This window comes from Solea solea, chromosome 4 (genome assembly GCF_958295425.1).
Source record: "Solea solea chromosome 4, fSolSol10.1, whole genome shotgun sequence".
NCBI lineage: Eukaryota > Metazoa > Chordata > Actinopteri > Pleuronectiformes > Soleidae > Solea > Solea solea.
In genome coordinates this window covers 3,155,011-3,226,056 of record NC_081137.1, presented here as the reverse complement: position 1 = coordinate 3,226,056, position 71,046 = coordinate 3,155,011, and the positions used below count along the sequence as shown (strand labels likewise).

Below are 71,046 nucleotides of genomic sequence, written 5' to 3'. Positions count from 1 at the left end.
TTTATTATTTTCCTTATTTTGTGCACCCCCTCATCGCAGTTAATAGCTTTTTATCGCAGTTAAGAGTTCACTTGCAGTGGAATCAGTTTAATTTTTTTCTTCGTTCAAAGTCATCAAAGATCCCTTGTCTGTGAGAGAATCACATCCATCAACCCCCCCCAAAGCCAATCAAGCACAGTCGTCATAGTACACACCATTGATGCCTTTGAATCCATAGTATCTGTTGCCAGACATCAGAGCCAGCAATAATGCTGTTAAATGTTCATGTAAATTCTGTTATTTTCAATTTTATACCCCATTATCTTCAAGAAATGTATGTTTTTAAAGTGGTAATGGATGATAGGGCTACTTGTATAGGTATGCAGTTGTCAGCACGTTGAGCTAAACTGGAAACCACTTAATGGGCTATATAAATAAAATTGACTTGACGAACAAGCTGAAAGGGGGAGTATGGCCACCTAGTGTAGTGTAAGCAGACACACTTTTGCATCCTAAATAAAACATACTAAAAAACCTTCATGAATAATGTCACAGCCATATCTCTCGGCGTGTTTGTTGCTTATCTCATCACTGAAACTGGCACCAGTCTTCTCTTTTTTCCATTTGCTCTGGACATATGGTCTTCTATATTTAAAAGCGGTGGACTAAAGGACTGTAGGGTATGACTTTCTTGGCAATCTTCCAGCTACTACGGCCTATATCCTGTGTGTCAGTCAGTGTGTGTGTGTGCTCCCACTCAATTTGCACAACCTTGGCTCGGTGGGTTTTCATCTGAGCTGTGGGGCCCCACACTGCGCAGAGTCTCCCCAGAGCAACGATAACAACTCCAAATTCTTCCTGAAGTTATATTTCACGCTAATGAATTAATGCACCCGTCCCCATTTCAGCCTTAAAATGTGTGCTCCTCTGCCATGCCTAAACGAAGAATCAAATCAGTCGTGTCATTTGCGGCTGATTTGTCGAGGTCCCAGCTCACTTTCTATCGTTTTCCTCCAGCATGGGTGATGAGACAGCACAGCTGTGTTCCTGCCAGCGATTCTGATAACACCAAATTAAATGCCGTCTGAGAGAGTGGGCCTGATAATATGGAACCACAAACATCAAGCTGACGCAGATCAATAAATTAAACACTGTATAAATTCGCCATCCAACCCCATGTCATTGGCACATCACAAATGAAGAGCGCCCATCGACGACGAGTCTGGGAGAAATGTGGAATTTCTGTGATGTTCATAGAAATATCAATTTATTCCTTAAAATCATATAACAGCTATGGGGGCAAAGACATACATTTGAAACCCTAATAACAGTTCCCTTCGACTTGCTTTAAGTCAGATCTGAGTCAGATCTAAACGTGATGTGCGAAGAAACGATTGTTTTCCTTCTGTGGCTTTCCAATCATTTTTGAGAGGGTTAACATGCATAAAAACTCTGGAAACTTGGCATGAAGGCCACAAAAGAGGAAGTGCCCTTTAACTTGGCCGTACATTGACCGCTCTGCTTGAAACTTCATATGTGAGACCAGGGACCCGCCATGAGCATGTCTGCAAGCCATGACCTGCACACAGGAAGTAGGTCCTCCGAAAACATGAAGTCCCCTGTTACTCGCTTCATAAATGGGCAAACTCGTCCGAGCAAGTTTATCATGCCAACATAAAAAAAACTGTCAATTTGTACTAGGTTCTGCAGCTTCGAAAGGGTTTGACCAACCGATCACCTCATGTGCTTGTTGAAGGGTGTTCAGAGTTCAGAATGTTTATTGCAGGGGGAATGAAACTGTTTTTAAAGCGGCTACATGAAGGAATAATAACAGCACATTCGGTGTCTGTAGTGACAATTATGTTGTTCTGCTTTGAAAGATGTAGATGTTAGAATGGAGGAAAGCTCAGTGCATTGACAATCACTGGGGCATTGATTCATCTTTTATCTGTTCGAATAGCCAAGGCTCTAAGGATCAGAAGGTGCAGGTTTGGTTCTGGATGTACCGCCAGGCACCTGCAAGTATACATCTCACTTGTATTCCTGTGAGAGCGGCTGTATTCCTGACTCCAAAATAATGCGTGTGTGTGTGTGTGTGTGTTGAGCTGCCTTTTGCAAATCCGTCAGCAGCATGATCTTTTTTCTACCCAGCCAGAGCCAATCGATTCTCCACAGGCTGGTGGGCCGGGAACCACTGCCTTCAATGAGCTGGTGGGTGGATGGATTACTCCATTGTAGTGAGGTGCACGCAGCTAGAGATTTCACATTATGTTAAATTAAAACCTGTAATTACCAAAACAATGGTCTGAAAATTGTGCAACCCTATTTAATTTTAATGATTGATTTGATTTTTTTTTTTTTCATTTTAAGTCCGACAATAGAGCCACACAGTTGTAGCCAGACACCAGGTTTTGTTTGAGCCTCAACAATTTATCCACCAACATGCTGTCATTGGATGTAAACCTGAACCCTGTCTCAAACCTTTTGTTTTTAATAATGGAATGAAGGTGAGGAGGACTGCATCATACAATGAGCTTCTACAGAGAGAATAACAAGCGTATAACTATTTTATGTACAGCACAAGCTCAGGATAAGACTGCAGCCATAACACGTTGTGATGTAGCTGTACACTCACATACAGTAGGTTTCATGTACAGTCATACCTACCCATAAGGTAGGGTTGGAGATCCTGGTAAAGCTGATCGAGCAGGCTACATTTTGAATTCAAAAGTCAAAAGTCCAAACCCCTTTCTTCAGACTTCCCTTGGAAGCTACAACTCCAGAGCACAGGAACACACAATGAACAGGGCTTTACGAGCACTGCGCAGCATCAGTAACATTCGGTACTTTTCTGTAACTTTTTTGGATACTTGTTCAAAGGACATCATGACAAACATGATGCCGAAAAACATCACAAAGACTACCGGTCCAGTAGAAACAGGGCCACCATGGCATCATTTTGCAGCCTTTTTTGGGCTTTCAGTTGTTGCCACCATTTTTTTCATATAACAGCGTTGTTATAATAGCAGTGCTATTGTTCACTCTGGTCTTGGATCGCTCTGCATCAGCCTTTTTCTTGGCAGAAGCTTTCCCAAAAAGCGTCTTTCAATGCAACCAACATGGCATCTTTTCTGCCATAACATTGCTATATTATTATATGAATATATTAAAAAATGCTCCCACCCTACCTTTAAGGCCGTTTTATAAGGAGACGGATGAAGCCTTTCGTCCGTACTTTGCGTTCAGTAATTGTTAACTTGCGATGATGGTTTACATGGCACAGTACCACTGGAATTCAGTATAGACGCAATAGTCCAATCAGTCATGGAAACGGCTATCAGAGCGTGTTGGCTTATCCCTGCAGCCAGAAAACTGAGAGTGGCTGCTGTGGGGGACGCGGCATGTTTAATTTGAGGGGCTTTCCGGAGAAGTAAGTTGTCAAAAGTCTCATCGGCAAAGTCTTCGATAGTCGGCGTGGAAGTTTTGGATCTTGCTTTAATCTAGCTTTGATGGTTTTTATCCTGTATTGTTTTTTTCCTTTTTAGTCACACTGTGCTTTTGATCCACATAGTCAACATACCTTGACCTTGACCTTGAAGTGTTGCGTAAACGTCCATACCAACGCAAAAGACACACAGTACCATAACATTTTCTTTATAGAGCAGTTAGCATGACTGTAAAATTGCATTTGAGATTTCCCTGGTAATTAGTGAAAACTGTTAGATTTAGACGCGCACATGAGAAACATCTATTTGGAAACATGACTGTCTGAGTCTGATCAGTAATCTGCTCAAAAATCACCTTGATCTTTCAGTAATTTAGTGCCAGGCTACTTCCACTTGTTCACTGCTCCTTCCGTGAATCCTCATAAAGAGGAGCGTAATTCCCACAGTCAATAAACCTAAAGCCAGCCATCAGACACAATGCCCCTGACTATAATCTGAAGGGTTTTCTGATTTCATAATGTGTGATTTTTGTTGAAAATTAAACAAAACTGTTCCCTGACACAGTGATGTTTTAACTGAAGTAATGATTCTTTTTTTCTCTGCTCCGAAACACCAGAGAACAACACTCACACATATTTGTTTGCAATGACATTTTAATTATTGTGAGGTTTGCTGACTAGGTTTAGCAGCTTTGATTTGTCTTGATTAACATACTTATGTATATAAAAATAACATGTACTTAGACAAATACTCTGTTTATCATTATTTTTAAAAATGGCTAAAAGCTACAGCTTTTCATATTGAATGTTACAGCTGGAACACACAGCAACATCAAAAATGAAAGTGTGGACTCAAATACAGGAGTGGACCCAAGTGAAGTTTAAGTGCAAACAGTCTTTATTAGAGACAGCGGAGCAGTTAGTGCAAGTAGTGAAGACTCCTGTAGCCAGAAAACACAAAGCAAAATGACTGGGTAATAAAATAACACACAAAACCGTGTCATACATATATTGGCAAATGCTGTAGAGAACAGTGAAGTCTGGCAGGGAGCAAACTGAACCACAGACGGTGAGATAACGAGACACAGGTGAGAACAATTACCAGCAGGTGTGGGCAATCAGGGGGAAACACAGGGGCAGGAAGTGAAACTGAACAAACACTCAGGGATAAAAGGCAAAGAGGAGAGAAATACTCACTAAAATAACAAGAATGTCCATGTCCAGATGATCAGATCATGTCCTCTGAACATGATCTGATTCAATTGTGACAAGGGAAGCATTATATTGCTGTATACAGTGTGTTCTTAGCTGAGCTGGTTCTTATCCATGGATTTTAGAGCAAATGTTTGCATTTGCAGCTCACACTGTGATAATCATGAATATACAATATTCTCTGTTTTCCCGCTGCTCTTCTGCAACATGATGATACCTGCTGTTAATTCTGCTTGCTTTTCACATTGTGTTAACGCACAGTGCTGGACATTGTCTCACAGTATGGGACAATGGGGGGAGGGGGGTGTGAAGGGTTTTAGATTGTAGAGGCAAAAGGAGCAAGAGGGGGAGGTGCATGTTGTCCAGCAGACACTATGGTCCAAAAGACACAAGGATGGACTGATGAGAATTTTAATCTGACGTGAGATGAGGGTCGACAGTAGTTGACTATCCTGCCAGAATCTTCAAGTCAACCCTTTCCAAAAATACCTTTCATTAAGAATGCATGGACACTGTCAGCTGTCTGTGAACATCACACCAACTGACCATCAGCCAGCGAACAAGCGCAGAAAGATCAGAGGCAGGAGACCGGCATTTTCTCTGAGCAGTGTGGATGGTTGGTAATAACGCGAGGGGATAAGTAGAAGATTTTAACCTTCCAAAAATGTCTCTCAAGATTATTTTGATGGTGCATCAACTTAAACAGGGTGAATGTCACCTCTTTCGAAGCCTGAGCAGGTCTGCATCACCAGCATTGGCACTATAGAACCTTTGGTTTCGGGTCTGTGCCACCAAAACAAAGAACCTTGTAGTTTTTGGGGTTTTTTTGTCGTACAATCTTGTCGTTCTACATTACAGGCCATTATGTGCAAGCTAAGCGAGCTAAAACACACTCGTTCTTTTGTCTTTTCTTTATATAATTTATTTATATAAAAACAATGTCATCATATTTGTATACAATGCTGTAGCATAGGCTTACTTACTTTAACTTTACTCTCAAAATAAAATATCACAGTGTGGATATAACACCAGCAAACAAAAGAACACACAATGCCAAAACCTAACCCTACCCCTGCTCCCTTTCCAAGACACCTACCCTAACTGCTCCTTAGTAACCACCTTTACTCAAACCTTAACCACTGTCCATGAAAATCAGCGTTTTACTAAGACAAGGACAAATCTTTTGTCTCCAATAGGACAAAATGTCCCCAAGAACAGACAAAAAAATCAAATTTATTTACTTAGTAATTCAATATCTATATGTTTTTTTGTCCGTTCAGGATTCAAATATTTAAAAAGATCAACCTTGCAGATTGTGGAATCACAGACAGAGCAGGAAATTCAATCAACCTCTTTTTTAAACTCTCATTTTCAAATGTGAGGTAAACGGCGACACGGCCTTCGTCGATGTAAAATTATAACGACTACTTCCTGTCAGGAGCTCTCCTCTTTATCTGCCCTTTTGCCAAGAGCTCTCCTCTTTATCTACTCTCTTTCTCTCTCTCTCTTTGTCCTTGGTTCTTCATATTTCTTCTTCTCTCCTCGGCTTGTTCTGCCTGTCTCTTGGTCTCTCAGTAACCTTGTGAGTTTGCTTTAATATTCATGGTGATCAAACCTGAGGGGAATTCAGCTTGTCTCTCTAATTTATGTGAGATAGGCTTCATTATTCACCCGCTGATTTAATATGCATCATAGGATCGGTGAGCGAATGTATGAGAGAGGAAATCTAAGAAAGCTGCTCTCAGAAACGCTACGCTCTGTGGAGTTTAAACTTCTGAGGGGCTGACTGATGGTTTTGGCCCCAGGAAAACGACTTTATACTCCTCTTTTGTCATTTTCCTGCCCCGCGTTCCCTCTTTCTCTCTGTCACTCTCACTATCTCACATGTAGAGACGGATTGCCGTTATCTTTTTGAAACATTTAATGTCCAGAGACGATGAATCACTCTGACTATGATGGTGAGTTACCTGCATGTATACCAGCAGAGGCATGCACAAGCGTGATCCAAAAGAAATAACAGAAATAAACAGACAAGTTATTCCAAATTCTGTGAGAGAATAAAAACCTCCATCAATGTAAACATCTTAACCTTTCCTGCTTGTTTAGTCACAGTTATGATTCATTTTGTCATAATCAAGTCATAATCTTTGCGCAGGTGTGTTTATATAGTTGGTGAAAATTAAAAATATAAAATACATGATGGGAATTCTCAGTGAGTGAGTGAGTGAGTGCTCTTCCTCTCTGCTCTTATTTTGCTGGTGTCCCTGACTCCAGAGCCCCAAGATCCAGATTTGACGCCACAGCTCTATTACTATTTGTTTTGCAGTTAGCTGTCGGCAGCTGGACTTGCTTGAGTTAAGTTTGAAGACGTTTCATCTTTCATCCGAGAGGCTTCTTCAGTTCTGTCCAGAAGCCTCAAGTGAATTTTACTGAGAAGATCTGTGTAAAGAACTTCAAACTGTGTAGGGTTGAAATCAACAAATGTGACATTTGGACCCAAAGGTTGGTTTGAATCGGACATCATTTAGGGTTAAATCGCAGACAATCCTCAGAGAGGACGTCATTGCTGTTTTTCCCTCCCTGTTTAAGGCGACGAAAGAAGCACCTTTGAATTTGCACTTTGCAGATAACGTGGCTGAAATATTCTATTCAACCAAATGCCAAACACATAAGGAAAGCCATTCATCACATCAAACCCTCTCTTTTCATTTAGTATAGATTTCTTTAGCGTCCGGTCCACATTCATGCACTCTCTCCCCTCTGACACTTTTCCTTTGTGTTGTCGTCCCCTTTTCACCACTCCATGCTAAAAGAAGACATTTGTATTCCGCACTCAGGTTTTTCCGGGCTGCGCTTATCTCTTCACATGCCCTTTGGAAAGTCTCTGATTCTGCATGAAAAGGCTTCCAAAGGCAACCTCGGTCACGCCGCGTGACATGTTAGCAGAGTTCGGAGCGCGGGTTAACGAGACAGCTGTTTGGCGGCACATCCATCAGCTTCTGATGAGAGACGGAGCCTCTGACGCGGCATCAAACAAAGTATGATGTTCCCCTGTGTGTACAGAGATAAAGAGGGAGTTAATGGAACACTGGGTCTTGCTTTCAAACATGTCAGAGCATGTAGCTCTAATTTTCTGACACTGTCAGACAGATGTGAGGAGATCGTTCAAGACACTCAGGAACTGAGGTTATCCGCTGAAGGAATACAGACACATTCACAGCTCGTGTGTCAATAAAGGGATTGTGTGATTAATGTTGAATCACTGCTGCTGCTGCACTCTTCTTCTTCTTCTTCTTCTTCTTCTTCTTCTTCTTCTTCTGCGTAGATTTAAACACGGTTAACTTGGCGCTATACTCCATCACTGTCACCACAGGAGAAAGCACTCAAAGAGCACAGACCTCCACCAAGGCTGCTCAGCTTCCCACTGCCGATACCAGGCAGTAGGGGGCGTGTGTGTGTTGTGGGGACCTAAATCTGTTTTCATAGCAACATTGTGGAGACTTGTCTTCAATATGGGGACACTGAGCAAGTCCCCATAAGTTATTACAATTTAAGGGGAAGGCATGTTGTATGGTTAGGGTTAAGGTTAGAGTAAGTCTCCAGGAAATGAATGCAAGCCAATGTGATGTCCTCTGCAGTGAGGACCAAAACACTTATAATACATATAAAATTGGGACATTTTGGGATAGTGTGGATTTTGTCTGGTCCTTGTTTGGAGGTTAAGACCTGGTTTTACTCTAGCGGTTAGGGTGAGGCATTTAGTAAGGATGGTAAAGAAAATGAGAAAAAATCAAGCTCCTGAAGTAACACCAGTATCACCAACGTTAAAATACGAGCAAAGTCAGACTTTTCACCGGAGGCAGATTTATTCCTAATAAGATCATCATCTTCCTCTTCCTCACATATACTTCACATACTGGTGTAGTGAAATTAGATTAAGATGGAGCGAGAGATAAGGTGACTCTAATTATTATTATTGAATTATTTCTTTCATTTTCTACACAGTTAAAATTCAGCTCCACGCTGGTCACGTACCCTGGTATATACAGTAGAACAGTGTTTCTGATGTTCCTAGTTTCCAAGTACCACCACCTCGAGTAACACTGGTGGTGCATGTCCCACAGTTTAAGAACCATGGGGCTAGCATATATACAGTATTTATATATATATATATATATATATATATATATATATTATATAGTATCTAGGTTCTGGCACGTCTCTTCTTCATCTCCTCCTGGATAATGTTTTCTCAGAAATGTTTCAGAGTATCACTGTCCACTGAAGCATGGATCATCTTTGAGCAGCTTCTCTGCTCCGCCACTTGTCGCCGTCTCCGTTTTTCTGCCTCCGTCCAATCGTCCTTTCACTCTTCACTCTTCACTCTTCACTCTTCACTCTAGGAATGTTTGGTCTCCACTTTCCCACAGTGTGTCGTCTTAATGACGACACCTCAAGACGAGACATGCACACATGTTGTTAGCTACTAGATTACTGATTATAGTTACTACTCTCTCTCTCTCTCTCTGTGATTATATAGAGCCGATCAATAATAAATCATAATAATCTGAATTATGAGCATTGTGTGTCTGGAAGAAGCGTTTTAAAATCCGTGCAGTGACGAGCAGTGGAAATGAGACTTTAGATTGGCTCCAGCTCCCTCCTCAGCCCTCAGAGGATAAGTGGTTTACATAATGGATGAATATAGGCAGAGGGGTCGAACCTGCGGCCCGCAGGCCACATGTGGCTCCCCAATCAATTTCATGCGGCCATCCACTTTATATCATGTTTTAATGAAAACATGGCCCACGACCACCTCTTCTATGCCGAGGTGCAGCTGCCTGCGAGGACAGAATACAGACAGACTTCTTCTTCTTTCAGCTTTTCTCCCTTTAGGGATCACCTCAGCTTGTCTTCTCTCTTGTGTCCTCTCCTTTGAGACAAACTGTCCTCATGTCCTCCTTCACAACATCCATGAACCTTTCCTGTGGTCTTCTTCTTTTCCTCCTGCCCAGCAGCTCCATCTTTATTATTTGTTAGCAATATTTTTATGGTAATAAAAGTATTTATATATATATATATCATATTATTAAATGCATTACATTAAATTATATACATAACCTTGTAAGGGTCAACCGTTATCTGCTGACTACTGGGGGCCAATTATGGATATCAGCATTTTATTTTAACAATACTTAAGTTTTATAAAACTTTTTTTTGTTTTTTTTGTTTAATGTTTAAAGTTCTACTGGTAATCAGTTTAGTTTAGTTAGTTACATGTAAGTTAACAGTATTGAGTTTGCAAAATCAACCCCTGCAACCTTTAGTATTTAATTACAGGTCTACATGTTGTAATTTCTCCCATTTTTATCACTTGTGCTATTTATAGATTAATTTTGCATCATAAATGTTTTTTTTTATTTATTCCATATCAAAAGACACACTTTTGCTTTGAAATTCTGTGAAATATCACCATATTTTTTTCTCTTAAACCAGACTGGACACTCATCGGCCCCCCGGTTTATTGAAATCCATGAATAAAAGTGATCTCCTGTGCAGTTAAGTTTCTTTGTGCTGTGCTCTCCATCGCAGCTTGTCAACCAAGAGAGGAGACACGAGGAGCTGAAGAGCTGAGAGTTTAATCAGACGAAAGGTTTGGAAACGATGCCAGAAAATGTTGTTTCATGTGGAGGAGAGGTGTCACTCACTCCTGTCTCATGTGCAAACAGATTAATCACTGTCTGCCTCTTTATAATGCTAGACCGGGGACAGAGGACAGGTAATATATGGAGATAAATGAAGCTTCAGAGACCTTTCATTAGACGGAAGTGGATATTTTGTTCTTTATATGTTATAATGAGATTATACAACGTCATGTATAAAAAAGATGATTTCTACAAGCAAGGGAAACGGGGTCGTTGGTTGTTATGTTTTTTTTCCAGAGAAAGAGAAAAATACAATTTACAGAGGCAGCACAGAAACCCTCGCTTCAACAAACAAGTGTTCATTTTATGAAGAGAGTTCTTTTGCCACTTTTTTTTTTGATGGAGCTGGAAGGACGAGTAAGAACAAACCTGTGTGACCCTGACTGTGTGACAAAGCATCAAAGAAACCTGCGCGAGGAAAGGTTAGAAGAAAAACGAAAACAGCACCTGTGCCTGACTTTACCTCAAAACTCTGACAGCCGCCGACGTCCTTCTTCGCTTGTGCTCAGGAGCTGCGTGGCTCTCAGCAGCAAGTGGCATTTGGAAGGAAAATGTTGGTGAATAACACAATATAAAAAGGTTCTTTGCACAATAATGCAAAGTGTCTTTAGAGACTGTTTATATGAGGTGTTTTTAATTAAGGCATTGAGAGCTCCTCTCGCTTCTGTCATTACTTAAAACCTTGGAGCTGCTGTGATAACTGGAATTTCTGCATCATGTCGGAATCAATCTACACAAGGATATCAACAAAAAAACCTCGTTCACATCTTCAAAAAATCAAAATGTGATTGGGAACTTTGAACTGTGGAGGGCAGCATTGCACCTTCCAGTGTAGAGTCTGCCGAAACTTACTGGAGAAAGAAGAAGAAGAGGAGGAGGAAGAAGATGTCAGACATGACATGGGGGGAAAAAAACTGTAATTTGTGGCCAAGAAGTAGGTAAGTAGCTATTAATTATATTAATGTCATTCCCATGAATTATCTTGAGAGCTGCGTAAGCAAAAAGGGTCGTAAGAGAGCTGAAGCTGCACGACGGACAGAGATTATAGTGTGATTGACTTTTATTTTAGGTTGGGAATGAGTCATTGCAAGGAATCATCATTACCAAAGTTACCCAGGTGGAAAGATATTCACTGATTTGAACTTCCAAGATCAGTAACATTTAAACTAAACATAGTTGAAACACATGCGAGACATAATATTTTAAATCACAGTGATGTAGACCGCAAGCTACGACCTCATTTTTCTCTTTGTTTTTACTTAAGCGTCACAGTTTCAAGCGAGGGTGCGCTCCATTTGCTTACCCAGTTCTCCACGTTGTTGAGAAACCCACATACTTATTTTGTGTAAAATATGACAGTTAGACAGTTTTTTTTCTGCCATGTCATGTCTGGAGCTCTGTCGCATCGCAACAATGTCGCTCTGCTTTGTGTATTATCTCAATCTAAATGATCTACTGTCATTGGTGGATTATGTTCTTGTTTGTATGTTTTTCTTTTTCCTCTCATACATCCAGTGAAAATGCCCAGTTTTAGTGGGAATGTGTTTATTCAGCATTGATATTGTTGATATCAAAGACAGTGGGAAACACTGTAACACTGTAATACCCTAATCTCATATTATTACTGTGCATGTGTTGCCATTTATAGCTGTTGTTCAATTAATGTTTCCTGGAATTGGTCTCCTCTTGTGCTCCTGTATCTTGTCTGTGACAAACAACGAGAAATTTGAAGAAAGGAAGCAAACACGGAAGAGAATGTGCACATAGTGAATGTGCCGGATGATCAAAACACATTATAGAACATTTTCTAGCAAATGCACTGTCTGTCTGTCTCATCGTCTCTGCATCACTTTGGTCCCTTTTGTTCTCAGACATTTACATGAAACACCGACACCGCGTCAGCTCCAGTCTTAACACAATGTTTGGACGTGTTAAACTGTAATTGTGTGCGCGAGTGCACTCCGAGGTCCCGGTTCAGACTCGACCCGCTCCGCACATTAATGCCCTGAACCATTGTTTTCGGAAGGATTGATGGTAGGCACGATCAGTCCTTCAGGTCTAATAAATACTTTTAAAAAATGAGCCGGTAATAAATCCAAGGGCCTCCATTGGATTTGGGCACGCGGCCATTTTTACCCACACGCAGTAATCCATCACTGCTTAGGGGCCACAGGAGTCACATAACAGGCTTCTCATCTTCTCCCCCGACCTCCACACACTGACTTTACTCAGCACTGTGAGAGAATATCACAACACTTCATTAGGCGTCTTTAGGCATAAATCAAGAGCTTTACAGAGTTAATGTATTTATTTTGCAATTTAGCTAAATTTAGAACAAAGAAGCTTTCATGGACAGAAGAGGACACGGGGGAGAGGACATCTTTATATTTTTTTTAAGTTGGGAAAGTGGCAACTGTAAAGTTTCCTTTAATGTATACCGTGCTTCAGATTGTTACATTATATTCCATATTAGAACATTGTGTGTTGTTGCAAACAAGTATCCACTCACAACAGTGTGATGCTATTTTCAAAACTGAAATGGGTTAAATTCCCCGCTATTACGATGGAAGTGTGCACAGTATAATTGCATGAGAAATACGACACTCTGGGGTTTTTCGTGGGAAAAATGACAATGGGACAATGGGAGTGTGTTATACTGTATCTGTAACAATGAGGAGAGGAGTATTTACCTGGAATATTAAATATAATATAAAACCAGAAACTGGCTGCTGCTGCTGCTGCTACTGGATACTGGTTAGCGCTCTTGCCTTTGCAACAAGAAGACCCAGGTTCCCAAAGGCCTTTCTGCATGGAGTTTGCATGTTCTCCCCATGTGTGCGTGGGTTCTCTCCGGGTTCTCCGGTTTCCTCCCACACTCCAGTTTGTCTCGATGTGTCTCTGTGTTGGACTGCCGATCTGTCCAGGGTGTGACCCATCCTATCGCCCTATGTCAGCTGAGACTGGCACCAGCACCTCTCGTGAAGAAGATAGATTCTTAGGATTCTTTAGGGGTTTCACACATGCACGGCTCTGGGTAGAAGTTAACAAACCAAATTTTGAACAGGGCGCCACGTTCACACTGAGACTTAATCAGTTCAGAACCTGATGAAATAATAATACAAATGAAATTGGCAGCAGAAATGAAGAACATGCGGGCGTTTATGGAGAAGATTTGGTGGCAAATTGGGCATCACCTGAATCCCAGCTTGCAGAAGCTCAATGTGATCCACCAACAGACGTGAAAATGTCCCAAAAAGACGTCAACATTTTAGCAAACTCTGTGCCATATGTGACGACACAAAAGCAAAACGATCGAACCAAAAAGAAAAGCCGAACAACCACAGGGTTGAAGGAGGCTTTAACGAAACATGCTTCAAATCCAGCAAATCCGACGAAAGAGAAGACAGGATATAAGAAGTGCTGCAGCACATGTGCTCGTGCATCTTGATGACTTGATGATTTGTGCTCTTGCTGCCTCTGATTCCCTCTTGTCCATCACGGACACAGATTGAGGATCACGTGGAGAACCTGGGGGTCAGCTTTGCCTGAAGCCTGCGAAGCTTTTCTTCTTGTGTTGTTTCCTGAAATTAACACCAAATAGATTTCTCAGAGCAGAGTGTGCGGGTAACTCCATCATGTTTAGCCACAGGAACAAGAATCCTATTTTATTTCGTTTTATTTTTTTCTCGACTGCCCTCTCTAACTCAGCTGCATTGAGAGTTAAAGTGCAGCCCGGAGACAATCGAAAGCTAATTTAACTTTCTTCATACCTTACACGCAGAACTTGTAACTCGTTCTTTGTGTCTGTTGCCTGATTAAAGCAGGGAGGGAGGGTTTGTTTGTGCATTTTGAGCTGTGGACGCTGACAGCTCCTCTGAGTTATTGCTTTCAGCTCGGCAAAACATTTCGGGTCCAATTATTAAGCATTCAGTTTCAGAAATGGCAGAGAACCTGCTCTCAGGGTCACTTACTGAACATATTTGATCATTATTAACGGGATTCACATACGAGTCGTTTTGTCTCCTTGTTTCACAGCTGAAATGTTTGACTTGAGGACGTTTATTTCTGTCTCATTTGGTGAACGATTAGACACTTAATTCTTCTTCTTCTTCTTCTTCTTCCTCCTCCAGTAGCAGTCGATGAAGGTTTGCCAGCAGGGGGGAATATTGACGCAGTTTAAAAGATGAATATTTACAGATACTTTCCCATAAAAACACAAGACAGAAGGCCACACATTTTACTGTGCGTTGGTCTGAAATCATCATGTATCAGCCAGTGAACAATGTGAGATGCAGTTTTGCTTGTTTGACTATGATTTGGCTAATCTTCCTAACCAGCTATCTGCACATGAATGCAGATTTATTCAATATCTGATATCAGTGTGTTCCATCTCTTGCTCTCCACATGGACCGTTTACATCCACATTTAGGTCAATATTTGCGTGTTACCACGCGAGATACCATCACAACATTTACCCTAATGCAAATATGAGACCTTAAGAATCCACTGGGTATAGTTTGTGTTGAATAAGAATAATGGATGGCTTAAACTTAACACAATTCCTGCATGTAAGCACGTGTCTGTGTTTCTGATCAGAATGTGACGAGGATCCATAGATGTGCACTCGTCCACACATCAGTCATACGTGTGTTGGTTTTGGTTGGTTGGTTGATTTCCAGGACAGGACAACAGGACAACATGGCTGACTCAGCAGTAGCAGCTGATGAAAGCAGAGCGTCCTGGGAATTGGGATTACAGTTATTTTATGTGATGCCTCAGCACTTAAACCTCCTGTACCTGGTTGTGGCTCCACTGATAGCACACTTCCTCTGCAGCTTTTTAAGCAATGGCTCAAGGTTTTCTTTTTTGTTCTAAAGTGCAAGAAGACGACGGACTGAGTCTCAGAAACACAAGGTTTTAGCATCGAAAATATGTTGTTTGAGTCACTGGTGAGAAATGTTGCTTTCATGATGGCGGGAGGCAAAGATGAATCTCTCTGACAGACAGGGTTTGCACACACAGGGAGGCTTTTCACTTAGTTCCTTGTGTTTGTTTTTCCCGAAAGTGAAGGAGTTATTATTCTTATTTTTCCGTCAAATTAATCATGTTTTTGAGGCCTTTCCCATGCCCCAAAACTCACAGAATAGCAAGCGCATCAGACCTGGTGAAAATTTACTTCTGAGAGTGGTTCGGGGAAATGTGCATCGAAAATTGGATGTGGGAGGGTCAAATAAGTGCGCCGCCCACTGTTGTCCAAATTCAGGTTAATTGTATATGCACAACAATTGGTACACATGTGTAGGAGGTTGGGATGAAGAAAAAATAACATTACGACCATGATCCAAACCCAACAGGAAGGCCGCCATCTTGTGTTTGTTTTGTTTTGCTTCCCTGCAGTATTTATTGTTGGCTAATGACTATATTTTCCAACAAATGAGATAAAAAGTGTTTTCGAAACAAACTACCGAGCCGAACTGTAAAGGCACAGTGTGTTTTTTGAGGATGTACTTAAAAGTAATAGGATGTACAGCACTTGTCCTCGTTACTGTATTATCGACGTGATTGCTGACCACAGTTTGCTGACTCATGGATGAGATGAAAGAGAGAGGAAATCCCGTTTCGTGGAACCTTCGGTGTTTTTGTTTTGATTCTTTCTTCCCTCACAGAGAAGCTTCCTCACATAATTATGCAAACATTTTCATCTGCTCTCTTTCAGTTCTGCTGTGTTGTTTCTTGGATTGCCGCAGTGCCTCGCCATGCACAGACGTGGGAATTACCCACATGGCACTGCTCGAGGCAGATAATGCAACACAAATACAATCAGACACTCGCCAATTGGCGGCAGTTAGCATCCGTGCATGCTAATTACAAATTTGCGATAAGCGGGGATTGACGAGGAAGAGGGTAGACATTCAATTGATGGCGATGCATTGATCCCTGGTAGTGAAAGAGATGGAGAAAGTGATGCTCCTGGAAACTACTGGATTATTTTAATGCCAATATGCAGCTCATCCTCCACTTTGATGAGCATGTATGAGTGAGTGCAGTGGTGGGATTATGCAAATTGAGAGGGGGGGAATTGAAGAAGCCAGCGGTTTCCCTGGCAGTCGACTTCAAAGCGGCCGGGAGCGGAGATGGAATTAGTTCTCTGCTTAATCCCACTGGAGGAGGACGGGAGGAGGAGCTGCACTTTATTAATGCACCAGCAAAATCAGAGACGGCGAGGCAGAGGAAGGAGTGGTGGGTTAAAGAAATACAAGAAAAAAAGGAGTAAAGGACGGTTATAGAATGAGAAAAGGGAGGGGAGGTAAAGGGCAACGGGAAGCAGACTGGAGGAGAGAATGTGAAGGTGGTGGTGAGGATGAGCAACACAACGAGGAAAAGTGGATCAAAGAGAATTTTTATGACTGACTCAGAAAACTGTGATTTCCCAAACATGGATCTTTTTTCTTTTCTTTTTTCCTGCCAAATCACTGCACCTGATGTTCACTCTAACAGCAAGAGCACGTCAGGACGACAACACGAGCTCAAGGGCAAATCAATACACACACACACACACACACACCGCAGATGTTAGCCGGTTATTATCAGTGGCTGCGTTTACATGGACACAAATAATCAGAATAAAAGCCTGATCGGAATAAAAATGCTTCGTATAAACGCGACAATCCACATTCCCTGCTCCGAAATGACACATTCAGAAAGTTTTTGCAGGTCAAGTTATGTAAACGTGACATATTTCCACGTGGAAATGGCTGGAAATGGACAAAAACATGGCAGGAGAGGAACCAAATCTGGTCTGGTAGCAACACAGTTTTCATATTAGAGACTTAAAAAGAGCTCCAGATCACAGGGCAGTAAATTAAATGTGCCCTCGAACGCAGAGAGCAGAGTGAACCGCTGAGCCTGAAGCTTCATTACAGAGAACAGAGGAAACAAAAGTAGTGTTTGAAGAACATGGTGCAGATCTGCTTTTGGGGGGAAAAAGGGAAAATTAATAAACAGAAATGAAAGTCACAGAGAGGAAGGAAAATAAATCAGTGGTTTCTTTACAATATTTCGTCTTCATCGACGACTATTTAACAGCAGCAGCAATCCAGCGAGGGTTGGACTTGCCCTTGGTCACCAATTCTGTTTACGGACAGAACTTTTAGACGCAGCCATGGCTGTTGAGGGAGTCTGGTTTGGTAGGCTCAGGATTGGGTCTCTGCTTTTGCGGATGATGTGGTTCTGTTCGCTTCATTAGGCCGTGATCTTCCAACAACTGCGAAGCGGCTGGGATGAGAATCGGCTCCTCCAAATGCGAAACCATGGTCCTAAGTCGGAAAAGGGTGGCGTGCCCTCGCTGGATCAGGAGGGAGATCCTTCCGCTAAGTGGAGGAGTTTAAGTATCTCGGGGTCTTCTTCACGAGTGAGGGAAGAACAGAACTAGAGATCGACAGGCGGGAATGGTGTGGCGTCAGCAGTAATGTGGACTGCAGGGTGTCTGGGCTCTCCCTTAGAGATTGGGTGAGAAGCCCGGTCATCCATGAGGAGATCGGAGTAGAGCTCCTCCGCATTGAGAGGAGCCAGATGGGTTGGCCCTGGGCATCTGGTTAGGATGCCTCCTGGACGCCACCCTGGTGAGGTGTTCCAGGCACGTCCCACTGGGAGGAGGCCCATGGGAAGACCAGGACTCACTGGAGAGACTCAGTCTGGGAACGTCTCGGAAGAGCTGGATGAACTGGCCGGGGAGAGGGAAGTCTGGGCTACTCAGCTCATGCTGCTACCCCTGCGAGCCGACCTTGGATAAACAGTAGAAAATGGATGGATGAATCAGCAGCAGCAGCACAACATGGAGCAGAATAATTCAGCGTGACTTTTATTAACAATGGTGTCATTAAAGATTATTGTTATGATTGTCCACCATCTCCACATCTACGACTTTATTACGCCTCATTGAAGTGGCGTGTCACAAATTAATGCGGTTGTGACCTTTGTCATACTGTCTATGTGATGATCTGTAAATTATCGCCGCCGATCACGATAACTGCAGCTGGACAGAAACATCTTCCCCTTTTTTCCTTTTCCATGTTGCTCCAAGTGACGTTTTCCGACAAGGATCTTAAGCACAGCTGTTCAGATCGATCGATCAGTGTAACGCGGGAAAGATTTTTTATTTTTTTTTGGTACCTTCTGGCTAGATCACCCTGAAACTCAACAGTGTAGATGGAGATTCATGGTCTTTGGTGACAAATCAGGACAAAATGTCCCTGAACTAAACAGATTTAGAGGAAACCATGATTTATCTTCCAGAACCAGACCAAAAGTTCCACATGTTTACAACAAAATGTAGTTTAAATCCCATATTTATTAACTTGCTGCTCAGGGACAATGCAAAAATAATTTTTAACATACCACAGTACTAGGAAACTGTTGTTTTACATAGAGTATTTCAGCCAAGGCTAGTTTATAATCCCTGTCCCTTGTTCCATTTTTCCAAAAATGGATTTTTATGTAATTGTTTTATGATTCTAAATGATGTCATTTATAACAGAAAATATAGTTCATAATAAATATACATATAGTGAAGGTGTAACACAGTCAAGGAAATACATACATACAGTTATAAAGTCTAAAAAATGGAACAATAATCTAAAATGATAATATCTGCAGTACATTATATGCATATTAATATTAACATGAGTGTGTACTGTAGGTGCTTGTGCATATTTACTTGTATTCTGACTGATTCCGTCCAGCTAAGTGAATTCATCTGTTATTTTATTGATAAAACCTTTAAGCATTTTGAAAATGTATTAAACTTGATTTATTTTACAGTCTTTTGGTGAAAGGTTATACAATTTTGCGTCAAATATTCAGACGAAAGCAGGAATTGGAGAATCTGCAGTCTTTTTGATTGAAATATATATATATATATATACACAGTATACATATATATATATATATAGTATATCACTTTTTATTTATAAGCCTGTATAGGAATTGTAAACATTGTGGAGCACATGCACCAGAAAAGCTGACAGAGAAATTAAGAGCAGGTGTTGACCTGAGTGGATGAGTGATGAGAGACAGGTGTGCAGCTCTGTCCAAAGTATTTAAGCCAACAGATTGGAGACAAAGCAAGAGCCGTGTGGGACAAAATGCCAACATGCTCTTGAGTTAACGCACATTTCTCCTGATAATGTTTGTTTTGGGGACCTTTTTTGTTTCTAGTTTTATCAAGCTTGTACATAAAATTCACCTTTTTTCTGTTTCACTCTCCCACACCAAATTCCATAGAGAAAATCAGCAACTTTAAATCAAGCGACACAAAAGTTGTTGATTCACTTCTGCCTCCACCAGCATGTTTTAATCTATCGTTGTGTGACTTTGGTGTTTGTGCTCCTTCACTGGTATTTACCCGAGTGACACAATCTTACTGAATAAGGCGTCAGGAGACCAGCAGCTCCTGTGTCCCTGTGAGCTAAAAACACTGACTTTCTCTGTGGACTTTTGTGCAGAGAGAGAGAAAGCAACATAAATGTCAGTTTCCAGGCAGAAAGCTCCGTCTAAGAGTGAGATAACTACATTGAACACACTCTTAAATATACCATAGACTGAAGCAAGTGTAGAATTTATGAGGTGACGTCTCAAACTGGCTCACAGTGCAGTCTGCGGGAGCTGACAGCAGTTTTAATCTGTCATTGTGTTTATGACCAGGAAAGTACAAATTAATTTAGTCTATAAATTCAGCGTCGTAAAAAAAAACTATTCATAAAAAGAAAGGGGAGCAGGATTCACAGCTGCTGTAATTAACTCAGACAATAACCCAATTATCAAAAAATTAACTGGTGAGTGTTAATTTGCCGTCAGCCGACTGAATTTACTCGTCGGTTCGCTGTTTTGACACTGATTGCCACTTGTGCAGATGTCGCCGATGGTTTCATTGTGCAGCATGAGAATCGAATCAGTGACTTCTGCAAGGTTGTCGTCAATGCCCGGTGTGAACTTTGAACTTATCAGAGCCCTAGAATCAGATAAGCTCACATGTATCTGCTGTGTTGATAAAACTATAGCTTGGACTCACAGATGAGCCCATGTATTGAAATACAGTATAAATCATCCCGCTGTGCCACTGACTCTTTGATATACACACGGTGTGATTCATGAATTTGCTGCTGCTCCATAAGCCTGGAAAACATGGTATCTGCATAGGAGCCCCGGAGTGTTTGGAACGGCTGCAGCCGCCTGTGCTTAATCAATATGACAATGTTGATGAATTTAACATAATTAGAGCCGCATATATAAATATATATGTGTATGAAATCTGTGGTGTATTTCTTTTTTTGTGCCTGTGTCTTGGAGTGACATTGATTGTCCTGGAAAACATGAAAAATCAATTTCCTGTTCAAAATGAGGCTCTTCATGGAAAACAGGGCACTTCTCTGTATTCTGAAGAGAGACAGTGAGAACGTGAGTGGGTGAGAGGGTGACAGGGTGAGGTTACCAATACACATGTATGTGTACATGTCACTTTAGATATTGACAGGAAACAGCACAGTCAATGCAAACAGTGTGTGTTAAAGTGTTGATGAGTGCAATGAGTGCACTCTTGTATTTTCTGGCTGCAGGTGAAGCAGCAGAAAGGAGGAGGAGGAGGAGGAGGAGGAGGAGGAGGATGCTGTGAAGATGGGAAATGAAATTACACTGCCCACTAGCGCCTTCATGTGGTCGCTTTGATGCACTGTTCCACTGGTCCTGGAACAGTGCAGACACTGCAGTTAAATGTCTCATATAATCTCCCCAAGGTGAAACTTGACAGTGGAACATTGTGTCACAGCAGAGACTTTTATCTTTTGGCTCAAGCTTATGTTTTTGTCTTCAAACAGTCAAAATAAAAAAAAGACAGAGCTGAGTGACAAAGAGGGATCAGAAAATGATGTCATCATTCTTTCACTCTCACACAGACACACACAGTATAACACGTGGTTACACTCTAGCACCTAATTCCATAGAGAGTCTGTGTTTTTAGCTTCCACTGCTGCCTTGTACGGTGACTTTATGTCACTAAGGTAAATCCTGTACAAGGATTTCAAATGCCAAAGTCACAAAATGACACATTTTGAACGTTGTGATGGAGGCAGCAGTGGATCAACAAACTCCTGTGTGCTGGGACGTAAAATTGCTTTCATTTTCTTCATAGACTGTGGTGCAGGGGAGTGAGCAGTTTACAATGCAACGCAGACTTCACCGAGAAAAGCCTGTTCTCATGACAAGATCAAGCAGAAGATCTATTCTTAGGATACTGTAGACTTATGACGGTGTACATTTAGGCTAAATCAGTTTTACTTGTGTCCACACTGGCCTCCGTGTTCCAAACTGGCTACAATCAGCTCGGAGTGATGGTGGCTCAGTGTCTCATACTGTGCTGTGAACTCATTTATGCTTCCTTTTCTTTGTAACTTTCTCCATAAAAGTGTCACTTTTATAAAACATAGACTGACATTGATTCACTGGTAAAAAAAAAAATATATATATATGTTTGATGCACTTACATTTTCATTTACATTTGCACTCACTGACCACTTTATTAGGTACAAATGACATATTACATCGTGGTGTAGAAGGCCAGGTGGATTGTAAAGGTTTTTTCTTGCATGTTAATTAATGCATGAATCAATCATCATTCCATCAGGTCCAACATTAACACTGAACAGAAATGACAGCTTGACTAAAGAAGCAGCATCTTTTTTTTCATGGAATACCAACACAGCACACGATCAACAATCCCCGCAGACCTCGTCTGTCTGTTTGTGTGTGTGTGTGTGTGTGTGTGTGTGTGTGTTTCAGGCAGCAGGAGAGAGAGGAAGCAGCTCAGGCTGGAGATAATGTAACATACGCTGTACATTACAATGTCTCCATTAATCTTTGCAAACACAGAGCAGCAGAGGTGGTGCAGCGAATATGTTCAGGGCTGTTTGCTTTCTTCGTGTTGTCAATTACAGGACGATATGAGACGGTGATGTGTTTGCTGCTGGGAGCTGGAGACTTCAGTCGTTTACTTCAAAGCTTTTAATGTTCATTTCTTCATTTTTACCTCAATAAAATTAAAAATACATGTATCGGCAACTCTGAGTCCTTTCTCTGGTGACAATCAACGTACTGGACCTTTTGGAAAAAGTAAAATACAATGGCACAATACAATAAAATGAAATAAACAAAGTCAACCATTGTGTTTACTGACATTTAGTTTTTATTGTGGTCTCAAAAAGTACAGCACAGACAAATGAAGCACACAGTTACAATATCCAAGAGAGTATTTTTTGTTTTTAGGCTTTACTAAAGAACACAGAACGTCACAGCAGTGACAGAAACATCCTCATGCACATCGCGGTCTTGTAGGCAGCTTTAAAGCAGAATATACAGCAGCGGCAGCATCATGTATCTATAACTTCATCTACAGTATCATGACGACACACACTGGCCCTCAAACTCCAGTGCCACAAACTACTGATTTACTAAAAGAAACTGCATCTTTCTTTCTTTGTTTTTAAATAGTGCAAAGCTGACCATAGCCAAGCAAAAGATGTAATCAAAATATGAATCGAGTACTGACAGTCACTGATGTAAACAGCTGCATAATACTAAAGACTAAAAAAAGCACTGACATTCACCTCCGTGAGACAAAGATATTTAATACTCTTAAACACAATCAGCAGTGCAAGCATGGCAGTAATATCTGAAATAAATAAAGTGTACAGTTTCAGTTTTGTGATGAGAGCATTTGTCGGCGCTGTGAGAAAACACAAGACAAACGCCTGTGGGCGTCACAGAGGAGTGGTCACGTGTTTGTGAAAGACGAACATGGGTTCCTTTTTTGTTCATTTGTGATCGGGTGAAAATCAAAAGTGGCTCAGAGCTGAGAAACAATCAAACGGATGTTTGTCATCTTTGGAACGCAGGTAATGTGACTCTGATTTGAATGAGAAGAGTGAAGAACCCACTAACTCTCGCTAACATCTGGCTTTTTTTCGCCGATAAAGACATTAAAAGACATAACTCGTCTTGAGTCGTGTTTGAGAATTAGCAGTACTGGCTTTATTTATCAAACAGCAGCTTCTCTGTTCATTTAGGTTGATATTCCTTGGCTAATCCACTTAACTGTGGTGTACCTCAGGGCTTTATTGTGGGCCCACTCCTTTTCTCATTATACATGCTTTCCTTTAAAGTTATTTTAATTGGAGGACTAACCAAGACGTTTGAGAACATCATAATCTTTTAGGTCTGGGAAACCAGAATCACCATTTCAACAAATCAATTAATCGAGTAATTAATCATAACAAATAATCAATTATGAAAATAATGAGCATTAGAAGTACAGCCTTTCAATGGTTCAGGCTTTATTTATCAAACAGCAGCATCTAAGTTCTCATTTAGGTTGATATTCTTTGGCTATTCCACTTAACTGTGGTGTACCTCAGGGCTCCACCTTGGGCCCACTCCTTATCTCAATATACATGCTTCAGTTGGGGTCTTTTTTTAAACTATTTTGATAATTGATTCATCAGCTTCCTATGAATACTATCTGGTTCCTTAGCTCTACATAACAAAAAGACTTATTTTAGTTTGACTCAAGATGTTCTCAAACTCAAGACGTTTGAGAACATCATCATTTCTCGATTTGAAAAACGATAATCCCCATTTTTCAACATTTTCTAACATTCGATGTTGACCAAACAACAAATCAATTAATCAAGAAATTACTCACCAGAAATAATTGATTATGAAAATAATTGTTAGTTGCAGCCCTGATCTCCTTCACACTGTTTGACAGATCCCAGCTCTGAGTTAGCGAGCACTTAGGCGCGCGTGGTGCAAATACATCAACACAATTCCAGAAATGTGCAGTGGCGTGAATGTAAATTATTGCTTTGGCTGATACAACAGTGGACACAGTGTCACATTCAATGAATTAAAGTAGAAGCAAACAATCGTGGATGTGAAAAACATTCGTAAAAGAACATACTTTATGTGCGCGGGGCTCAAAAAAGGCAAACGCTGTCGTAATCCCGTAAAAAAAAAGGTTCATATTATAGTATTTTTTAAATACTTCTACCGCGTGTAAACATGTGCATAAGAAATAATGTCAAAATATTAGAAGAAGAAGAGAAGAAACTCTTTTAGTGTCCAATGTTGGAAACAATGTTGCCAAATGCTACAGCACAAAGTATTTATTTAAAGTATTTATGAACAGCTTTTCTTTTTTTTCTCTTTTTTTACAGGTTTACAAGAAACAAAATGCTGCTCTAATTTTAAACTCTCCACATTCCATGATTTGGCAAAAGGTAGAAATCTTAGGTGTAAATGTCGGTATAATAAGTAAGTACCTAAAATACAATCTATAATACTCGCCGCCATATACAAAGTTAAGAGATGAACTGACTCTGATGTTTGATTGCTCTTGATTGAATCAGCGCGACTTAATATGATCTAAATCTTCTTCTAAACTCATATATATATATATATATTTATAGCTCTTCACTTTGAATTAAAAACTTGTTTTTGACACATATCAACCTCTTATAGCCTGTGGTCAATATTTTGGGGCTCCAAACTGAGCTGTTTTCCCCAAATACAGTTTTATTTTTTCACAACTGTCAACAACAGGTTTTTGGCCAAGTGTGTTGGGGAAACTTTTTACCGGGTACTAAGATTATTTTTGTAATGTAAAAAGTAAACAATTAAAGTACTCAAGTTATTTAGTTGCTTATTTTTAAGTAATCTGTTGCTTTTATTTTGCTGCGATTTATTCCTGCACATTTTTTGCAACAGGAAAAGTAAAATCAGCCAAGTCGGTTGCACAGAATTCTGCAGTTCAGCCGTCAAGAGCGTTTACTTTTGCGGAAAGTTGTACCTTTTCTTTAAAAAAGCACAAGAATATCACAGTAAAATGAAAGTTGAGCTCAGGTAAAATGAACCTGTCACTGCAACAAAGAGATGAAGTTATTTGAAAATGAACTTTCCCCAACACTGTTGGCTGACAGTTATAAACAAGTATCTGCAGCCGCTGACTCAGTCGAGCGAACCAGACGGAAACAACTTTTACTTCCTCTAGATAACCAAGTTGAATAAAGAGATCGTCTTCTTGGAGCTCCACCAGGACGATAACCGATACAAGGACACTAGGAAACAAGCCTGCTCAAATACGATTGGTCAAACGAGCCCCAGAATCTTGTCCATTGCCTAAAGATTCTCCATATTCACACAAATCAGTTAATAGAGGTTAACGACCAGCTTTAACTGCCAGAATACAATACTGAGCTGATGAGCGATTGGATTTGGAAAACTCAAGTTTGGTTTGTTAAATAAATGACTAAACTGAGGTGTAACGGCTGTGATACAATCAATCATGAACCATTAAAGCAACGTGAAACAGGAAATTAGTGTGTGTGTGTGTGTGTGTGTGTGTGTGAGATGTGGTGACGTGGTGGCGCAGTGGTGCGGTGGCGCGGCCTCCTCATGCAGAGCTACAATCGCTATGGTCATCTCTGATGCTGGTGGTCTAACAGTGCAGTGAAGGCGTAGAGGCAGTGTGTGTGCGTGCGTGTGTGCGTGTGTGTGTGTGTGTGTGAGCTGTTGGCAGTGACGCGACATGACGTGTTAGCTGGGACGAGGTGGGCGGAGCAGAGGAAAGAGAGACGCCCCCCCCCAGATGTGTCCAGCTGTTTTAGGAACCATCTCTGTTTGAGTGTAAAGGGTTTTGGGACTGGCGGACACCTGGGGGATAACTGGGCTCTGTGGGGACATGTGGGGTTCAGTGTGGGGGGGGGGGGTCTGGACTGTGTGTGTGTGTGTGTGTGTGTGTGTGTGTGTGTGTTTAGAGGTTAACCAGGTGGAGGTCAGAGGCGGAGAAGTGGGGACACAGAGCCATGTCCGGGTTCTTCAGCTGCCGCAGGATCCTCCTGTGGAACTTGGAGCGGACCCGGTTGAACTCCATGATGTCGCTGGGATCCTCCTCGATCCAGAACCGGTGGAACTCCTGCATCAGGTAACCTGACGAGGACAAGAGGGAAATAAAAGGTTTACTTTTGTAACTCTTTACATTACGGTACATTAACTATACAGCAATCATTTTGCTATATATATGAGTATTATTATATGAGTAAATTGCATTAGGAATCTTATTCCTCATGCAAATCCCAGCTTGGTAATAAAAGTGCAGTAATATGAAGATGATAATATATTATACATAATAATATTTCAGTAGTATCATGTTATTTCCAGAGTAATATCCAGGTAAAAGCTTGGTAATAACCATACTGTACTTTTATGTTAAGTCTTACATTACTATTATTTTATATTAATGTATCAAACAACAGCAGACAGATAATGGTAATGCCCTTTCTTTTCAAATCTTATTTGTTACAAAGCACTAGTAGAAATAAGATAAATACATTATTTATGTTATTTAATATTATATTTTTATTTTACTTTATTTATTTATTTTCATTTCAATGTGAATATGTTTGAGTTTATATTGCTATGACAATGAACTGGAAATATTTTTTCATTGTGTTCATTTTTTCATTCATCTATGTTTCCACTGTGTTCTGCTGCCCCCAAGTGGACAAAATATCAGTAACTGTTGGCTTGAGACCGGCTGTAGTATTATTATTGTATGTAATATGCAGTTAAAGTCAAACTGCTGCTGCTTATTTGCACAAATTACACAATTACACAACATTTTCTGAACCAAATTGTGGAAACTTGTTACCTTTTATGCAGCTCCACACACACTTATACATACATATATGTATTCTATATTATATATATAATGATATGAGACGGTGGGTCAGACTCACAGAAGGTTTGCTGGAAGTGCAGCAGACTGGGCGTCTCTGGAGCCACGTTGTACAGGTGAGTCTTCAGAGCTCCACTCACCAGCAGAGCGTGAGTCAGGTCTGTGATGTTGATGCCCACGATGGCAAAGGAATAACTGTAAGAGCGCGATGAACAAGGGTCAATAAAGATTCATATTCATTTTTACATGTTTGTTTGATTATTTTACAAGAACAAAGTGTTTTATAGCAGCTTTTAAAAACCTCATGAGGATCATAGTTAAAGATGACAAGGTCAGTGTTTATGACAGAAAAATGTCCTAAAGAGGAAACACACACACACACACACACACTTACCCGATAGCTTTGTCAAGGTTCTTCTGTTCCCACTCAGCCTTGTCAATCTCACTATGAAGGACAAACACACTGCGTCACTTTCAGCAAAATCACATTTTAGAAACTTTGTGCAAGAAACATCATCTAAAAAAATGACAAAGCTATGAATGGAGCAAAAAATAAACAAATAAATAAATAAACAAAGCATGTGAATAAAAGAATACCTCTGCTTTGGATGTGAGCTCCTGTACAGTGCATGAAAAAGACGGGGGGTGGGTGGAGACAGTCATGGACAAAGAAAAGAAAAGAAGAAGAAGGAGAAGTAGAATCTTCATTTGTGAAATGAGACAGCTCATGATGTCATGCCAGTGAATAACCAGCGGGGGGCAGCAGCGGTGCTCGATACAAAAATGATTCAGTGAAATAAAAGAAGCTGTGCAGAGAAATCAGCAGAATATGACAAATGCAGAGTCATGGATGTTAAAAGGACATTCTCAGTTTCGACAAGACATTTTCAAAGTTGTATTAGGTGTTTTAGGCCACTAGGGGGCAGCAGAACAATCTGGAAAAAGAACTTTCTTTATTTGATGAAATAAAACATTTATAATTGTTAGCAAACAGTTGCCTATTTACATACAATAGCCAGGACATCATTTTATTAATAATTATTATTTCAGCTCTGTTTTCGTGTCCAACACTGAAAATAATAAGAACAGAGATTGGTTGAGGTCAGCTGACGTGAGCTCACTAGTTCACTTGTTTATCAGTACAACTGTGTTTTTTGTGCGTTTGTGTGTCTTTATGAATACATGATGAGTGTTGGACACAAAAATAGTGAAAAAATAAATCATAATACACACTGTGCTTTCTATCTTTTCTATCTAATGTTCTTTATATGCAGAGCTGTCATTAAATGTCTATTACTGACCTCTTTTGACCAAATTGACAAAGACTGTTGAGTAAAAACAGCTTTTCATGTTAAAAATGTAAGTGTAATATCAGAGGCATCAGTTTTTTGTGGGAATGAAACATAAATTCTTGAATTTTATGGGTTTAAATTAAGGATTGAGCCGATACCATACTAATTATTCAGTCACTGGATTGGATATGGAAAAAAAATCCTATAATACATCATGACTGTAAAAATGGAAATAAAGCAGCTACCTTTCAGTCCAGTGTTTTAACACATAAATAAATTATATTTTTAAATTATATTTACACTTTATTTATACTTTAAGCGATTCAAGGCTCGCCAAACTCTTACTTGCCACTGAGTGATCATAATTTGTTATGAAAGAGTTTGACGTACTTGTGCTTTGGCTGCAGCGAGTCGTTGAGCATCTGCAGAGCAGTCGCTTTGTCGTGTTCTGCAAAATACCTGCAAGGAAAACAAGAGGTTTTCATTTAAAAGAAGCAAAAACGCAGTATGTCAGATGTTCACTGCTGTAAAACAACAAAGAGGAAGAAAAAGAAGACAAAGTAGGCGATGTAGGAGACGATGCCACAAAGTTTGACATTTATCTTTAAGATTACGACTTAAAGATAACATTCTTATCATTACACAGTGAAGCACGGTGATGTGTGTGTTTGTTCTTACAGCAGGTTGTGCAGACCCAGCAGGCCCATGCCTCTGAAATCAGTCTTTGGATCGTTGCCTTGGAAACCGATCTCACACCACTGTTTGGAGATGCGGCCGGTGAGAGGCGTGTCGGCGCGCAGCTCCTTCCACAGCTGCAACGAAAGAGGGGAACGTTTATTCATACAATAATACAAATCTTTGTTTTTATTAGCACTATTTTTATTAGAACAAATGCATGACAAAGAATAAAATGTATTCATAAATGTATTTATGAAATCTTTCCTTTAATAAATATGCTTTAAAAGTTGATTTCCAACAATTAAGATGTTTGTATATCAAGTCACACTTAAATTTAGCTTAAACATGTTTAAATGTACTCAAACATTATCATTATTATTATTACTGATTGTTTGTTTATCTTTATGTCTTTAATGCTGATGAAGGTTGTCTACCTTCATCAGCATGTCCTCGTGCTCGGGGTTTTCACAGTCGTATGGTTCTCTGCGCAGCTTCTCCACCTCCATCACCAGATTCCTGTAGCCGACGATCTGCAGCAGACTGGCCTGCAGGGAAATACTCAGCCTACACACACACACAGACAGACAGACAGGAACACAGAGACACGCAGACAGACAGACAAAGAAATGTTCAACACAATCCTTGTCACTGGTTTTTGAATAGAGTCACATGACTTGCTGTACAGACTGTAAAAGCCCTTCCAGGCAAACTGTGTTTGTGACGTTGGGTTTTACAAATAAAATTGACGTGGCGAGGGACAAATGAACAAATAAACATGCTCAATTTGTATATGGAGATTATTTCTGTGGTCTAGAGCAGAGGTTGTGAAGACGGAACTTTCTGTGTCAGCTTCTGCTCCTCTCTCTGGTGTGGGGTCCCTCAGGGCTCAGTTCAAGACCCTCTTCTCTTCCTTTCTCTCTATCTGTTCCCACTTGGCTCTAAAGTCAGAACAAGGGCCTTTCTGTGTGGAGTTTGCATGTTCTCCCCGTGTTCTCCCCGTCCAAAAACATGCAGATTCGGGGATTAGGAGAATTGGACTCTCTAAATGGACGGTAGGTGTGAGATTGAGAGTGAATGTGAATGGTTGTTTGTCTCTGTGTGTCCCTGTGATGGACTGGTGACCTGTCCAGGGTGTGAGTCTGCCCTTCACCCTGTGTTAGCTGAAATTGGCGCCAGCGACCCTCATGTGGTAGAAGATGAGTGAGTGGATTAGATTACAGCTATTGCAAGTGTCCAATTTCTGTCCCTAGTTACACCTTAATAATTTTAAATTGCGTTTACCTGAAATTATGATGCACAATGACAAAAGAAGAAGCTATTATTATTTTGTAAAAATGTGTTAATTCATCTATAAAAGTAATTATGTCTCTTATCATTTCTTATCCAAACAACGTCAAAGTGGACACTGCACAGTCATGTGATTAAGAGTCAAACAGACGTTCCCTGTAATTATAGACAGATTCTCACACTAACGCAGATTTAAAGGAGTGTTCGTGTGATGCAGCAAAGGCAGCAGTGTCGGCACTTTGACGTGTTAAAATCACACTAATGTGACGAGTGATGTGTGAAGCAGCAGCAGCAGCGTCGTTGTCTCACTGTGGGTTTGTGTCCGGGTTGATCTTCTTCAAGGACATGATGTCTTCAATGGTCTTCTCCACTTTGTCAGGATGGACGCTGAGGGCCGACTGAAGCAGCTGCACCCAGAAAGACCACAGAAGAAGAAGAAGAAGAAGGAAGAACAGAGGCTCACCCATTCATTTATGAATACTCAGCACATGAATATTTGTCTTTCTGTTGTTGCTTCTGTTGTTAAGGTGCATTGTTACGTTTTTTTAATGTGAAAACTAATGACAGACAAACTAAAAAATACAAAGCTGTCCTTTCTATATAAAACAATTTTAATTACATAAAATTCTATACTATTTTTTAGTTTTTGCACACTATATAAATGAAAAATATGTTTCAAGCTGCCATTTTTAAATCAAGATGTTTATATATATATATATATATATATATAGACTTCTTCACTGCACTGGCTTAAATTATGCTTTTATTATAACAACATACTGATATAAGACATAATACAGTAAATCAGAAAGTCTTACCCCATTCTTAGAGTATTTCAGAGACGATTCTGGAAAGAAAAAAGTAACATTTAAAAGATATTTTTGCTTCAAGGCACAAGAATAAAAGTCTAAATCGTAAATAAATGAATTATAATGTAGGTGAAGATGAATTGAATGTGATGTTGAAACATGTCTGCTGGAATAATCTATCAGTATCTATCTAAAACAGGCAGGCAGAACGAGGGCCCACCTATCTTGAGGGTCCTGCGGGCTCCGTGCTTGTTGTTGTAGCAGATTCTCTGCAGCTCACATCGTCCCGTGAACTTCCTGGCGACAAACTTCAGTCCTCGCCACAGGAACTTACAGTAGAGGAAGACGAAGAACTGGCTCACCGCTCTGAGGAGGAAGAGGAGGAGATCAGAGCAAGGAAGAAAGTTTGGGCAGATTTACTCATAGAGACGGATCATTATTTCTGAACTGCTACAGTCTGGAATAGCATGAGGCTGTATACAGTATTTACACTTTAATATTTATTAATCTGCATTGTCCTTAAAGTAAATGACTCTTTTGGTGTTAATTCAACAATAAAATAGTTGCTTTTATCATAGTTTTAGTCTATTTAACCATTTTAATGCTACTGTTCTATCATGGATTTGGTCCAAATTTGAGTTAAATCGACTTTTACTTTCAGATTGAAAAATGTTAATGAAGTGGTTTCATTATCTCTCATTCACATGAGAAGAGAGGAGTGAGGGAAATAAAAAAGAAAACGAAGATTTGACCTTGATGAAAGAGAGAATGAGGAGAAGAAGGAGGAGGGAAGAAAGTGAGGCTTCACCTCTTTTCTGTCTGTGCGGCAGATGATGATCAACGTGTGCTATTTTTACAGGTGACTCTGGGAATGACAATGAAGATGTGTGTGTGTGTGTGTGTGTGTGTGTGTGTGTGTGTGTGTGTGTGTGCGTGCGTGTGTGTGTGAGTGTGTGTCTGGGGAAATGAAAAGTGACCCATTAAGAAACTGTGGATTTCAGAGTGTGGACTGAAAAGGTTCACAGGCTGAATAAGAAGAAGAAGAAGAAGAAAAGCCAGAGAAATTAGAAAAACTGCGTTGTTTCCTTCCAGATAAACACACACTTTGAAGGACAAATTGAAGACTTTGAGGATTAGTGGGGATGCAGAGATCAGGTCCAATGCTGTCCTCAGGTCCTCAAGTTCTGCAACAGCATGTGACACTGTAACAACAGCTGACTGTGGACTGGCTCTTTATACTTTTGTAATTGTATCCTTCAGTCGACCTCATTCATAAGTCTATGGTTTCATTTTCATGTCACATATATTCATAGGATTCATTATTCTAGGCTTGTTGTTTGCACTGTTGATATTGTTGTTATTTAAATAAACCTATTTTATTGTAAAGCACGTTAGCATATATATATGTATATATATATATACTTATATATATATATAAATAAACTTTACTTAACTTACTTAGTGTAACATCCTGAGTCGTCTTGTGTTCTGTTTCCTGTTTTATTTTGAAACTATTACCATTGCCTCTCGTTTCCTCCTCTGTGATTAACTGATGTGTTTAAACTCAGATTGTTGTTAAGCTTTTGAGTCCACAGTCAGTGTTTGTTCAGCCTGATACTTCCTCCTATTTGTATTTGTAAAACTACTCTGATACTGCTGCACCCGATACCACGTTATGTTTTTTCTTCAAGTGAGCAGAGCAGGAGAGCGGCAAAAAGCAGATGTGTTGCAGTGTCAGCAGTTTAGAAAAATGGAAATACTTTTAGATCAGCAACAAAAAAACACAACAACAAAAGTAGAGCAAGCTGCAACCTGTGCTCTGCTGGACTGTGAAGCTTAAAAATAAAGAACCAACACGATGCACAACAAAGGATTTGCCACTAAATATTAAATATTAGGTATTACTCATTTAAAGCTGATTAAAGTCTGTTCCTATACTTTTGCTCACCTAAAAATTCCAGAGTTCCATTCCATAGAAGGCTATTTTCGATATGATGGGCTTAGCCTGACGTCACTTGCTCGACTACAGTCGGTCCAAAACGCCGCTGCTCAGATTGTAACTGGTACAATTTTACAATTTTACAATTTAAGTTGCACTTCACTGGCTCCCGGTTTGTTTCTGGATGAGTGTTGAATCCGCCATTTTGAGCCAGAGACAAAAAGACGGCGTCCACGCAGTGTAAATATCTGCTGTTAAGGACTTTTTTTCAGAATAACCACTTCTATGTCGACCACTATGTTGAAAAGTAAACCGCCTTTAGTCAAATACGACCGATGCATCAAACTGTAAACTTCTCTTCCCACCCTGGCTCCTCTAATCTGACTCCATCTCACTGTATGAAAGGCTTGAAGATTTAAGGGAGATTATTTCCCTGAATGCTTCAATATTAGTGGAATTATTAAAGGTTTTATCATTGAATTCCCTTCTTTCTTTCTTTCTTTTCTGTGGAGTGGAGCTCTAGCAGAGATAAAACCCTGCTGATGCCGGAGGATTACTGTGAAGCACCATCTTCCTTCTCAATAAAGAGAAGAAAAAACACTGGTACAGTCATGAAGAATTAATTCCTTCCCCCTATGAGCGTGTGGATGAGAGCGGCATGTTAAACAGGTCAAATCATCTCACTGTCATTTTCTTAACCTTCAAAGAAGTGACGGGCCCGCGGACGGTAAAATGTACGGCGGGCAAACAGTCGCAGGTTCAATTCCCTGCAAGAATGGAGACACTGAAACTGTCACCATGTGTTTTGGGCTTTTTTGGTTAGTTTAGTTTTAGTCATTTACTTTAAGATTTGCAGAAGGAAAGACAAGATTCTCATATTTAAAGTAATTCAGGGAAAATGCAAAATACATCATATACCATCCCACAGAGTCCTATATGGAAAAACTCCAATCGATTAATAAAATTTGACAGAAAGTCCTTAATTTTTCACAAATTCAAACGGTTCAAAGGGTTCATAAGAAGGACCGAGTCCATTTTAGAACTTTTATAGCCTTACATTTTTATAATTTTAATCATCTTTGGGATACATTGTATTAATTTAGTAATCTTTGGGGTCAATTTTACTAATTTAGGTCAACTTTGGGGTCAATTTGACTAATTTAGGTAATCTATGGGGTTTATTTTACTAATCTTAGTAATGTTTGGGGTCAATTCTACTCATTTTGGTAATCTCTGGGGTCAATTTTACCAATTTTAGTCATCTTTTTATTCTTCTTTCTTTCCTATGTCCCTGTTGTCTGACACCCAGTGCCTGATCTGCCGTTTGTCTGTAAGTTTTCTGAATCTGAATCTGAAAATGAAACTTTGTCAACCATTTCCCCTTTTTTCCAACAAGAAGAAATCAGGTTACATATTGTGAGATGAATTCGCCTGTGAGGTTCTGGGTTTTTTTTTAAATTCTCTTTAAATGCAGACAGAGTCAGCAGTGGAGTATTAATAGAAACACAGCAGGTGATCTTTGCTGTGGTTCACACACATGTGTTTCATCATGATGAAGATGAGGCCTCTGTAACAACAGAACTACTTTTTACTCCACAACAAACAAAACAGCTCAGCTCTATATCGACTGTGAACAAAAGCCTCCTCACGGCAGTGTGTTTGCTGTTAACATCTCATTACATGTGGATCGATGGTGAAAACACAGTGAGGCAGAATTCACTCACAATTCATTCCTTCACATATGGGGAATAAAAGGATGAACATGTAAATGTCAGAGTGAGTGTGTGTTGTGTTTTTTTTACCTGAGGAAATGCTTCATGTTGTCAGATCTCGTTCTGCTGATGGAGGAAAGGCCTGGAGACACAGAAGAACATGGGGGGGACAAATCTGGTGAATGAGGCCAGGGGAACGCGCTCTGCCCGCGGGGACGCGGATCCGGAGCTGTCCGCGGTGCTGGAGGATTAAGGCGCGCGTAATCTGCGCGTTCACCGCGTTTTACTGCAGGTTTTTTCCCCCTGAATTAAACACGAAAAAACGAGGCGAACACGCACAACGAAGGGTATTTTAAATGCACATATAAATCATTATTTAACCTTGCAGAGAAGCAGGAGCCAGTGAAAGCAGCCGATACTTCGCACCAAACGTATGCGCAGAATCCGACGCCACAGACGACAAAATCCATGCATCAAAAGCGAAAATATGATAAATATCGTTGTCTCTTACCGGCGTGTAATAATAACAGGTGAATTAAAGCAGAGGCTGTGTCGGAGTGCAGTGTTTTTCTCTTCCTCTTCTTCACTCCTCGGCTAAACAACCTGCCTCTCCTGCTTTTCCTCCATCATGATGACACTCTGCCAGGCAGGGCCGGACCTACACATTCTGGGTTCCCCCTGTAGAAATCGCAGTTATGGTTCCTCCCCCACAAAACCTCTGTGTCAAAAGCCCTGTATTTTTGTTATTGTTAAGAAAGCCAGTAAAATATTTGGATGATCTGTTTTTACTCTTTGTATTGTTTTCTGTTGCATTTTATTGCCAGTTATGGAAATTAATCTGATTGAGATAATTTAAAATCGAGTTTGGTTGTCCTGTGACATTTATTGTTTTTATTATGTTTCTTTAACTGTTTATTATTAATTTTTATTATTATTATACTTGCAAATGTAATCTTGTAAAGCAAATGTTTAAATAAATACATTAAAATAAGAATTTTCTTTCTTCTTTGAAGGACATAAGCCAAACATTTTCCTCGGACCTCATATAAAGAGTAAACACTTGGCTAAAAGAAACTCACATTTCCCAGGTGACACCAACTGTGGTTTGTATGGACATGAATGAATCTATTGTATATGCACATTATACATTATATACAACCAAACGAACAAACACAGAAAATATATTCAAAAAATGAATTTATTAGTAAAAAAAAAGGAAGAAATGTTCGTAAAAACATCAGTTGACATGTTTTAGTTGGAAAGGGAAAGAAATCAATTTGATAAATTAACAATTTATACTGTGGAAAACTGTAAAAGCACAACAACAGGAAATAAAAGTCAAGTAGGATTGTAACGGAACAGCTGAAGGGTTTGTGGTTTAAAAACCAAAAAACCAAAACATAAATTAGTAATAAAAAAAGTGTAACTGATCAGTTTCAGGGCAGTAAACAATCGTAATTTCTACTTCAGTAACAAATGATGTATTTATGTATAGGATGTAACAAAAATAAGGATTTAAAAACAGAACATGATGTCTATACGTGATGATTTTCTGGGAGCAGTATGAGTTTTTTTAAATCATTTAACAGCATGTTGTGCAGTGAGGAATGAACAGTGGCACTTCCGGGCTTTGGTTTCATTTTTAAAATCATTAAAGCGTTAAAACTAAATCTAATGACGAAATGTACAAAATAACAACAACATAAAAAGTAACAATCTCTTCGCTTCAAAAGGAGAAGCTGATTTTGTGCTTAAAAAAACAAAGTCCAGTCACTTTGTGTCATAGAGCCGCGACAGCCGTGAGCGTCTCGGTCCTCGGAGAGTCTCTGTCCGCGGCGAGCAGGTAATCTGCGGGGCTGGGATCGGGCCGATCAGCCGAGGGATCGGCTGGGTCGTCGTCGGGCAGAACGGTGTACGTGGGAACGGCGTTGAACATGATGAACCCCACGGTGATGACGACAAACGAGATGATGTACAAGGCGGAGAACTGTGGAGCAGACATGAGAGAGTGAGAGTGAGCAGAGAGCAGCGAGCTGCTGATAAGTATCATAAACTGTGAATGATACCGGACCATAAAAGCCTCAGTATCCTCTTAAAAGTGACTTCACCAGAGGAAAAGCAAAACAAGCAGTGGAGATAAGTTTAACAGCTGAAAGTGGAGCGGTGAACCTTGTTCAGCGTCACTCACCTTGAAGTGGAAGAAGTAAAGGCCACAGAAGAGGCTGAAGAGGTCAGCGGTGAGCAGAGAGAGGTTGACTGCAGTAGCGCTGGTCAACTTCACAACCACGGGCATGAAGCTGTAGAGGGCGTACATGCACAGGGCGTAGACGGCGAACAGCATGGCTGCAGAACGTTTAAAAAAAAAGAAAAAAGAAACATGTCAGGATCATGGACACTGGAATAACAGAGTAACTTCACCTCTCTTCTGTTCTGTCAACTTACAAATATGGAGGTCCCACTTTATCGCTGAAACTGCAGGGATTTCCAGCACAGCACTGCAATTTTAAGATACGAAAAGTTACGATTATTTCAGGAAAAACTTCAGTAAAAAGGAAAGAAAATGTTTTTTATTCATAGAGCACAGGTCTAGTCTTGGTGATCTGTTGTCGGTTTATTCATTTACAAGCACATTTATCTGTAATATCAGCAAACAAACAGCAAATAAGCAGCTCACAATATGACCCAGCTAAAATGCTGTCGCTGATCTTTATTTACATTTACATTTACATTTTCTGTGCTCGGTGAAGCATGCGACATACGGGATCAGATTTTGACCATCATCACACATCATTTAACTCCAACAAGACTTGCTATTGTTTTAGCACAAGCTGCCTGTTACAGTCAACTGTGATGAGATGCACTAATGTAAATAACAAAATGGTGGTCAACTTTTTTTTCCCAAAAGACATTGAATCAGTATCAACTGCAGTGGATTTGTAGATTTTCTTTAAAATAAATCTTACAAATCACACAGAAACAGAACTTTACCTATACCGTCTTTTTCTTTGTTGTTTTTAAAAAGTTCTACATGAACATGAGTGTTTCAAGTAATGTAAACGGAACTCATTTTCCCTGTGACCTGGAGGAATGACAAATTAGAAGTGAGATGACCACAATAACTCACAGCTGCACGCCACTGATGAGCGTCCCAAAGAGTCCCATCATGCCCAGGAACTCCACCCGACTCAGGTTCTTCACCGTGTACTCCTGACACGTGTTGGATACAGCGTAGAGGGCGGCGCTGAGGAGGACCAAACCGTCTCCCAGCACAACATAACTGGCTGCACACACACAGGAGGACAGTAAAAAATTTAAAAAAAGGGTTATTTCATAGGTTTTACACACTGTAAATGTAAGCAGAGAAGGTATTTTAGTTTTATAGCAGTCTGGTGTTTTTCCTGAAAAGTTACACCAATGTTTTCATGGGTTATTTCATCATCTGCTACACCACAAGTCACTTCAAACTGACTCAATTCTACATTAAGTTTCAATACTTACTGGACCCCTGGTTTCTTTCGGCCACAATGTCGGCTCCTACCATGGCCCCCACACCCAACAAACACACCGCCACGGCTATAAAGTGGACCAGCCTGTAGCGAGTCTTCAGGAAGAACCAGGAGAGCAGCATCAGCACTGGGATCACGAAACAGTCCAGCAGCTGAAAACACACAGACACACAGTGACAGACACAGGATTGAACACCAGCTTCTTTAGAAGACTCATTGGGTTTGTTGTTTTGGACGTGGCATGAGGAACTGACACAACGTCATCATACTACATTTCACTTCCCCGCAAGTCCATAGAGAAAATTAGTAATTTTACATCACAGCCAACAGCAGTTGTTGATCCACAGCTGCACAAATACTTTATTTTGTCAGTTTAAAGTGTCAAACTTACTAAGCAAGGCAACAGTAGAAGACCAACTCCTGTGTCCTGTGAGCTAAAATTGCTCATTTTTTTACATGGACTTTGGTGCAGGAGATTTAAAAAAACGACTTTTTTTTTTTGTCTGACAGTGAACTAAAGCCAAAAATATATTGTTTTGATAGCATGACACATATTCTACTGGGTGATTCTTCTGTTAAGTTGCTGAAATCTGTTTTTTTATTTTCTCTACATTTAAAGCCATATTTTCAGTGATCCAAAAATAGCTGATTGTGTTTGGTTCTGTATATTTCTGTGACATCCTGATAGAATATTGGATTCTTTTTTTTTTTTAAATAATGCAATGATATTGATTTCATATTGTGTAAATAATGTTTAACAAAGTCCAGCAGTTTATCAGTTGAGTCTTACCTGGATACTTGTCAGGGTGGTATACTGGTAAGCACGCACAACTGCATAGTTGGCCTCCACATCTGCCAAACCCATCACCAAATACTTCCACCACTTTGTCTTCAAAATCTGTACGATGTTTCTTTCACCTGCAGAAATGTAAGAGTACGCAGAGGAATGGAAGAGAAACATTTTTATCTTGGTCTTAAGAATTCAGATTTTGGCACAAACTGCTTCTGAACAACCATTTTAAGACATCCATGACCTTTTTAGGTGAGAAAAAAAGACAAATTCATCAGCTTTTAACTGACAGATTTTCTGTGTTTTAACTACTTAGTAGTTTCAATACATAATCTACTTGAAATGTAAATTGCACACAGATCTTATTGAGATTCCTTTTCTGACTGTTGTGTTTCAAATGGACAGATTTTTGCAGTCCTATTTGTTTGTTATCCTGACCTTTGCGCGCAATGAGGATGGTGGTGTAGACGAGCAGCAGCAGGGCATAGTTGAGGAAACTCTGCAGCATTGGCGTCTCCACCTTGGCGGTAGCCAGGTACTGAGAGCTCACTGCCGTCCCACAGATGAGCAGAGACAACACCTGGCCCATGAGAACTGTCTTCAGCAGATGCCTGCACAGACCGCGGGAAAGAAGACGTGAGTATAGATAACTTTAACAGAAAAATACAGGGAATAAAAATGACGGTTGATGCAACTTTGTGGAGGCTGATACCTACATACATCTTTAATTTGACTTGAAATTGTGATTCATTTATCGGAATTGTCTCTTACACTATGTATTATGACTGCATTTCACATATTGGTTACACACTGATTGACTAATAAACGTTTATTTGATCTAATATTATATTAAATAGCTATCCATAAAAAGAAAACACAAAAGGTTTACCATCATTATTTCAATGTTTTGGACACTGATCAACATTTTTCAACCCTTTCTGACATTTTGTGGAACAAACAAGTCCTCGATTCATTGAGAAAAAATAATTAGCAGTCTAATTCATAATGAAAATAATCTTTAGTTACAGCCCTAGTTGGAACAGACAGACGATTCACTCACCATGTGAAAACATCCCTCAGGTTGTAATTGTACAAACCACATGCGACCCTCCATTTCCCACACAGTCTCTCCTCTGCCTGACCCTCCATTTCTTTGTGATCCTAACCCTGGAGGGAAAGAAAAGAAAAATCAAAACCCTGGAGGAAATGAATCAAGTATGACAACATTTGACAATCCCTGTCTTTATGAGATTACAGAAATTACAGATACCAAATCCCCAAAGGAATGTCATGTGCTTTGATTGAGATCATATGATTCTCACTAAAATTGTGGTCACCAGTGAGCCTGAATCTGCTACTGTCCTCATAATATGACCACAAAATCCACAATTATACACAAAAAAAAATCCACAATTTCCCTCTAAAACACTGGCATTTATTTACATTAACGACGTTGGCTCTTACAGAATAAACATGTTCACGTTTGAAAGCAAAACAGATGATGCCGATTATATTTGTAGCCCCGCATGACTTACATCATTACTTAAAATAAGTCAAAACATCAATAGATAATGAGCAAAGGCCGTCCAAATATTAAATTCTCACTTTTTCTAAAGCAGTTTGGCGAGTTTACTCTTTTGACAGGGCTTCCTTAAACTGGAACTAGCAAAATAAGAGCGTAATATCAATAAAAGCTGTAGAGAAGGACATTAAAAAACAAAGTATGTGTACATACGTTTTTGTCTTCAGTCATGGCAGATGTGGGTAAACTCTCCAGATGCGATTTAATATCATAGTTGTTCAAATGTCACTGAATAAACATCCACGCGTTGCAGTCTCACACTGAATGACTCAACCTAGCATGGTGCTGTGCAGCTCCGCCCCCTGAGCCACAATTGGTTGAAATTAAAAGCACATTGACGTCAGTCAAACTTGGTCTGCTGCCAATAAGCATAAAAAGGGAATTTCTTCATATTCCATTCATTTTAATGAGAAATACAGCACGATTTCGTCCACTGCATTGGTGTACTTTAAAGAAAACTATTTTTTTGAAAAATATACAAGGAAAAAAGCAGAAAACCCTCATATTTATCAAACTGGAGCCAGATTCACTTTTATTATTAGTCTCTGTTGTAAACTGATGTTGTATAGTTTTAAACTACTTTCATCTTGTTGTTTTTTATATGTAGTTATAATGTACATCACCCTGTGTAAGTGCTGCATGAGAAATGAGAAATAATAAATTAATTAGAATATTGAAATATTGAAATTCTGAGACTTTTTCAATATTAATGTTTGTTTTTTGTACCTTTTTTGGCCACTCCCTCTTTCCACCTTCCGTGTTCACCTTTCAACCATGCTGCTATTAAATAGTTCTTATAATAATATAATAATACAACTTATTTTTTTCTTTTATGCTTTTATGCAAAGGTTCCGTGCAGGTAATGAATAAAGAGTTACAGAAGGTGTCATCAAAATTATTATTATTATTGTTATTTAAAACTTTGATATATTGTATTAATTAGGATGTTTTCATTCCAAATATGTTATCACCCTTGAAATGTATTTGTGTCTTCTTCTCCTTAGACCTAGATTTCCTTTTTTTTTAAAGAACAAAACAGCTGTTGCAGAATTTAACAGATTTACTTTGTAAAATCAAGCTTCTTTTTCCCCAAAAAAATATTTAGTGCATCTATACTGTAGCTACATTTTCTTATCATTTTCTGTTTACCAAAAATACACCTGTTTTCCTTATGGCTTGCGTGAGAAAGAATTTGGCCACAACTATCAGGCCGAGAATGAACAATAACAAACTCTGCTGACTGCAAGAAACAATAACCATCCTTGAATTTAATCTCTCAGTCGTTCTCCCAGTGAGTTACTTGGGATTAGAGTTTCCTGTGTACGTTGTTTTACCAGATGGTGCTGACAGTGGAGTATAAACATGGTCATGACCCAGTCGTGGTTACTTTATCAAGGTCAACTGGTAAAACCAGACACAGCAGTTGTGCACAGCAGACGTAGTGGTGGTAGTAGTAGTATTCCATTTAAAGACTTGTGCTTCAATATTGGACGCAGCAAGTAAAGAAAAAGTATTATAAGCTGTGAGGAAAACACACTTCATGATAAAAAGAAATGCAAATAATAAATGTTTAGTGAATTATTTATGAGCTTAACTACGTCTTAGACAGCTTAGGACAAACACTCAGCTTGAACAAAATAGAGGGAACATTTAACAACTAAAACGTTGCATTAAAATCTAACATAATATCAAATAAAATATGCACATTTGGAAACTGGAAAGCAAATATGATTTCAGAGATTCGTTGAGTTATAAATTCTATGTTATAACGTATGTACCTCCCCCATTTCTATTACACACAACTCAATTTATAGACTACATTATCCCCATCACCAAATATTTATTTTTCTCAGTACGATATAAGAATACAAGACATATTATGTCTGGCTTTAAATTACCATTTACCATCCTGGAATAAACTGCTGTTCTTCATTCTTATATTTATTTCAAATTTTATTTTGTATAGAAATACAAAAAATCAGTTATGTATAGAAATCAGTTTGTTGATTTCATACATAAACAGTCAACAATATTAGTTATTATATTAGTACGTTAAAAGTCCCATATTCACACTTTTTTATTATTATCAAAATAAAAATTGGGTTAAAATGGCAATAGAAACAATTTCAGGTGCTTATTTTAGTTGTTTCTGTTGTATTCTTTCTATGTAGAGTTTGTTTTTGTATTTCATGTCTTATGAAAAGGCTCGTCTTCAGCCTTGGTGTAGTTCTCGCGAGATTTTACGAGAGGATAAGTTGAGGGAACATGGCGAATTTGATAAAGGTAAGCCCCCACTTCAATTCAATTATTGTTGTTTAACGCTCGCCGCAGCGCTTGTCACTTGTCCGCCTTGGTGTCGTCGTTTAGCTCCGACATGAGCGGACAGCGCGGCGCACCTGTGCGCGGCTCCGCTGTCAGCGCTGACTTCAGCCGGGAGCAGTGAACTTACATCTGGCTAACATTAGCTAACTGCCCATCAGTGATTTCAGCCCTAACAGAATAGCTGCGAAAACACAGCTAAAGGTGGAGGAAACAGGGAATCACGGTGCTGGAGACGGAGCCACAGCGGGACTCACTAACCCATCGTTTGCTCAAACTGCGCTAATCTTTTTAACAATATCCTTTATTTACTTGAGCTCCAAATCCCCCCCCATCATCATCATCATCATCATCATCTGTCAGTCAGTGGCTCAGGAGGCTAAAGCTTTGCAGCCAATTGAAATACATGCTAAAAGGCTGCCAAAAAGCAACTGTCGTGCTAGTAGTCTCTGTGGGGATTGACTGCAACTTAATCCTGCTGCTGCTGCCATGCTAACAAAGCTTAGCTTTCCAGGAACATATGTTAATCAGTGATAAATAAATGGACAACAGAGGAGGAGTGACACAGCAGACAGGAGTCACTGCTTAGAGAGTAATTCTACTTTTGCAAGTAAGAACTGTTTATTCTCTGTCAAGATATGTCACATATTAACTAAGTATACCTGTGTTATGGTCTGTTTTTCACTTAGGACTGGGCAATAATTCATTAATACTATTTACATGGTGTAAAAACCATTCAATCGCGATACATCTATGGTTTTATACATTTAGAAATGTGTGTTTGTGATCTGGAGGAGCTTCCTGGAAGTGATCACCGCTGCTCGACCAAAATCCTCTTCATTCCTCGAGAGACGTTTGCTTTGATTAACTTTAGAAACCTTTTTGTTAGTAATAAATATTGTTACAGTTTTCAAAACATGGTTTTAACAGTGGATTATTTATTTGTTGTCACAATGATTCTTGGCAATAAATCTTATACTGTTGGAAAGCCTGTTTATTGTTGTTTTATTTTATTTGTAAGGAAAATGCATTTCTGGGTTTTGCAAAAAAATGTCTTAATTAAAATGTAAAGAATAACAAGAATAAAAGTTTTCCTGTGTGTTTTGTAGAACAAAGGCTCCCTTCAGTTTGAGGACAAATGGGATCTGATGCGTCCCGTCGTGCTGAAGCTCCTCCGGCAGGAGTCGGTCACCAAACAGCAGTGGTTCGACCTCTTCTCGTAAGTTAACCACACTGAGTCTGCTTTTTTTTTGCTTTGGATGCTCTTACACTGCAAAACAAGGACACGTGTGTCTCCTTTGTGCTTCCACAGAGACGTCCATGCTGTGTGTCTGTGGGATGACAAAGGTCCAGCAAAGATCCACCAGGCCCTCAAAGAGGACATCCTAGATTTCATCAAACAAGCACAAGCTGTAAGACGAGGACCACACTGGATATTTAAAGTTCCAGAGTCTGTGAAATTTACACTTACAGCTTCACACACGAGCAATGCCTTACATTGTTATCACTGAATAACCAGAAACAGTCCACGGGAAATTAAAAGCTGTTACAGGTGTTAATCAGCTTCCTTTTATGTTTTTTTTTTTTTTCTGGCTTAGCGGGTGTTGAGTCATCAGGATGACACAGCATTGCTGAAGGCCTACATCATTGAGTGGAGGAAGTTCTTCACACAGTGCGACATCTTGCCCAAACCTTTCTGCCAGCTGGAAATAACGCTGATGGGCAAACAAGGAAGCAACAAGAAGTCCAACGTGGAGGACAGCATCGTCCGCAAGGTGGAGCAGGAGACATCTGTAGATGTCATGTAGAGTGGGCTCCAAAAGTGAATGTAGACTGACGCTGACACTGCTTTTCTGTTCTTCCTGTGCAGCTGATGCTCGACACGTGGAACGAGTCCATTTTCTCCAACATTAAAAACAGGCTTCAAGACAGCGCCATGAAGCTCGTCCATGCCGAGAGGCTCGGAGAGGCTTTTGACTCCCAGTTGGTCATCGGAGTGCGAGAGTCTTACGGTGAGGCATACAGAGATCAACCCACTGTTTCAGTATCTTTACCCAGAAAGGCTTATATAGTATGTCTTTGAAGACATTAAAGCTGCCTTAAGACTTGTCCGAGACATCATCCAGAGGAGCTGTATTTGAGAACACAAATGTCTGCAATAGTCATTTTTTGTCATCTTTTCCCATCAGCTGTCTCGTTAGGCTTCATGATATTAGTTGTTGAATATTGCGATGTCTTGGCCAAACAAAAAAAAGCAAGGAACAATTTACATTCAGTTCAAGCTGTCTTTGTGAAATGTATAATGCGCATGTTGACGTTGAGGTAAATTTTCAATACATACAGCTCCGGACATCATATGACTCAGTTTGTTTACACTGCCATGTTGTCAGGAGAAGCTTCTGCAAAAAACAACAGTGACACTGATGGTTTCAAGGTGTCAGAGTTCACGGTGCACTTATCATAGAGCCTGACAGACTGAATATATATGACTCTTATACTGCCCCCTGGTGCTTTTCATCAGTATGGAAATAGCTGGAGTGCACATTATTGCAGATCAACATTCCCTCGTCCTTCTCTGGAGTATAAAACATCACAATAAAAATGTGTCAAATAAATACGATATTCAAGTTAGTAAGTGTTAGATTCTGTATCTGGTATGAAGTGGAATCTGTCTGTTTATCTTCTGTTTTGCTTTGAGCGTTTTATGGCAGTGATTCAACTCTGATGTCTCTCAGGATCTTTGGAGATTTGGTATAGTGTTCCTTTCTTGTTCCTGACTGTTTTGTCGTCTATCTTCTCTTTTAATGACAATAGCTAGAGAAAGGAGAGTTGTCTGACATAATTCCTGGTATAAATGCTGCCTGGTTTATACATCTATGGATTTATACGGCACAGCTTCCTGCCAAAAAGGCCTTTTTTGGTTCCAAGTGTTGTACGATGAAGCTACTTGAGCTCTCATGTCAGAACACAGCAGGAGAAGAAAAATAATTTAAAGTGATTCACTGGGGAATCATCCTGCCTCTTTCACTTCTAACTCAGGCACCACTCATCACTTGGGGGTTTCTGCTGCTGTTGTAAACACTTCTGACTCAGACAATCCTCCACTACATTCATCACTTTTGTACGGCGAATGTCCAGATACAATTCCCTGACCATTTTCCAGAATTCATGTCAGGAAAAATTTGTTTTGGATTTGATCATCGATATGTTTCCTCCTAATCCAGAGGCTTTTTTTTGACTCCTCCTGTTTGTTTTTTTCTCTGAAAAGTGAATCTTTGCTCCAACCCTGATGATAAGCTGCAGATCTACAGGGACAACTTTGAGAAAGCGTACATGGATTCGACGGAGAGGTTCTACAGAACACAGGCACCCGCCTACCTCCAGCAAAATGGCGTCCAGAACTACATGAAATATGTGAGTCATCGTCGTATTTACAGCTCATTTTGTCCAGTTATTACGATTAATCTAAGTGACGTAATCTGAGAAAGAGACACAATTGTCCGCCTGTATATTAATATCTGAAAATCTGCTCAACAACAAAGGCAACACACAAAATGTTATGGTGACAGGACAAGTCTTGGATACTTTTTTCAAATGAATCTCCTGACATTGTTCCTTGTTATTTAATTATTACTGTTTTAAATTTGTTTACATAGAGATTTTGTGGTTTCTTTAAGAGAACATCTTGAGGTTTGATTAACATTTTAGACAATATTCTGACATTTTATAGAACAAGCAACTACTGAATTATTCAAGTACGTGGCATCATACATTTGAACATTTCTATTTTTCTTTTAAAGAGATACTGTAGCCCGCCCTCTTTTCAAGGTTTATGTGATTTTTCTTTCAATTTCATGTAAAATAAATGCCTTAAGTATGATAAATATTGTACTTTTTTGTGTGTATTTTCTACAGGCCGATTCAAAACTGAGGGAAGAGGAGAAACGTGCACTACGATACCTGGAGACGAGACGCGACTGTAACTCTGTACAAGCCGTGAGTTTTGTTAATCCACCACTTTTATTCATTATATGTGTTTTTCTTCTGTATGTTTTCTATGTACAAATAATACATGTATGCCCTGTTTCCACACGCATTGTAAGTCTACCCACAATGGGGGGAATAGTTAATTTACACATTTACACGCGCACTCTCTCATGACTTTCTACGAAACTGTTTACCTTCTGTTTATCTTCCCAGTTAATGGAGTGTTGCGTCAACGCACTGGTCACGTCGTTCAAGGAGACCATCTTAGCCGAGTGTCCGGGCATGATCAAGCGAAATGAAACAGAGAGTGAGTACGGCAGGATCGCTCCCACCAAAGGCTCAGCCAGCTCAGGTTTGCAGCAGGAAATAGCCCTGACCAAACCTCTTTTCCTGTCCCGTAGTGAACATTTTGTGTGTGTTTCCATCACTTCTCGCACAACATAGTGTGTGATGATACACGTGAGGATAATCAGAGAGTAGAGGCGCTTAATCCTTGCAAGTGTCACTGATCCTTCAAAAGAAGTTGAAGAAAGGAACAGAAGGAGATACAAAAAGAATACTGTGTGCGGTGACAGGGACAAGAGAGCACTACTGTTAAAAGAAGAAAAAATATATGTTACGCTTTTGCTGCCTGTTTATAAACACATTAAGCAGCAATTTACAGAATTCTCATCTTCTGAGTCCTAACATGATCTACTCCAAACACATGGTGCACGAATTTGAATCTGGGTTTTATGATTGTAATGCATAGACACCTACTATGCTTTAGTGTGGTCAACTGTTCCATGCAACTGGTCTTGCTGGTGCAAGGCACTCCGTTGCAAAGGTCGGTGTAGCCGAGAGTCTTAACGGTTAAATAACTGTTGTGTTTTTAATGACTGTGAATAATGAAATCGATCGCCACTGTCCACTTGTGCATTCATTCAAAAAAATTGGTCATCATAGGTGCATTTACTTTGCATAAATAACTTTGCATTTACTTTTTTTTTGTAAGACACACATGGATTTCGATATAATCAGATTGTTTTTAAGCCTCATTCATAAGTGGAAATAAATCTGTAAATCTATGAATCAGATAGGTGCATTTATGTCACACATCTAAGCAGACAGATCAGATATTCCCCTGTCAGTGCGACTTTAATGATCACATTTCTTTCTTTCCACTTGTCCAATGGAGAGCGAGGGCTTATGCCAGCAGATACATGCAACTTCCCTTTCACTTATATTTCAGCCTTGTAACTATTTACGGGTCAATCGTTGAGCCCAGCCTGTGGAATGTCTCTTTCAGTTTTAACCAGTGTAAATGCAGATTTCAGATACTGGGTCACTATTGAGACACAGTGAAAGGAAGTCCTCAAAAAATGGCATATGGGCAACATATGCATCATTTCTGTTCCCACAACTTTTCATGATCCAGATGTAAAATATAGTAAAAAAAAACCTATATATATATCTATATATCTTCAGGTGCAAATTAAAGTACAAATTGATGTTTATTAGGGAGTTGTGCTCTTTGTTGCTTTACCCACACATCATTCTCAGCTAATGCATTAGTACGTCCATTTGTGTGCATGTGTGTGTTCTTGCCAGTCTGATTTAACAAGTGGTGGAAGAGCCTCCACAGTAATGGATTTAAAAGTAGCCCGTCCTCTGCTCGTATGATAATGCAGATGGCAAATAAATAAATGCTTACACTTCTTTTGTTACAGTCTAACATGAGTATTGAATCAGGCTAATGGTTATTGTTTTGATTTGATATGGATGGATTTCTCTTTTTTTTGTAATTTAATCTGTGGAAAATGAAAACAACAGGCAAAACCATCAACATTAATCTCATGAGATTGTCTGTGTCACTTGTCTGTGTGTGTGTGTGTGCACTTGTTTGTGTGTAGCCCCTTTGGTCTCATTGTGCCTGGATAGTGATAACATTGTGTTTCTCCTCTACACAGAGCTACACCTGATGTTCTCTCTGATGGACAAAGTGCCCAGCGGTATCGAGCCCATGCTGAAGGACCTGGAGGAGCACATCATGAGCGCTGGCTTGGCAGATATGGTGGCTTCAGCTGAGACAATCACATCCGTGAGTGTTAGACCGTGTTCACACCTGATGTTTACTTCTAAAACAAGAGATCTGATCACAAGTGGTGTTTGCTTTTAACAAGTCTGACCAGTAGGTCCAGTGTTTAGGGGCGTATGTTTTTGTAAGTGTACAAAAAAATGTGGGCTTGGAATTATGTACTTTGGGCTCAGACTGCAATGATTAATCGATTACTAAATGAATCGTTAACTATTTTAATCATCAATTAAAATAGTAAAATATAAAATATAAAATCTGGTTTCTTTGCTCATGTAACAAAGAAATCATTAAAACTGGATCATTTCAGTTTGTGGACAAAACAGCACTTTTGAGAGTGTCATCATTTGGAGTTTTAGGAAACACTGATCAACATTTTCCACATTTCTGACATTTTATGGGTCAAACTAGGGCAGCAAGTAACGATTATTTTCATAATCAAATATTTGTTTAGTTCGTAAAATGTCAAAATTGCTGCTGCGTTAAAACAATTTCCCCTCGGGGATGAATTATTATTATTTTCTAAAGTATTTCGGTAACACTTTAGATTAGGGAACACATATTCACTATTAACTAGGTGCTCACTAATGTGCATAAATAGCACACTAGCCCTTTATTAGTAATTATTAAGCATGTATTAAGACCTTATTCTACCTCTATTACGACATGAATTAAGATTTTTCCTGATTAAGGTGTTAATACGTGCTTAATAACTACTAATAAAGGTCTGGTATGCTACTTATATGCATGTTAGTAAGCACCTAGTTAATGGTGAATATGTGTTCCCTAATCTAAAGTGTTACCAGTATTTCTATTCCATTCTATTCTATTCTATTCTAAAATAAATTGTTCTCAAACATCTTGTTTTGTCCATATCCCAGAAATCATTCAATTTTAATGATTTGATAATGATGTTATATGGAGCAAAGAAACCAGAAATAAATATTCACATTTATAACGCTGAATAATCAGAAAGCGTATCTTAATTTTGGAAAAAAAAAAACATTAATATCAATTATTATAATATCAATAATTATAATAAGTAGATTACAATTAATAGATTGACCAAACTAATCAAATAATCAAGAAAATAATCAACAGATTAATCGATTTTTAAGATAGTATCAAGTCTGGCGAGTTTTTGTGCATGGCAAGGTCCTCAAATATGCGATTTAAGAGCGAAAGAGTAGGATGAAAAACATTTGTACATTTCTAAACCCTGAACATGCATTTGAATGTATGCATCCATGACAAAAATTGTGACTTTTCACTGTCGCTCTGCCTCGTCTTTGTCGCAGGACTCGGAGAAATACGTGGAGCAGCTGCTCACCTTGTTTAACCGCTTCAGTCGACTGGTGAAAGAGGCTTTTCAGGACGACCCGCGCTTCCTCACGGCCAGAGACAAAGTGAGCTCAACCTCTAACAGCACAACGTCGTTTTTATTTTTAAAATGCACTCGGCAGGTTTGGTTCTTCGCTCTAATATTTCAAACCTCTCCACAGGCTTACAAGGCTGTTGTGAATGATGCCACTATATTTAAATTAGAACTTCCTTTGAAGCAGAAAGGGTAAGATGTGTGAGACTCAGCTCATTGAATTTGAATGATGAAGGGAAAACACGTTTGACTTCACTCTGTGTTTTGTGTTCTCAGGGTTGGTTTGAAAACTCAACCGGAGTCCAAATGTCCAGAGCTGCTGGCCAACTACTGTGACATGCTGTTGAGGAAAACACCACTGAGCAAGAAACTCACCTCTGAGGAGATCGAAGCAAAACTCAAGGAAGTAGTAAGTCGCACTGAGCCGTTATGTTTTGCTCTAATGTTTTTTTGGACCTGGTCATTTCACAACAGGGGACATGTTATTTTGACGTTGTTCCAAGTTTCAGCTGATCCAGCCTCTTGAGACGGGACCACTCTGCAAATATATGCACACAAAGCAAGTGATTCACTGAATGTAGGCACTCAGAGAAAATCATTACTTCAGTTTTATCTGGAAAAAGTCAGCAGACGGCTGACTTTGTGCCAAAAATTGACACATTTTTTCCTATCACAATGCTTCTTGGCACAGTGAAGAAAGGAGCCTTAACAAGATTTTACTTTAATAATTAGACGTTTAGGCCTGAAACACATAAAAAAATTATGAATGAGGTCTTTATTGTCTTAACATTAAACTTAAAACTTCCTCTTTTAAGTTCTACTGACATAAATGCTCGTCTGTGCTGTAGTTCTCTCTCAATGATGTGGATGTTATTTAATAAAACCACAAACATGAACATATTTAATGGATTTAATATTCTCTACCAGGTTATTTCACTTGGTCTTCAGTTCAGGTTTTTTTCAGTGGATTGGAAAATCCAAGCACCACATACATGCACAAATACACAAGATATAGTCGGATATAAATACAATGGATGTGACTTTAAATATCCTTTTTGAATATCATTTTTCACATTCAGTGGATGTTGAGGGTCTCCCAGGATGACCTTAGCCCTCTGAGTGGCTCTCAGCTGGAAAATATGGTCAATCTAGTGAATGCCAACTATGTTCCTACAAAGCTTCATAATGTCCCGGCCTGTTCTTGTTCACAATGGGACATCATTGTTATGTTATGAGGAAGTTCAATTTAAATTAGCACATTTTGTGGCTTATGAAAGTGGTGCAGAACAATTTGAATCCTAATTTACATTGTTCAAAGTGAAAGTAAATCTGGGACTCCAGTATTCCTCATACCTCCCTATCTTTTTGACACCTGCACAAACCACGATACTCATCATAATGTAACTGTGGATAATCTCCAGTCATAACTCTTCAAATATTCCCTAATGTTGATGACACGTTTGCGCAAGCTCACTCTGCATGACTGCAATTATGCGACAGTTTGTGCTATGGGAAAAATTCCAGCGGTTTCTGAAAGCTGAGAAGTTGCACGTCAAAGCCAACGTGTTATGATGGTAATTTCTAGAGCTGCAACTAATGATTATTTTCATAATCAATTAATCTGTCGATTATTTTCTCGATTAATCGCTTGGTCCAAAAAATATCAGAAAAAAAAAAATGTTCATCGCTGTTCGTCAAACCTGGAAATGATGATGTGCTCAAATGTCGTTTTGTCCACAAACCAAAATTATTCACTTTTAATGATTTATTTGTTATCCAGAGCAAAGAAATAAAGAAAATGTTCACATTTAAGAAGCTTAAACAATCAGAAATCTTGTTTTAATCATGAAAATAGCTTAACACCGATTAATCGATTATCAAAATAGTTGTCGATTAATTTAATAATCGATTAATAATCGATCAATCTTTTCAGCTCTAGCAATTTCACTCGTGCTGTTGCAGGAAGCCGGCGAATCAGCATCTTTATCACCAGAGAGGAGCGAGTTGGAAAAATGCCTGTCCATAAGTTTTCATTTTTTGGCCTGGTTTTGCACATTTAGACAAAAAAAGTGAATATTTTTTTGTTTGTGGACAAAGAAATCATTCGAGAACATCTGGCAGACTATTGCTTTAAACTCAACAACAACAAAAAAAATCAGCTGGATATTGATTTTTAAAGACGTAGTAGTTTAAGATGACAGTAAAAATCCACACGTGTTGCTTAATTTCCATCATTTATTTTTCATTTCATTCATTTTCATGTATTTTTTATTCATTAGAAATAACGATGTGTGTGCTCTTTGCAGTTATTAGTACTTAAATACGTCCAGAACAAGGACGTGTTCATGCGCTACCACAAAGCTCACCTGACCCGTCGACTCATCCTGGACATTTCAGCCGACAGTGAGATAGAGGAGAACATGGTGGAGTGGCTGAGGGTAAGAACACAACCTGTGTGTGTGTGTGTGTGTGTGTGTGTGTGTGTGTTTGATCTCACTGTAATTAATAATCTGATATGTGTTTGATTGTTGCCACAGAATAAGGATTAAATCAAAAGTGATGTGTTATTCATTCGAAACAGGAAGTAGGAATGCCAGCTGACTACGTCAACAAACTGGCCAGGATGTTTCAGGACATCAAGGTTTCAGAGGATCTCAACCAGTCTTTCAAAGAAATGCATAAGCATAATAAACTCGCTTTACCAGGTAAGAGGGAGAGGTCGACCTATAATGGGAAAATCAGGGGAGATGATGACCAAAGATTTATTCCAGTCTTGGGCCATATATTTTCTTTTTTCCTTCTTTTAAAAAATAATATGAAAACAACAGGAATTATCTGTCTCAACAATCCTCATTTTACGTCTGCACTCCGGTGCAATTATATACAGTATTTATTTTTTAATAAAAACAATGTATAAACTAAACGTTTAATACTGCCCACATAGAAAACACTGATTTACATGATTCTTCATAGCAGTTTAGCACTTGAATATATATAAATATATATATATATATATATACACATAATGTAGAGCTGTAAATCTGTACAAGTCTGACTAATTTTTGAAGTAACTAACATGTCACCGTGCTTCCCCTGCAGCCGACTCTGTCAACATAAAGATCTTGAATGCTGGAGCGTGGTCGAGGAGCAGCGAGAAGGTGTTTGTCTCTCTTCCGACAGAACTGGAGGATTTGATACCAGAGGTAGAAGATTTCTATAAGAAGAACCACAGTGGCAGGAAACTCCACTGGCATCATCTCATGTCCAACGGCATCGTGAGTGAAACAGAACCGGACGAGTTCTTCCTTTTGTTTTTCATTGTAATCAGTAAAACTGTCATTGAAAACATAGAATTGAATTGATAGTTCCACGTATCTACATAGATTACTTGAGAAGACACCTTTAACAGGTGATCTGCTCGATCTCTGTTCATTTTTACTCCCTGTGAAATTAAAAATGTCCTTTATTTGCCCAGATAACTTTTAAGAATGAGGTGGGTCAGTATGATCTGGAGGTGACCACCTTCCAGCTGGCTGTGCTGTTCGCCTGGAACCAGAGGCCGAGGGAGAGAATCAGCTTTGAGAACCTCAAGCTCGCCACCGAGCTGCCGGACGCAGAACTGCGACGCACTCTCTGGGTAAAAGACGACAGATGTAGTCATGAAGAAAAAAGCAGTTTGTTATTGACTTTTTTTTTCCTCTCTAAACTCATCATGTTCTCCTGATTCCCTCTCAGTCTCTGGTTGCGTTTCCCAAACTGAAGCGGCAGGTGTTGTCGTATGACCCGTCAGTGTCTTCACCCAAAGACTTTGCAGAGGGAACGCTATTCTACGTCAACCAGGAGTTTTCACTTATGTAAGGAACACCGGGAAAAAGTCAATATACCTTCTTGTCCTTTTCCTCGTTTGTTCTCTCTTAAACAGAACGTCTGACCACACAAACAGGCCCAAGATCAAGAAAAAAACATGACTTTGAGAAGAGATAACCAGATTTTAGCCACTTAAAACACTTGTCTGATAAAATCTACATCTTTGTCAATTTATATCGCTTTAAGAAACCTTCTCTGACTGGAAAGTGAAGTTTACTGTCACTAGGGCTGCAAGGATTATACGATTAATTGATGATTAATCAATTACTAAGTTAATCATCAAATATTTTGATCATTGATTAATCAATTTGAGTGTTCTTTCCATAATTACAAGTTTTCAGATGTTTATTACAAAGAAATCATTAAAACCGAATAATTTTGGTTTGTGGACAAAACAAGACATTTGAGAACATCATCATTTCCAGGTCTGAAAAGCACCTATCAACCTTTTACACACCAAACAGGATTAAGAGAAAAATAGACAGATTAATGATTATGAAGATGGGTAGAAGGTGGTTGCAGCCCTAACAGTCACTCCCCCGCACCAAAGTCCATAGAGAAAATGTGTTATTTTACATCATGCCACATCGTCTTTGACTTAAAGACATCACAGAAAGAATCCTTGCAAGCCCAGTGTGCTCCTTTTATTTTGTCAGTAGAAATAATGCTTGCGACTCCAGCTGTGCGGAAGCGGGCGGACATGAGACGAAAGCAGTATAAATTGACAGAGCTGTGTGGTGCAGCAGTAAAAACGCTCCCCGCTCATACAGTGTTGTCACTAATGTAATCTATACAGTTCCTGTTTCCTTTGAGGTAATGTTCTGTTTTAAATTTTACAGAAAAAACTCAAAGGTCCAGAAAAGGGGGAAGATTAACCTGATTGGTCGGCTGCAGCTCACCACAGAGCGAATGAGAGAAGAGGAGAACGAGGGCATCGTTCAGCTCAGGATACTAAGGACACAGGTGTGTGGACGAGTGCGCAGCATGGTGGCGCTGTCTCTCTCTCTCTCTCTCCGCTGTTATCTAACTGCACCTGCTGTGAATAAATGTTATGCTCTTCCCATTTCCCATCACGGACACTGTAATCCATCTGTTTTATCTGACCTTTTTCCACTTTTCCCACGTCGTCCAGGAGGCCATAATCCAGATCATGAAGATGAGGAAGCGCATCAACAACGCCCAGCTGCAGACGGAGCTGGTGGAGATCCTCAAGAACATGTTTTTACCACAGAAGAAGATGATCAAGGAGCAGATCGAGTGGTTGATCGATCACAAGTACATAAAGCGGGATGAGACCGATATAAACACCTTCATCTACATGGCGTAGCACGACACGACGCGCGTGTGTGTGTATGTGTGTGGACTGTGGTTTCAGTGGATCAGGCCTGATGGACACTAGAGAACTTCCAGGCTTCCCGTCCTCTATTTAAAAGATTAAAAAAATAAAAATCACACAAACTTATGCAGGGAGCATGAATTACAGACTGAGAGCTATTTAAAAAAAAAAAGAAAAGAAGAAAAGGTGGAACTTCCTGCCTTGAAGTTGTACAAAGAGGAAAAGAGGAATGCAGCAGTTGCATTGGGAGGCTTCATCAAGTGTTTGTGACTGTTTTTAGTCAGACAGACTTTCCTTTTGTTGTCCAGACGAGGCTGTTCATGTTTTCTTTGATGCCGTGGCGTAATGTGTGTCATCTGGGTCGGCGACGACGCTTGTGTGAGTCTAAAGGCATGCAGACAGGAAGGAAGTCTACGGAATTATCTGCAGTTCTAATCCACGTCCATCCCAGACCAGACCGCCCGAACTGCGACAGAGAAAAAACGCACGGCGGCACCTCTTCCCTCCATCCAGGCCCTGACGCTCTCGTCCACAGGAGCAAGTGACCAAGCACTTAATCCAGAATAAAGAGCCAGACAGAAGCACTTCACAGTTTCCGGGACTGAACCAGTCAGCGATGACTCTCACTCATATCTAATCCTCTGTCCCTGTTTTATTAAAAGAATAATCAGGACACAACAGAGTGCACAGAGGGGGGGGGGGATTAGCATATTGCTACAATCAAGTCCCATTTCCGTCTGACAAACGTACTGAAAGAAGCAGATGTGGTGTTGGGAGTTTTAAAATGGAAGCTTTCTTTTCTACAGGAAACCTGGGAGAAGAGACGGAGGTCAGTATTACACTTGGTAAATACGACGGTTCAAGTGCAGAGTGTATGTGACAAGTGAAATGATTAAATAAACAGCACCTTATTATAAAATAACCAAACAAAATGGCTTCTCATTCATCTTGGTTCACTTCGCTAATGTTTCAGCTTTGAGAAAGGAGATTTCACATCAGGAATTACAGTAAAAACACTACAGATGGTGTTAATGTACGCAGCGAAACACTAGAAGAGCATTTTTAATGGACTATTTTGCTTCATAGATGAAGTCTGGTCGTCAAATGAAGTTTAGAGCTGCAAGCAACCATTGTTTTTATACTCTGTTCATCATTTTCTCAATTAAGTTTTGAATTGTGTTTCCCCAAATCTTAAAGTGACAAAATCCTCAAACTTCATGCTTTGTTCTCAAACAAAGACCTTCAGTTTACCGTCAAAGGTCAAACTGGCTATCAAACTTAAATATTATATTTTATTGAGTGAACTTCCTCCTTATCACCTTATTTTGAAAAATGTGTTGTCTTTTAATTTCAAATTTCAAAGCCAAAGAACTTATAGTGACCATATATTACTATTAAACTATTATTTTTAAAAATGTCACCTGTTTTTTAACCAACCTTACATGAAGACCAAAAAAAACTACATTTTGTGATTAATTAATGCAGCCTTAGATAAAAGGGAGTCGTACACTTCAATATAAGCTTAATTACATTTTATTTGAAGAATCAGAAGTTGCTTGAGTCTCTTTCTCTGTCTGATTCTAAATGATTTAATTCATAGGGACATGTTTTCCACAGTCAACTCTCCACGCATCTTCTTAGAGACAATAGCTGTAGCCAGTAGATGGTGCCAAAGCAACACGACACCAGTTAAATCCTGCTTTGACAAAAGTAGAAACAGCCGATCAAATTGATTTCTCTTCACTCCTCAGTCTGTCTCCTCATTTATATTTTAATATATTTTTTTGTTTAATCACATATTTGACATTTTGTCCCAAAATATTCCCAAGAAATCCCATAAAAACACAGAAAAAAATGACAGGGGTCCACCCTCTGGACTGTTGACCACACAGTCGGGGTACCGGTGTCCAGTAACTGATGCTTAAAAATGATAAACACATGAATTAGACTTCTGTGTGATTAATGTGTGCACATCATTTGTACATAGTTAACAGGGGAAAATTAGGGGCCGCTAAAAGTCACAAAATGTTATCAATAAATACACCATTCATTAATGACTACAATGTGCCATTCATTCAAATTGAGGTAAAAAGTCAAGTCATCTATATGTTATTGTTGTTGTTTTTACATCAAATGAATTGGTATTTGAATGAATGAATGGCACATTTAATAAGACGTGTATGTACTTCATTCCAATGTGAATGAATGCATGGCACATGTATTTATTGATTGAATTTTGCCACTTTGACTGGTCCATAGTTTTCACCTGTTAACAATGGAACAAATCATGTGCACACATTAAACAGAGGCTCTGTTGACAAGTGCTGTTAACGTCGTCCGTGTGAGGTGATGCAATGACAGGTGAAAGAGTCATGGTTTAGTCCATAAAATGTGATCAAATGTTGATGAAGTGTTTTAAAGATGTAAATGATGATGTTCTCAAATGTCTTGTTTTGTCCACAAAGCAAACATGATTGAGTTTGAATGATTTCTTTGTTCTATGGAGCAAAGCAAGCCGAAAATGTTTAGATTGCAATCCGATCTGCCAAAGCCCTACAGGAGGTGGTTGGAGACACATTGTGACAACACTGAAGAGAAGTGTGAATGCAACGAGTCTCTGATGCGTCTCCAGTGTGTCTGACGTGAAAGCGGTGACAAAGGTGCGTCTATACAATGGTGCAAGTTTACGTCCAGCTAATGTTGCTGTGGTTGCTGTGGTTGCTATGGTTGCACACAGGATGTGACGCTTGAGTGTATTATTAGTAGTGGTGGTGGTGGTGGGGGAAACAAATCCAGTGAAATTTGGCGACAGTTTGTGTGGCAATATTATATTGCTTTTGAGACAGGAGTATTCTTTTTTTTGCATCTATTTTTTTGAACTGATGTTACAAATAAACATCAAACTTTTTTGTGGATTAACATTGAAGATAAACAAAATAAATGAACCTTTCAGTCCACTAGATGGTGCCAAGTGGTCACTTTCACTAGTGCTGCTGTGTCAGTGTATCACAATATATGATTTGCAAATATCGCAATAAATCATATGACGTGTGTCTCTGATGATTTAAAAAAAAAATATATATGAAGCAGGGATGTAACGATTACAGCATTATTAAACGATTACTAAATGAATTGTCAAATACTTTAATAATGGATTAATTGTTTGTTTTTTATTATAAATGTTGAACATTTTCCGGTTTCATTGTTCCTTGTAACAAGGAAATAATTAAAACTAAATAATTTTTGGTTTGTGGATAAAAAAAGACATTTGAGAATCATCATTTGGTGTGATATTAGCAATAGCAGTAACAGGTGTAATCTGAACAGCTGTGATCGGATGACTCAGGTCGGATGTTAACAGCAGGTGTGAACAGAGCATCAACAGAACATCTAACAAATGTGTGGGTAATTTGTAAGCATCAGTTACCACACATTTGTCCGTGCTGCTCCTCATCCTCGTCCTCCTCCAGGTCAGCCAGGTCCTCCTGCCCCTGCTCCAAACAATACTGTAGATGAGTTAAACTGTAAATGACTTTAAAAATCCTGAAAACATTTCTAAAATCTCAACATTTAAGGATTCTGATGTATTTAGTGACAGCACTGCTGAAAGCCTCTTTTTACTCTTCACTGTTATGTAAAGTCATGTCTTGTTTTTTTTTTATTATTGCCCTAAATTCTGATGATAATGACAAAGTATCCAGTTTAAAGTGTTCAAATGTGGTCATTGCAGAGGAGGACATTTTTTGACATTTTGGACAGTTTATATTTGGACAGTTTACTAAATAATATAAATTTTTTACAACATGGTATACTTGCACACTTTTAACAGTTCATATTTTAACTCTTTGGAAATTTTTGACAGTTTATAGTTGGACAGTTTTTTGACAGTACAGTATGAATGCAGTTGTTGACATCATACTATATAATGACATATTTTTTGACACTAAATTAGTTTTTTGAAAACAGTTGCATTGAAAACACACGTACATGGTGAGACGGTGATCGTGCGTTTGCTGCGGAGCAGTGACGTCACATTAGCCCCCTACTGGCCACACTAGATACTCATTCTTAACAGTTTTAATAGTCGATTGAAATTTTTTGTTGAGGACATTTTGGACAATGTTTCCATGAAATATGCGGACAATTTATATTTTAACGTTTCTGATGACGTTGTAAGTATTAAAACGCCGGTTTGCAAGTGAGTTCAGTGAAATATAAATTTCAGTGTGTCAACTTAACATAACGCAATGAGTTAGAGTATGAGAACCGGAACTCTCTCTCTCTCTCTCTCTCTGGTGTGGCGGCAAAATCAATGCGCGGTGGGTAGTCCTGAACAAATAGTCCTGACATTTGATCTAGATCTGATAAGGAATTGAGAATAATAATATGATAATTTTATAACACTAAAGCAGACTCTCCACTCTGCTGCTATTCCCCATTAATAGAAGAGGGGAAACATCGACTGAGCAGGTTGACATCAGTCGATGACAGTGAAAAGGCAGGTGGCGGATGACTACTTTTGTCAGCGAGACCATCTGTTCACTAACATTAATTGGCGGGGCAAGTTCAACTGCGGCTACTTCGTTTGAGACACAGGTCAAACAAGGTGAGTAATTGCATTTCTAAAACTTTTAACTCACTTAAAAGATTAGTTATAAAGATATAAATTGAAGCACATTGCTAAAAGTGTTGTGTGATAATTACTGTGCTGTTTGTAGCTGCGTTAGCGCTATGAAAGAGGCTCAGTAGAGTGTCAGTAATTAGCCGTGGCCCGTTCAATGCCCGTGTGGCGTCGTGTCAGCAATTAGCCGTGGCCCGTTCAATGCGCGTGTGTGGCGTCGTGTCAGCAACTAGCCGTGGCCCGTGGCTCGTGTCAGCAACTAGCCGTGGCCCGTGGCTCGTGTCAGCAACTAGCCGTGGCCCGTGGCTCGTGTCAGCAACTAGCCGTGGCCGTTCAATGCGCGTGTGTGTCGTGTCAGCTACTAGCCGTGGCCCGTCAATGTGCGTGTGTGTCGTGTCAGCAACTAGCCGGGCCCCGTTCAATGCGCGTGGCATTGTGTCAGGGAATAAGAAGAACAACTCGATAGGATTTATTGGCATTAATGTAACAGGTTGAGTGAATTTTGTGGCTTTGGAGATGTTGAGAATTAATTAAATGTAACTGTCATTACAATTAATTAATTAGGAATATCTATAATGCATGAAATGTCTATAAAAATTCCAGAAATGTTTGTGGTGCGTTGATGTCAAGGTGGAATCGACTGTTAAATTATAATGCTTATAAGTCGGCTACCTACATTTCTGAAGGTTTTTTTTGTTCACAGTCCCTGGAGGTCGTCGTCTCCGGTCGTGACGTTTCGTCTCTGGTCTTCGTCCCTGGAAATCGTCTCTGGTCGTCGTCTCCTCTCTGGTCAACTCGTCCCTGGTCTTCGTCCCTGGTCGTCTCGTCCATGGACGTCGTCTCGTCCCAGGGACATCGTCTCGTCCATGGACGTCGTCTCGTCCCAGGGACATCGTCTCGTCCCAGAACATCGTCCCTGGACGTTGTCTCTGGTCGTCTCGTCCCTGGACGTCGTCTCTGGTCGTCGTCTCCTCTCTGGTCAACTTGTCCCTGGTCTTCGTCCCTGGTCGTCTCGTCCCAGGGACATCGTCTCGTCCCAGGGACATCGTCTCGTCCCAGAACATCGTCCCTGGACGTCGTCTCTGGTCGTCTCGTCCCTGGTCTTCGTCCCTGGTCGTCTCCTCTCTGGTCATCGTCCCTGGTCGTCTCCTCTCTGGTCATCGTCCCTGGTCGTCTCCTCTCTGGTCAAACAAACCGTCCCTGGACATCGTCTCAGTGACGAGGCGACGTCCAGGCACGGTTTGTTTTGGTCATTGTCTCATCCCCGGTCGTTTTGTCCCTGGATGTCGTCTCTGGTCTCATACCTCGTCGTCTCCTCTCTGGTCAACTCGTCCCTGGACGTCGTCTCTGGTCTTCGTCCCTGGAAGCCGTCTCTGGTCGTCGTCTCCTCTCTGGTCGTCTCGTCCCTGGACGTCGTCTCTGGTCTTCGTCCCTGGTCGTCTACACTCTGGTCGTCTCGTCCATGGTCTTCGTCCCTGGTCTTCATCTCCTCTCTGGTCTTCGTCCCTGGTCATCTTCTCTCTGGTCAAACAAACCGTCCCTGGACATCGTCTCAGTGACGAGACGATGTCCAGGGACGGTTTGTTTTGGTCATCGTCTCATCCCCGGTCGTTTCTCCCCTGGATGTCGTCTCTGGTCTTCGTCCCTGGATGTCGTCTCTGGTCTTCATTCCTGGAGGTATTCGTCTCCGGTCGTGACGTCTCGTCTCTAGTCTTCGTCCCTGGTCGTCTCCACTCTGGTCGTCTGGTTCTTAGTCTTCGTCCCTGGTCGTCTCGTCCATGGAAGTCGTCTCTGGTCTTCATCCCTGGAAGCCGTCTCCTCTCTGGTCGTCTTGTCCCTGGTCGTCTCCTCTCTGGTCGTCTTGTCCATGGACGTCGTCTCTTGTCATTGTCTCTGAACATCGTCTCTTGTCTTCTCTCTGGTCGTCTCCTCCATGGATGTCGTCTCTGGTCTTCATCCCTGGAGGTCGTCGTCTCCGGTCGTGACGTCTCGTCTCTAGTCTTCGTCCCTGGTCGTCTGGTTCTTGGTCTTCATCCCTGGTCGTCCCAGGGACATCGTCTCGTCCATGGACGTCGTCTCGTCCCAGGGACATCGTCTCGTCCCAGAACATCGTCCCTGGACGTTGTCTCTGGTCGTCTCGTCCCTGGACGTCGTCTCTGGTCGTCGTCTCCTCTCTGGTCAACTTGTCCCTGGTCTTCGTCCCTGGTCGTCTCGTCCCAGGGACATCGTCTCGTGTCTTCATCCCTGGAAGCCGTCTCCTCTCTGGTCATCTCGTCCCTGGACGTTGTCTCCTCTCTGGTAAACTTGTCCCTGGTCTCAGTCCCTGGTCGTCTCCTCTCTGGTCTCAGTCCCTGGTCGTCTCCTCTCTGGTCTCAGTCCCTGGTCGTCTCCTCTCTGGTCGTCTCCTCCATGGATGTCGTCTCTGGTCTTCATCCCTGGAGGTCGTCGTCTCCAGTCGTGACGTCTCGTCTCTAGTCTTCGTCCCTGGTCGTCTCCACTCTGGTCGTCTGGTCAACTTGTCCCTGGTCTTCGTCCCTGGTCGTCTCGTCCCAGGGACATCGTCTCGTGTCTTCATCCCTGGAAGCCGTCTCCTCTCTGGTCATCTCGTCCCTGGACGTTGTCTCCTCTCTGGTAAACTTGTCCCTGGTCTTCGTCCCTGGTCGTCTCCTCTCTGGTCTCAGTCCCTGGTCGTCTCCTCTCTGGTCTCAGTCCCTGGTCGTCTCCTCTCTGGTCTCAGTCCCTGGTCGTCTCCTCTCTGGTCTCAGTCCCTGGTCGTCTCCTCTCTGGTCGTCTCCTCCATGGATGTCGTCTCTGGTCTTCATCCCTGGAGGTCGTCGTCTCCAGTCGTGACGTCTCGTCTCTAGTCTTCGTCCCTGGTCGTCTCCACTCTGGTCGTCTGGTTCTTGGTCTTCGTCCCTGGTCGTCTCCTCTCTGGTCGTCTCGTCCATGGAAGTCGTCTCTAGTCTTCATCCCTGGAAGCCGTCTCCTCTCTGGTCGTCTCGTCCCTGGACGTCGTCTCCTCTCTGGTAAACTTGTCCCTGGTCATTGTCTCATCCCCGGTCGTTTCGTCCCTGGATGTCGTCTCTGGTCTTCGTCCCTGGAAGCCGTCCCTGGTCTTCGTCCCAGGGACATCGTCTCGTCCCTGGACGTCGTCTCTGGTCGTCTCGTCCCTGGTCTTCGTCCCTGGTCGTCTCCTCTCTGGTCTCAGTCCCTGGTCGTCTCCTCTCTGGTCTCAGTCCCTGGTCGTCTCCTCTCTGGTCATCATCCCTGGTCATTTCCTCTCTGGTCAAACAAACCGTCCCTGGACGTCATCTCAGTGACGAGACGACGTCCAGGCACGGTTTGTTTTGGTCATTGTCTCATCCTCGGTCGTTTCTTGGTTCTTGGTCTTCGTCCCTGATCGTCTCCTCTCTGGTCGTCTCGTCCATGGAAGTCGTCTCTGGTCTTCATCCCTGGAAGCCGTCTGCTCTCTGGTCGTCTCGTCCCTGGACGTCGTCTCCTCTCTGGTAAACTTGTCCCTGGTCCTCGTCCCTGGTCATTGTCTCATCCCCGGTCGTTTCGTCCCTGGATGTCGTCTCTGGTCTTCGTCCCTGGAAGCCGTCTCTGGTCGTCGTCTCCTCTCTGGTCGTCTCGTCCCTGGACGTCGTCTCCTCTCTGGTAAACTTGTCCCTGGTCTTCGTCCCAGGGACATCGTCTCGTCCCTGGTCGTCTCCTCTCTGGTCTCAGTCCCTGGTCGTCTCCTCTCTGGTCTCAGTCCCTGGTCGTCTCCTCTCTGGTCATCGTCCCTGGTCATTTCCTCTCTGGTCAAACAAACCGTCCCTGGACGTCGTCTCAGTGACGAGACGACGTCCAGGCACGGTTTGTTTTGGTCATTGTCTCATCCTCGGTCGTTTCGTCCCTGGATGTCGTCTCTGGTCTTCATCCCTGGAAGACGTCGTCTCCGGTCGTGACGTCTCGTCTCTAGTCTTCGTCCCTGGTCGTCTCCACTCTGGTCGTCTGGTTCTTGGTCTTCGTCCCTGGTCGTCTCCTCTCTGGTCGTCTCGTCCATGGAAGTCGTCTCTGATCTTCATCCCTGGAAGCCGTCTCCTCCCTGGTCTTCGTCCCTGGTCGTCTCCTCTCTGGTCGTCTCCTCCATGGATGTCGTCTCTGGTCTTCATCCCTGGAGGTCGTCGTCTCCGGTCGTGACGTCTCGTCTCTAGTCTTCGTCCCTGGTCGTCTCCACTCTGGTCGTCTGGTTCTTGGTCTTCGTCCCTGGTCGTCTCCTCTCTGGTCGTCTCGTCCATGGAAGTCGTCTCTGGTCTTCATCCCTGGAAGCCGTCTCCTCTCTGGTCGTCTCGTCCCTGGACGTCGTCTCCTCTCTGGTAAACTTGTCCCTGGTCCTCGTCCCTGGTCATTGTCTCATCCCCGGTCGTTTCGTCCCTGGATGTCGTCTCTGGTCTTCGTCCCTGGAAGCCGTCCCTGGTCTTCGTCCCAGGGACATCGTCTTGTCCCTGGTCTTCGTCCCTGGTCGTCTCCTCTCTGGTCTCAGTCCCTGGTCGTCTCCTCTCTGGTCATCATCCCTGGTCATTTCCTCTCTGGTCAAACAAACCGTCCCTGGACATCATCTCAGTGACGAGACGACGTCCAGGCACGGTTTGTTTTGGTCATTGTCTCATCCTCGGTCGTTTCTTGGTCTTCGTCCCTGATCGTCTCCTCTCTGGTCGTCTCGTCCATGGAAGTCGTCTCTGGTCTTCATCCCTGGAAGCCGTCTCCTCTCTGGTCGTCTCGTCCCTGGACGTCGTCTCCTCTCTGGTAAACTTGTCCCTGGTCCTCGTCCCTGGTCATTGTCTCATCCCCGGTCGTTTCGTCTCTGGTCTTCGTCCCTGGAAGCCGTCTCTGGTCGTCGTCTCCTCTCTGGTCGTCTCGTCCCTGGACGTCGTCTCCTCTCTGGTAAACTTGTCCCTGGTCTTCGTCCCAGGGACATTGTCTCGTCGATGGACGTCGTCTCTGGTCGTCTCCTCTCTGGTCTCAGTCCCTGGTCGTCTCCTCTCTGGTCTCAGTCCCTGGTCGTCTCCTCTCTGGTCATCGTCCCTGGTCATTTCCTCTCTGGTCAAACAAACCGTCCCTGGACATCATCTCAGTGACGAGACGACGTCCAGGCACGGTTTGTTTTGGTCATTGTCTCATCCTCGGTCGTTTCTTGGTTCTTGGTCTTCGTCCCTGATCGTCTCCTCTCTGGTCGTCTCGTCCATGGAAGTCCTCTCTGGTCAAACAAACCGGAAGTCCTCTCTGGTCAAACAAACCGTCCCTGGACGTCGTCTCAGTGACGAGACGACGTCCAGGCACGGTTTGTTTTGGTCATTGTCTCATCCTCGGTCGTTTCTTGGTTCTTGGTCTTCGTCCCTGATCGTCTCCTCTCTGGTCGTCTCGTCCATGGAAGTCGTCTCTGGTCTTCATCCCTGGAAGCCGTCTCCTCTCTGGTCTCAGTCCCTGGTCGTCTCCTCTCTGGTCATCATCCCTGGTCATTTCCTCTCTGGTCAAACAAACCGTCCCTGGACATCATCTCAGTGACGAGACGACGTCCAGGCACGGTTTGTTTTGGTCATTGTCTCATCCTCGGTCGTTTCTTGGTCTTCGTCCCTGATCGTCTCCTCTCTGGTCGTCTCGTCCATGGAAGTCGTCTCTGGTCTTCATCCCTGGAAGCCGTCTCCTCTCTGGTCGTCTCGTCCCTGGACGTCGTCTCCTCTCTGGTAAACTTGTCCCTGGTCCTCGTCCCTGGTCATTGTCTCATCCCCGGTCGTTTCGTCTCTGGTCTTCGTCCCTGGAAGCCGTCTCTGGTCGTCGTCTCCTCTCTGGTCGTCTCGTCCCTGGACGTCGTCTCCTCTCTGGTAAACTTGTCCCTGGTCTTCGTCCCAGGGACATTGTCTCGTCGATGGACGTCGTCTCTGGTCGTCTCCTCTCTGGTCTCAGTCCCTGGTCGTCTCCTCTCTGGTCTCAGTCCCTGGTCGTCTCCTCTCTGGTCATCGTCCCTGGTCATTTCCTCTCTGGTCAAACAAACCGTCCCTGGACGTCGTCTCAGTGACGAGACGACGTCCAGGCACGGTTTGTTTTGGTCATTGTCTCATCCTCGGTCGTTTCTTGGTTCTTGGTCTTCGTCCCTGATCGTCTCCTCTCTGGTCGTCTCGTCCATGGAAGTCGTCTCTGGTCTTCATCCCTGGAAGCCGTCTCCTCTCTGGTCGTCTCGTCCCTGGACGTCGTCTCCTCTCTGGTAAACTTGTCCCTGGTCCTCGTCCCTGGTCATTGTCTCATCCCCGGTCGTTTCGTCCCTGGATGTCGTCTCTGGTCTTCGTCCCTGGAAGCCGTCTCTGGTCGTCGTCTCCTCTCTGGTAAACTTGTCCCTGGTCTTCGTCCCAGGGACATCGTCTCGTCCCTGGACGTCGTCTCTGGTCGTCTCGTCCCTGGTCGTCTCGTCCCTGGTCGTCTCCTCTCTGGTCTCAGTCCCTGGTCGTCTCCTCTCTAGTCTCAGTCCCTGGTCGTCTCCTCTCTAGTCTCAGTCCCTGGTCGTCTCCTCTCTGGTCATCGTCCCTGGTCATTTCCTCTCTGGTCAAACAAACCGTCCCTGGACGTCGTCTCAGTGACGAGACGACGTCCAGGCACGGTTTGTTTTGGTCATTGTCTCATCCCCGGTCGTTTCTTGGTTCTTGGTCTTCGTCCCTGATCGTCTCCTCTCTGGTCGTCTCGTCCATGGGAGTCGTCTCTGGTCTTCATCCCTGGAAGCCGTCTCCTCTCTGGTCGTCTCGTCCCTGGACGTCGTCTCCTCTCTGATAAACTTGTCCCTGGTCCTCGTCCCTGGTCATTGTCTCATCCCCGGTCGTTTCGTCCCTGGATGTCGTCTCTGGTCTTCGTCCCTGGAAGCCGTCTCTGGTCGTCGTCTCCTCTCTGGTCGTCTCGTCCCTGGACGTCGTCTCCTCTCTGGTAAACTTGTCCCTGGTCTTCGTCCCAGGGACATCGTCTCGTCCCTGGACGTCGTCTCTGGTCGTCTCGTCTCTGGTCTTCGTCCCTGGAAGCCGTCCCTGGTCTTCGTCCCAGGGACATCGTCTCGTCCCTGGTCTTCGTCCCTGGTCGTCTCCTCTCTGGTCTCAGTCCCTGGTCGTCTCCTCTCTGGTCTCAGTCCCTGGTCGTCTCCTCTCTGGTCATCATCCCTGGTCATTTCCTCTCTGGTCAAACAAACCGTCCCTGGACGTCATCTCAGTGACGAGACGACGTCCAGGCACGGTTTGTTTTGGTCATTGTCTCATCCTCGGTCGTTTCTTGGTTCTTGGTCTTCGTCCCTGATCGTCTCCTCTCTGGTCGTCTCGTCCATGGAAGTCGTCTCTGGTCTTCATCCCTGGAAGCCGTCTCCTCTCTGGTCGTCTCGTCCCTGGACGTCGTCTCCTCTCTGGTAAACTTGTACCTGGTCCTCGTCCCTGGTCATTGTCTCATCCCCGGTCGTTTCGTCCCTGGATGTCGTCTCTGGTCTTCGTCCCTGGAAGCCGTCTCTGGTCGTCGTCTCCTCTCTGGTCGTCTCGTCCCTGGACGTCGTCTCCTCTCTGGTAAACTTGTCCCTGGTCTTCGTCCCAGGGACATCGTCTCGTCCCTGGTCGTCTCCTCTCTGGTCTCAGTCCCTGGTCGTCTCCTCTCTGGTCTCAGTCCCTGGTCGTCTCCTCTCTGGTCATCGTCCCTGGTCATTTCCTCTCTGGTCAAACAAACCGTCCCTGGACGTCGTCTCAGTGACGAGACGACGTCCAGGCACGGTTTGTTTTGGTCATTGTCTCATCCTCGGTCGTTTCGTCCCTGGATGTCGTCTCTGGTCTTCATCCCTGGAGGTCGTCGTCTCCGGTCGTGACGTCTCGTCTCTAGTCTTCGTCCCTGGTCGTCTCCACTCTGGTCGTCTGGTTCTTGGTCTTCGTCCCTGGTCGTCTCGTCCATGGAAGTCGTCTCTGATCTTCATCCCTGGAAGCCGTCTCCTCCCTGGTCTTCGTCCCTGGTCGTCTCCTCTCTGGTCGTCTCCTCCATGGATGTCGTCTCTGGTCTTCATCCCTGGAGGTCGTCGTCTCCGGTCGTGACGTCTCGTCTCTAGTCTTCGTCCCTGGTCGTCTCCACTCTGGTCGTCTGGTTCTTGGTCTTCGTCCCTGGTCGTCTCCTCTCTGGTCGTCTCGTCCATGGAAGTCGTCTCTGGTCTTCATCCCTGGAAGCCGTCTCCTCTCTGGTCGTCTCGTCCCTGGACGTCGTCTCCTCTCTGGTAAACTTGTCCCTGGTCCTCGTCCCTGGTCATTGTCTCATCCCCGGTCGTTTCGTCCCTGGATGTCGTCTCTGGTCTTCGTCCCTGGAAGCCGTCCCTGGTCTTCGTCCCAGGGACATCGTCTTGTCCCTGGTCTTCGTCCCTGGTCGTCTCCTCTCTGGTCTCAGTCCCTGGTCGTCTCCTCTCTGGTCTCAGTCCCTGGTCGTCTCCTCTCTGGTCATCATCCCTGGTCATTTCCTCTCTGGTCAAACAAACCGTCCCTGGACGTCATCTCAGTGACGAGACGACGTCCAGGCACGGTTTGTTTTGGTCATTGTCTCATCCTCGGTCGTTTCTTGGTCTTCGTCCCTGATCGTCTCCTCTCTGGTCGTCTCGTCCATGGAAGTCGTCTCTGGTCTTCATCCCTGGAAGCCGTCTCCTCTCTGGTCGTCTCGTCCCTGGACGTCGTCTCCTCTCTGGTAAACTTGTCCCTGGTCCTCGTCCCTGGTCATTGTCTCATCCCCGGTCGTTTCGTCTCTGGTCTTCGTCCCTGGAAGCCGTCTCTGGTCGTCGTCTCCTCTCTGGTCGTCTCGTCCCTGGACGTCGTCTCCTCTCTGGTAAACTTGTCCCTGGTCTTCGTCCCAGGGACATCGTCTCGTCCCTGGACGTCGTCTCTGGTCGTCTCGTCCCTGGTCTTCGTCCCTGGTCGTCTCCTCTCTGGTCTCAGTCCCTGGTCGTCTCCTCTCTGGTCATCGTCCCTGGTCATTTCCTCTCTCGTCAAACAAACCGTCCCTGGACGTCGTCTCAGTGACGAGACGACGTCCAGGCACGGTTTGTTTTGGTCATTGTCTCATCCTCGGTCGTTTCGTCCCTGGATGTCGTCTCTGGTCTTCATCCCTGGAGGTCGTCGTCTCCGGTCGTGACGTCTCGTCTCTAGTCTTCGTCCCTGGTCGTCTCCACTCTGGTCGTCTGGTTCTTGGTCTTCGTCCCTGGTCGTCTCCTCTCTGGTCGTCTCGTCCATGGAAGTCGTCTCTGATCTTCATCCCTGGAAGCCGTCTCCTCCCTGGTCTTCGTCCCTGGTCGTCTCCTCTCTGGTCGTCTCCTCCATGGATGTCGTCTCTGGTCTTCATCCCTGGAGGTCGTCGTCTCCGGTCGTGACGTCTCGTCTCTAGTCTTCGTCCCTGGTCGTCTCCACTCTGGTCGTCTGGTTCTTGGTCTTCGTCCCTGGTCGTCTCCTCTCTGGTCGTCTCGTCCATGGAAGTCGTCTCTGGTCTTCATCCCTGGAAGCCGTCTCCTCTCTGGTCGTCTCGTCCCTGGACGTCGTCTCCTCTCTGGTAAACTTGTCCCTGGTCCTCGTCCCTGGTCATTGTCTCATCCCCGGTCGTTTCGTCCCTGGATGTCGTCTCTAGTCTCAGTCCCTGGTCGTCTCCTCTCTAGTCTCAGTCCCTGGTCGTCTCCTCTCTGGTCATCGTCCCTGGTCATTTCCTCTCTGGTCAAACAAACCGTCCCTGGACGTCGTCTCAGTGACGAGACGACGTCCAGGCACGGTTTCTTGGTTCTTGGTCTTCGTCCCTGATCGTCTCCTCTCTGGTCGTCTCGTCCATGGAAGTCGTCTCTGGTCTTCATCCCTGGAAGCCGTCTCCTCTCTGGTCGTCTCGTCCCTGGACGTCGTCTCCTCTCTGGTAAACTTGTCTCCCCTGGATGTCGTCTCTAGTCTCAGTCCCTGGTCGTCTCCTCTCTAGTCTCAGTCCCTGGTCGTCTCCTCTCTGGTCATCGTCCCTGGTCATTTCCTCTCTGGTCAAACAAACCGTCCCTGGACGTCGTCTCAGTGACGAGACGACGTCCAGGCACGGTTTCTTGGTTCTTGGTCTTCGTCCCTGATCGTCTCCTCTCTGGTCGTCTCGTCCATGGAAGTCGTCTCTGGTCTTCATCCCTGGAAGCCGTCTCCTCTCTGGTCGTCTCGTCCCTGGACGTCGTCTCCTCTCTGGTAAACTTGTCCCTGGTCCTCGTCCCTGGTCATTGTCTCATCCCCGGTCGTTTCGTCCCTGGATGTCGTCTCTGGTCTTCGTCCCTGGAAGCCGTCCCTGGTCTTCGTCCCAGGGACATCGTCTCGTCCCTGGTCTTCGTCCCTGGTCTTCGTCCCTGGTCGTCTCCTCTCTGGTCTCAGTCCCTGGTCGTCTCCTCTCTGGTCTCAGTCCCTGGTCGTCTCCTCTCTGGTCATCATCCCTGGTCATTTCCTCTCTGGTCAAACAAACCGTCCCTGGACGTCATCTCAGTGACGAGACGACGTCCAGGCACGGTTTGTTTTGGTCATTGTCTCATCCTCGGTCGTTTCTTGTTTCTTGGTCTTCGTCCCTGATCGTCTCCTCTCTGGTCGTCTCGTCCATGGAAGTCGTCTCTGGTCTTCATCCCTGGAAGCCGTCTCCTCTCTGGTCGTCTCGTCCCTGGACGTCGTCTCCTCTCTGGTAAACTTGTCCCTGGTCCTCGTCCCTGGTCATTGTCTCATCCC

The 71,046-nt window shown here is 42.1% G+C and overlaps 4 protein-coding genes across 11 annotated transcripts in view; 1 reads left to right on the top strand and 3 right to left on the bottom strand.

The window, feature by feature from the left end:
• LOC131458026 (uncharacterized) overlaps positions 1-3,433 on the bottom strand; it is an 11,122-nt gene extending 7,689 nt beyond the window's left edge. For 4 of the 7 annotated variants that reach the window (XM_058626648.1, XM_058626642.1, XM_058626644.1 and 1 more), the window contains exon 1: positions 1-247. This exon is cut by the window's left edge and continues 420 nt beyond it. The gene's annotated coding sequence lies outside the window, so the exon portion shown is untranslated. Of the gene's footprint in view, positions 248-3,167 lie in introns of those variants that run through there. The other 3 variants (XM_058626643.1, XM_058626645.1, XM_058626646.1) reach the window with 1 other exon arrangement.
• Positions 3,434-23,974: 20,541 nt separating this feature from the next.
• Positions 23,975-35,501, bottom strand: elmod1 (ELMO/CED-12 domain containing 1). Its single transcript, XM_058628136.1, has 11 exons — positions 35,353-35,501; positions 34,932-34,983; positions 31,411-31,556; positions 31,200-31,228; positions 30,691-30,788; positions 29,529-29,658; positions 29,095-29,228; positions 28,807-28,875; positions 27,519-27,569; positions 27,186-27,319; positions 23,975-26,376 (listed from the first exon to the last, which is right to left on the bottom strand). Exons 2-11 carry the CDS (start codon positions 34,946-34,948, stop codon positions 26,201-26,203), a joined length of 984 nt encoding a protein of 327 aa, XP_058484119.1. The 5' UTR covers positions 34,949-34,983; positions 35,353-35,501; the 3' UTR covers positions 23,975-26,200.
• Positions 35,502-36,021: 520 nt separating this feature from the next.
• On the bottom strand, positions 36,022-40,984 carry LOC131458498 (solute carrier family 35 member F2-like). The gene is made up of 9 exons (XM_058627640.1): positions 40,873-40,984; positions 40,198-40,304; positions 39,576-39,748; positions 39,138-39,265; positions 38,340-38,499; positions 37,966-38,122; positions 37,284-37,336; positions 37,030-37,184; positions 36,022-36,828 (listed from the first exon to the last, which is right to left on the bottom strand). The coding sequence occupies exons 2-9, from the start codon at positions 40,284-40,286 to the stop codon at positions 36,622-36,624; spliced, it is 1,122 nt and encodes a 373-aa protein (XP_058483623.1). The 5' UTR covers positions 40,287-40,304; positions 40,873-40,984; the 3' UTR covers positions 36,022-36,621.
• Positions 40,985-42,952: 1,968 nt separating this feature from the next.
• Positions 42,953-56,598, top strand: cul5b (cullin 5b). Of its 2 annotated transcripts, none has more exons than XM_058628405.1 (19): positions 42,953-43,002; positions 44,148-44,257; positions 44,351-44,450; positions 44,637-44,813; positions 44,909-45,050; positions 46,307-46,452; positions 46,954-47,034; positions 47,239-47,332; positions 48,975-49,105; positions 50,398-50,505; positions 50,602-50,666; positions 50,751-50,883; positions 52,781-52,912; positions 53,056-53,179; positions 53,574-53,749; positions 53,950-54,111; positions 54,210-54,328; positions 55,181-55,304; positions 55,474-56,598. In XM_058628405.1, the coding sequence occupies exons 1-19, from the start codon at positions 42,985-42,987 to the stop codon at positions 55,666-55,668; spliced, it is 2,337 nt and encodes a 778-aa protein (XP_058484388.1). In that variant the 5' UTR covers positions 42,953-42,984; the 3' UTR covers positions 55,669-56,598. The 2 variants fall into 2 exon arrangements, with proteins under 2 accessions (XP_058484388.1, XP_058484387.1); XM_058628404.1 differs by having other exon boundaries at positions 47,239-47,377.
• Positions 56,599-71,046: the final 14,448 nt, after the last annotated feature.

Excerpts from the sequence above, each read along its gene's own strand:
- elmod1 (XM_058628136.1), bottom strand. Across the intron at positions 28,876-29,094 it reads CTGGGTCTGCACAACCTGCT|GTATTTTGCAGAACACGACA; the intron begins GTAAGAACAAAC and ends TTTTCCTTGCAG. Across the intron at positions 27,320-27,518 it reads AACCTTGACAAAGCTATCGG|TTATTCCTTTGCCATCGTGG; the intron begins GTAAGTGTGTGT and ends GCGCTCTTACAG.
- LOC131458498 (XM_058627640.1), bottom strand. The coding sequence starts at position 40,286 with ATGGAGGGTCAGGCAGAGGAGAGACTGTGTGGGAAATGGAGGGTCGCA. Across the intron at positions 39,749-40,197 it reads CTGAGGGATGTTTTCACATG|GCATCTGCTGAAGACAGTTC; the intron begins GTGAGTGAATCG and ends CGGTCTGTGCAG. Across the intron at positions 38,500-39,137 it reads CCACCCTGACAAGTATCCAG|CTGCTGGACTGTTTCGTGAT; the intron begins GTAAGACTCAAC and ends GTGTGTTTTCAG.
- cul5b (XM_058628404.1), top strand. Across the intron at positions 47,035-47,238 it reads ACTGTAACTCTGTACAAGCC|TTAATGGAGTGTTGCGTCAA; the intron begins GTGAGTTTTGTT and ends TTATCTTCCCAG. Across the intron at positions 52,913-53,055 it reads ACATGGTGGAGTGGCTGAGG|GAAGTAGGAATGCCAGCTGA; the intron begins GTAAGAACACAA and ends CATTCGAAACAG.